The sequence below is a fragment of the Oncorhynchus clarkii genome, chromosome 1, assembly GCF_045791955.1.
Source record: "Oncorhynchus clarkii lewisi isolate Uvic-CL-2024 chromosome 1, UVic_Ocla_1.0, whole genome shotgun sequence".
Taxonomy (NCBI): Eukaryota; Metazoa; Chordata; class Actinopteri; order Salmoniformes; family Salmonidae; genus Oncorhynchus; species Oncorhynchus clarkii.
In genome coordinates this window covers 10,738,760-10,810,848 of record NC_092147.1, presented here as the reverse complement: position 1 = coordinate 10,810,848, position 72,089 = coordinate 10,738,760, and the positions used below count along the sequence as shown (strand labels likewise).

General features: G+C 44.8%; 1 protein-coding gene and 1 pseudogene across 1 annotated transcript; one reads left to right on the top strand and one right to left on the bottom strand.

Annotated features, from left to right (window-relative positions):
• Nucleotides 1–25,602: 25,602 nt before the first annotated feature.
• On the bottom strand, nt 25,603–27,660 carry LOC139415031 (transcription factor HES-1-like). The gene is made up of 4 exons (XM_071162785.1): nt 27,198–27,660; nt 26,955–27,050; nt 26,728–26,815; nt 25,603–26,433 (listed from the first exon to the last, which is right to left on the bottom strand). The coding sequence occupies exons 1-4, from the start codon at nt 27,303–27,305 to the stop codon at nt 25,922–25,924; spliced, it is 804 nt and encodes a 267-aa protein (XP_071018886.1). The 5' UTR covers nt 27,306–27,660; the 3' UTR covers nt 25,603–25,921.
• Nucleotides 27,661–34,887: 7,227 nt separating this feature from the next.
• On the top strand, nt 34,888–36,412 carry LOC139409291 (piggyBac transposable element-derived protein 4-like; annotated as a pseudogene).
• Nucleotides 36,413–72,089: the final 35,677 nt, after the last annotated feature.

The window sequence follows — 72,089 nt, the reverse complement described above, 5'->3', positions numbered from 1 at the left end:
TTGAGTGTTGGAGTGTGCCCCTGGCTATCTGTAAATTATATAAATATTTTTTAAAGGTTTGTTTTATACAAGGAATGTGAAATGATTTATCCTTTTACTTTTGATACCAAATAGTTTTAGACTTTTACTGAAGTAGTATTTAACTGGGTGACTTTCACTTTATTTGAGTCATTTTCTATATTAAGGTATCTTTACTTTTATTCAAGTATGACAACTGGGTGCTTTTTCCACCACTAGGGATTGAGGCATAATGTAAAACTATCAAAAGTTCTTACACTTGGGACTGAATTTGGGACAGTGTTCACTGAGATACAGTGCCTTGCGAAAGTATTCGGCCCCCTTGAACTTTGCGACCTTTTGCCACATTTCAGGCTTCAAACATAAAGATATAAAACTGTATTTTTTTGTGAAGAATCAACAACAAGTGGGACACAATCATGAAGTGGAACGACATTTATTGGATATTTCAAACTTTTTTAACAAATCTCAAAAACTGAAAAATTGGGCGTGCAAAATTATTCAGCCCCCTTAAGTTAATACTTTGTAGCGCCACCTTTTGCTGCGATTACAGCTGTAAGTCGCTTGGGGTATGTCTCTATCAGTTTTGCACATCGAGAGACTGACATTTTTTCCCATTCCTCCTTGCAAAACAGCTCGAGCTCAGTGAGGTTGGATGGAGAGCATTTGTGAACAGCAGTTTTCAGTTCTTTCCACAGATTCTCGATTGGATTCAGGTCTGGACTTTGACTTGGCCATTCTAACACCTGGATATGTTTATTTTTGAACCATTCCATTGTAGATTTTGCTTTATGTTCTGGATCATTGTCTTGTTGGAAGACAAATCTCCGTCCCAGTCTCAGGTCTTTTGCAGACTCCATCAGGTTTTCTTCCAGAATGGTCCTGTATTTGGCTCCATCCATCTTCCCATCAATTTGAACCATCTTCCCTGTCCCTGCTGAAGAAAAGCAGGCCCAAACCATGATGCTGCCACCACCATTGGGGATGGTGTGTTCAGGGTGATGAGCTGTGTTGCTTTTACGCCAAACATAACGTTTTGCATTGTTGCCAAAAAGTTAAATTTTGGTTTCATCTGACCAGAGCACCTTCTTCCACATGTTTGGTGTGTCTCCCAGGTGGCTTGTGGCAAACTTTAAACAACACTTTTTATGGATATCTTTAAGAAATGGCTTTCTTCTTGCCACTCTTCCATAAAGGCCAGATTTGTGCAATATACGACTGATTGTTGTCCTATGGACAGAGTCTCCCACCTCAGCTGTAGATCTCTGCATCTCTGATCAGTCTTCTCCTTGTATGAGCTGAAAGTTTAGAGGGACGGCCAGGTCTTGGTAGATTTGCAGTGGTCTGATACTCCTTCCAATTTCAATATTATCGCTTGCACAGTGCTCCTTGGGATGTTTAAAGCTTGGGAAATCTTTTTGTATCCAAATCCGGCTTTAAACTTCTTCACAACAGTATCTCGGACCTGCCTGGTGTGTTCCTTGTTCTTCATGATGCTCTCTGCGCTTTTAACGGACCTCTGAGACTATCACAGTGCAGGTGCATTTATACGGAGACTTGATTACACACAGGTGGATTGTATTTATCATCATTAGTCATTTAGGTCAACATTGGATCATTCAGAGATCCTCACTGAACTTCTGGAGAGAGTTTGCTGCACTGAAAGTAAAGGGGCTGAATAATTTTGCACGCCCAATTTTTCAGTTTTTGAATTGTTAAAAAAGTTTGAAATATCCAATAATTGTCATTCCACTTCATGATTGTGTCCCACTTGTTGTTGATTCTTCACAAAAAAATACAGTTTTATATCTTTATGTTTGAAGCCTGAAATGTGGCAAAAGGTCGCAAAGTTCAAGGGGGCCGAATACTTTCGCAAGGCACTGTATGTATGGAATTGTATTTGTTTGATATGTCCTACAGTGCCTAAAGGGATGTGGATTTTGTTTCTAGCCTCTGTTGATAATGGCCTTCCTCTGTCTTGCAGCCACCTGGCCCCCACTGCCATGCTTGTTCTGAATTCCTCTGAAACAATATGCATGGTGTTTTCCAATACTAAACATTCTGTAAACCATGTAATTACCACCTTGGAAGGGCGTTCTATAGCCCATGTCGATACATACTAATATCTGGGAGTTTGAGTGGATGAGAAATGTAGCTTCACCACCCATGTAGAGAACCTTGTCAGGAAACTCAAGCTGCCTATTGGGTTTTATTACCAGCACAAAGCTTGTTTTTACTTTGCTGCCAGAAAATAGTTGATTCATTGTACTTTTCTCTCCGTGTTGGACTGTGGTGATACTATTTATGTGCTTCGAGCTCTATACTGAAGACTGTTGACTCTGGGTATCATGGAGCCTTTTGTTTTGTCACCAGTCAGAGACGTCTAACTCACCATAGTGATCTCTACAGTGCTGTCGTGTATCACTAGCAACACGCAGGCTCAAACACTGGAACATTGTTATTTAGGAGGACATTTTTTGGGGAAAACTACATTTGAAATAGCCTCTCTTCTAGCTTGAAAGGAAAACACATACAAGCTCAGATTTCAATCTTGTATTTTTGCTAACAGTCATGAGCATGGAAAAGGGTCCTTTCATTACTGAGCCCCCTGGTCTTGGAATTCCCTCCAAGCCAACCTAACTTCAGGACCTGGTGTCCCTGGAGGAGTTCAAAAGGACAAATAGATGAACAGGTTATTGAGACATGTAGCGGTTTCTTTTTGTCACCCGATGTCACTAGTTTGCTTTACCTTTTACTGCACACACCACACACACACACACACACACACACGCGCGCACACACACACACACACACACACACACACACACACACACACACACACACACACACACACACACACACACACACACACACACACACACACACACACACACACACGCCTGCACGCACACACACATCCACTGTTTGTTTGCTGTTGTATTTGTGCTGTTGTTAGTGTCTTCTGTCTGTGTTGTCTGTTTTACATTGTTTATTTTTTATTTTCAATCCCCGCCCCCCTACAGGAGGCCTTTTGCCTCTTACCAGGCCGTCATTGTAAATGAGAATGTGTTCTTAATTAACTTGCCTGGTTAAATAAAGGTGAAATAAACATATTTTAAAATGCCAAGTTCAAAGCCACACACACACAAACACACATACTAAAAACAGCCACGCGAGGGCAGCTCGTAGTGTTGTTGTTGGCGTTGGTGTTGTGAGCAAGAGTTTCACAAGCCTCTTAACTGATCTCACTCTGACACGGGATGTCAGGAGCGGATATCCACACTCTCACACCTATTTGTGTCTGTCCCATATGGTTAAAATTGTATTATTTATGACAATACATTACTTTTTTGGGACAATACCATACTTCAACAGACTAGTTTAAGCCTAACAAAGTGGTCTGAAACTCCTGGTTTGCAGGCCACATAGGCAAGTTACAATCTGCTGGCTTGCAAAGTGTTATATAATTCCTATTGGAATCCAGCCAAAGTTAGGATAGCCAACAATTGGAACTTTTAATCCCCAGCAACTGCAGTTAGAATGTCTGCTAAGGTACCAAAACCATCTAAACTAGAACAACCATTTCAATAATGTTTGAAATAACTCCAACCACTTACACATTGGATTAGTTTAGAAAAATATACGTTATTTATTTTTGTGTAGTTTTAAGATCAATTAATCAATCAATTTGCATGCAGAAACAAAATATTCTTTAAAGCAACCTGCAACAAAGAATGCTGGGAAATATGATGAGCCCCCCCCCCCCCCCCCATGTCTTTTTCACTTAGAGAGTCAACAGAAATTACCTCAACACAGTTGAGTAACAACACTGTACAGTGTTGATTCTACTGTGATTCAAATAACACTTCATTTATTCACTGCAGGTGGTGTCAATTTCTTTCCTACTGGTGTTAAACCATGGTGTTAACCCACTGATGTTAACTCACTGGTGTTAAACCCTGGTGTTAACCTACTGGTGTTAAACCCTGGTGTTAAACCCTGGTGTTAACCCACTGGTATTAACCCACTGGTGTTAAACCCTGGTGTTAAACCCTGGTGTTAACCTACTGGTGTTAACCCACTGGTGTTAAACCCTGGTGTTAAACCCTGGTGTTAACCTACTGGTGTTAACCCACTGGTGTTAACCCCACTAGAATCAACAATCATACATTAAATTAAGAACACTTTTTATCTTGACATTGAGATTTTAACACCTCCAAATTTGCTGTGCGAGAGGTTTGTGTCCGCTGTGGTTGTCAACCAAAGCCTTAAAACCTGCGAACCAGACAAAACAGAGTTACAGTACTGAGAAACCTGGAGGGAATACTAGTGAATTATACCATAATAACATTTGACATAGGATCACTACCAGGCACACTGACAGATTGATCTGCACTGTACTGTTTGTCCAATAATCTAGGTCTGGGCCCATATTCACAAAGCATCTCAGAACAGAAGTTCTGATCTAGGATCAGTTTTGCCCTTTAGATCAAAATTAATAAGATGGTGAGATGGGGGATCTGAACTGAGGTCAACACTCCTTCTCTGGGACACTGTGAATACCGGCCCTGATACAAAAGAACACATGACTCAAGTGTTTTGGACTATTTTAAACATTTCATGTTTAATGTGTTACACACATTCCTATGTAAAAAAGATGGAACAACTTCATTGCCATGTCTGTTACAAAAGGTAATTAAGGTAATCATGTGTTCTCCTAGTTTGTGTGTGTGTGTGTGTGTGTGTGTGTGTGTGTGTGTGTGTGTGTGTGTGTGTGTGTGTGTAATGCCTGTGTAAATTAAAATGTTACACTTTTTTGTATGCATCATTACATAACACCAACACTTATCCTTTGGCACTTGATTAGATGTATATTAATGAGAAGTTTTTTTCTCTCTCAGTCTATTCATTTGTTGTTATGGCATTGGATGGATCCCTCTCCCTCGATCAGCATTAGAATCCCTGTAAGTGTTGTAGGATAAGTCTCACAATGAGCTCATGTAACCACAGGGACAAAGTCATAACAGTCACGCTTAAAGGTAACATGACTTGCCAACATTCTGACTGAGGTATGGAGTGGTTGTTGCCATGCCTCTTTTCTCATCCTCACCCACCCTCCATCTCCTCAATAACTTGTTTACCGACTGTGGACAAAAAAAAAACGAGGGAAAATGCCACTTCTGGGTTAGAAACAGATCAAAGAAAAAAGGGACAAGCAACGGCGAATGTCACAGGACCATCTTCTGGTTGTGACTGGAGGATTTGGTGAGAAAACTCTAGCTTGCTTGTCTCGCTAGTCGTCCATCGCTAGCTGATTAGCATAGGCGTCTCGGACTTCAAACGCGGTGGCCGTCGTTTGAATGGGCCAGCGGAGAAAGCCCTCTGGTGGGCTATTGTTGTGGCCACAGGGTGGCCTGGGCACTAGGGGAGAGGTGGGCACACTGACAGACAACACCGGTGTTGTGGCCACAGGGTGGCCTGGGCACTAAGGGAGAGGTGGGCACACTGACAGACAACACCGGTGTTGTGGCCACAGGGTGGCCTGGGCACTAGGGGAGAGGTGGGCACACTGACAGACAACACCGGTGTTGTGTCAAAACGAGTTCCTGTTTACTTGAACCGCATACAGTAGAGAGAGAGAGAGAGAGAGAGAGAGAGAGAGAGAGAGGTGATGCTGCCGCCATTGGGAGTTATTTGGATGTACACTAGTCAGTCAGCTGAAACCACATAATACGATTTTGATTATTTAAAAAGATTACAATGATCAATCTTAAAGAACAGTTTTAGCTTAATGAAAATGTGTAATCATTCATCCTTCAAGCTGCATTTCTATATAACATATTCAGTCAACAAAAAAAAAAAAAAATGCTGGGTTAAAAACAACCCAATATGGGTTCTTTGGTAACCCAGCACTGGGTAAATATTGAACAGAAACACGCTGGGTCATTGACCAAGCCAGTTGAGTTGAATCAATAACCCAACATGTTGGGTTGTTGGGATTACCCAAACATGGGTTAATATAACTTTACTTTCATTTTGGGTTGACTTAGCAGCTGGGTCTTTTTATATATATATATATATATATATATATATATATATATATATATATATATATATATATATATATATATATATATATATATATATATATATTTAATTAACCGGGTAGGCCAGTTGAGAACAAGTTCTCATTTACAACTGTGACCTGGCCAAGATAAAGCCAAGCAGTGCGACACAAACAACACAAAGTTACACATGGGATAAACAAACGTACAGTCAATAACACAAGAGAAAAGTCTATATACAGTGTGTGCAAATGTAGCAATTTTAGGGAGGTAGGCAATAAATAGGCAATAGTGGTGAAATAATTACAATTTAGCAATTAAACACTGGAGTGATAGATGTGCAGAAGATGAATGTGCAAGTAGAGATATTGGGGAGCAAAAGAGCAAAAAATAAATAACAATATGTGGATGAGGTAGTTGAGTAGGCTATTTACAGATGGCCTGTGTACAGGTGCAATGATCGGTAAGCTGCTCTGACAGCTGATGCTTAAAGTTAGTGAGGGGGATATAAGACTCCAGCTTCAGAGATTTTTGAAATTCATTCCAGTCATTGGCAGCAGAGAACTGGAAGTAAAGCCGGCCAAAGGAGGAGTTGGCTTTGGGGATGACAAGTGCAATATACCTGCTTGAGCGCGTGCTACAGGTGGGTGCTGCTATGGTAACTAGTGAGCTGAGAGAAGGTGGGGCTTTACCTAGCAAAGATTTATAGGTGACCTAGAGCCAGTGGGTTTGGCGTGAATATGAAAGCCAGTCAACGAGAGCATACAAGTCGCAGTGGTGGGTAGTATATGGGGCTTAGGTGACAAAACAGATGGCCCTGTGATAGACTGCATCCAATTTGCTGAGCGGAGTGTTGGAGGCTATTTTGTAGATGACATCGCCAAAGTCAAGGATCGGTAGGATAGTCAGTTTTACAAGGGTATATTTGGCAGCATGAGTGAAGGATGCTTTGTTGCAAAATAGGAAGCCGATTCTATATTTAATTTTGGCTTGGAAATGTTTAACGTGAGCCTGGAAGGAGAGTTGACAGTCTAACCAGACACCTAGGTATTTGTGGTTGTGCACATATTCTAAGTCAGAACCATCCAGAGTAGTGATGCTGGACGGGCGTGCAGGTGCGTGCAGCGATCGGTTGAAGAGCATGCAGTTTTACTTGCATTTAAGAGCAGTTGGAGGCCACGGAAGGAGTGCTGTATGGCATTGAAGCTCGTCTGGAGGTTTGTTAACACAGTGTCCAAAGAAGGGCCAGAAGTATACAGAATGGTGTCGTCTGCATAGAGGTGGATCAGAGAATCACCAGCAGCAAGAGCGACATCATTGATGTATACAGAGAAAAGAGTCGGCCAGAGAATTGAACCCCGTGGCACCCTCACAGAGACTGCCAAAGGTCCAGACAACAGGCCCTCCGATTTGACACACTGAACTCTGTCTGAGAAGTAGTTGGTGAACCAGGCGAGGCAGTCATTTGAGAAACCAAGGCTGTTGATTCTGCCGATAAGAATGCGGTGATTGACAGAGTCGAAAGCCTTGGCCAGGTCGATGAAGAAGGCTGCACAGTATTTTCTTTTATCAGTAGGGGTTATGATATCGTTTTGGATCTTGAGCGTGGCTGAGGTGCACTCAAGACCAGCTCAGAAATCAGATTGCATAGCAGGGAAGGTACGGTGGGATTCGAAATGGTTGGTGATCTGTTTGTTAACTTGGCTTTTGAAGACTTTAGAGAGGCAGGGTAGGATAGACATAGGTCTGTAACAGTTTGGGTCCCTTTGAAGAGGGGGATGACCGTGGCAGCTTTTCCAATCTTTAGGGATCTCAGAAAGAGAGGTTGAGCAGGCTAGTAATAGGGGTTGCAACAATTGCGGTGGATCATTTAAGAAAGAGAGGGTCCAAATTGTCTAGCTCAGGTAATTTGTAGGGTTCCAGATTTTGCAGCTCTTTCAGAACATCAGCTACAGTATCTGGATTTGGGTGAAAGAGAAATGGGGAGGCTTGGCAAGTTGCTGTGGGGGGTGCAGAGCTGTAGGCCGAGGTAAGGGTAGTCAGGTGGAAAGCATGGCCAGCCGTAGAAAAATGCTTATTGAAATTCTCTATTATTGTACATTTATCAGTGGTGACAGTGTTTCCTAGCCTCAGTGCAGTGGGCAGCTGGGAGGAGGTGCTCTTATTCTCAATGGAATTTACAGTGTCCCAGAACTTTTTGGAGTTTGTGCTACAGGTTGCAAATTTCTGTTTGAAAAAGCTAGCCTTGGCTTAACTAACTGCCTGTGTATATTGGTTCCTAACTTCCCTGAAAAGTTGCATGTCACAGTTGCATGTCGATGCTAATGCAGTACGCCACAGGATGTTTTTGTGCTGGTCAAGGGAAGTCAAGTCTGAAGTGAACCAAGGGCTATATCTGTTCTTAGTTCAAAAATGTTTTTGAATGGGGCGTGCTTATTTAAGATGGTGAGGAAAGCATTTTTAAAGAATAACCAGGCAACCTCTACTGACGGAATGAGGTCAATATCCTTCCAGGATACTCGGGCCAGGTCGATTGGAAAGGCCTGCTCGCTGAAGTGTTTTAGGGAGTGTTTGACAGTGATGCGGGATGGTCGTTTGACCGCGGACCCATTACAGACGCAGGTAATGAGGCAGTGGTCGCTGAGATCCTGGCTGAAGACAGCAGAGGTGTATTTAGAGGGTAGGTTGGTTAATATGATATCTATGAGGGTGCCTGTGTTTACGGATTTAGGATTGTACCTGGTAGGTTCCATGATAATTTGTTTGAGATTGAGGGCATCTAGCTTAGATTGCAGGACTGCCAGGTGTTAAGCATATCCCAGTTTAGGTCACCTAACAGTACAAACTCTGAAGATAAATGGGGGCAACTAATTCACATATGTTGTCCAGGGCACAGCTGGGGGCTTAAGGGTGTCTATTGCAAGCGGCAATAGTGAGAGACTTATTTCTGGAAAGGTGGATTTTTAAAAGTGGAAGCTCAAACCTTTTGGGCACAGACCTGGATAGCATGACAGAACTCTGCAGGCTATCTCTGCAGTAAATTGCAACTCCACCCCCTTTGGCAGTTCTGTCTTGGCGGAAAATGTTGTAGTTGAGGATGGAAATTTAAAACATTTTGGTGGCCTTCCTAAGCCAGGATTCAGTTACGGCTCGGACATAAGGGTTAGCGGAGTGTCCTAAAACAGTGAATAAAACAAACTTACAGAGGAGGCTTCTGATGTTGACATGCATGAAACCAAGGCTTTTACGGTTACAGAAGTCAACAAATGATAGCGTCTGGGGAATAGGAGTGGAACTGTGGGCTACAAGGCCTGGGTTAACCTCTACATCACCAGAGGAACAGAGGAGGAGTAGGATAAGGTTATGTCTAAAGGCTATAAGAACTGGTCGTCTAGTGCGTATGGGACAGAGAATAAAAGGAGCAGATTTCTGGGTGTGGTAGAATAGATTCAATGTACAGACAAGGGTATGGTAGGATGTGAGTACAGTGGAAGTAAACCTAGGAGTTGAGTGACGATGAGAGAGGTTTCATCTCTGGAGGCACCAATTAAGTCTGGTGAGGTCTCTGCGTGTGTGTGGAGTAGGACAAAAGAGCTATAAGGCATTTTGAGCGCGATTGAGGGCTCTAAAGTGAAATAAAACAATAAGAACTAGCCAAGACAGCAGTAGACAAGGCATATTAACATTAGAGAGAGGCATAACGCAATCACATGTGTTGATCAGGAGAGCTAAGACAACAATGGATAAATGGCGATGAATGGGCAGAGCGGGTCAGTTAGTTACATTCAGGACCTGAGTTCGAGACTGGGGCCGAAAGGTAAAAAAAAAAAAGATGTACTATGTTATTGAAACGGTCCAGGGGGCATCAGCTGTGTAGCCTAATGATCATAGGGTCGAAAGAGCAGCGATAGGTGAGTCAGGGTGCCGTTCAGTAGTCACTACTATGCTAGGCGAGCAGGGGACACAGCTTTCAGAAAAGCTAGTGGGCCGGGAATAGTAGATGGTTCTTCGGCGACATCGTAACAGAATAGCTTGTTGAGAACACATCGGGGCGATCACGTTGGCAGTCCAGGTGTGATGGATCAGCGGGGCTCTGTGTCGACAATAAAGTGTCCAGGCCAATTGGCAAAGGAGGTATTGTAGCCCTAGAATTAGCTGGTGGAAGGGCCAAGCTCAAGGATAGCTCAAGGCTCGCTGTTGCTTGCTCCCGGACAGAGGCGTTAGCTAACAGTAGCCACTTGTTTGCGCCTAGCTAGCTGCGATGATCCGGTGTAATGATCCAGAGCGGCAGGAATCCGGTGATATGGCAGAGAGAAGCAGTCCGATATGCTCTGGGTTGATATCGCGCTCTGCAGACTGATAGGTGTTGGTGAGCTAAGGCTGGCTGATGACCGAGAAAAAGGTGAAGACCGCTAACCGTGGCTAACAAATACTAGCAGCTAGTTAGCTGGCTAGCTCCTGATGGAAGTTCCAGGTATAAGGAATACAAATAGCAGATCAGTACCACATTGGGTGAGGCGGGTTGCAGGAAAGTATATTTAGTTCGTAGATAGAAAGTGAGATATACAAAAAAGACCGGCTATTTACACGGGATAAGGCACGGGAACAAGACGAAGACAAATACACATGTCCTACTGCAACGCCATCTTGGATTTTTGTTTTTTAATGCAATCCTTAGGTTATTAACAGGAGGCGTGGCTTGTCAGGGACATGGCTTTCAGATACAATCGTATTAGCCACCAGTGAGAATAAATGTAATTCCTGTTCATCATGTTAAGTGTACATTCTGTAGAAATAAGAAAAATACTATTCTTCTAGTCAGATGCACAAAATTATAGCTGATGTTTTGGTCAGTAGACCTTCATCAGAGCAGATATACTTGATATACAAGTTACACTGACTGAAAGCTCAGCTATAATTAAAAAATATAATAAATTGCATCTGATCAAAAGTGTGCAGAGACTTTGTCCTGTTTCTCCAGTTTTGCCTTTTGCCTCCAGGACCTTCACAAATCAGTTTTGGTTGTGGGTAGATTTAGCATATTATCTACAAGTTTACATTCTGCAAATGTCATCTTTCTTTATAAACATTTGCATTTTACACATTCTTCTAGAATATTACAATTATTTATTACATTATTAAAATTTTTCTGAAGAATAGGCTTTCAGGGAACTCATTCACTTCTATAAGCCTCGTTTTGAAGCTACAAAAAATGTAATGTTCAACCTTCATAGAACTATACAACAGCACATATGAACAAGAATGACATTTACGTTCATAGGTGGCTAAAAAATAACTATCTGAAAGCCACGCTAAACTATGCCTCTAGTCTTCGGATCTGACCAGCTGGGTAATATCTCAATAACCCAGCCTCGATAACCCTGCCACAATAACCCAGCCTCAATAACCCATCCTCAATAACACAGCCTCAATAACCCATCCTCAATAACACAGCCTCAATAACCCAGCCTTCATAACTCAGCCTCAATAACCCAGCCTCAATAGCCCATTCTCGATAACCCAGCCTCAATAACCCATCCTCAATAACCCAGCCTCAATAACCCAGCCTCAATAACCCAGCCTCAATAACCAATCCTCAATAACCCAGCCTCAATAACCCATCCTCGATAACCCAGCCTCCATAACACATCCTCAATAACCAATCCTCAATAACCCAGCCTCAATAACCCAGCCTCAATAACCCAGCTTCAATAACCCATCCTCAATAACCCAGCCTCAAAAACCCATCCTCAATAACCCAGCCTCAATAACCCAGCCTCAATAACCCATCCTCAATAACCCAAACTCGATAACCTAAACTCGATAACCCAGCCTCAATATCCCATCCTCAATAACCTAGCCTCAAAAACCCATCCTCAATAACCCATCCTCAATAACCCAGCCTCAATAAACCCACACTCAATAACCAATCCTCAATAACCCATCCTCAATAACCCAGCCTCAATAACCCATCCTCAATAACCCAGCCTCAATAACCCAGCCTCAATAACCCATCCCCAATAACCCAAACTCGATAACCCAAACTCGATAACCCAGCCTCAATATCCCATCCTCAATAACCCAGCCTCAAAAACCCATCCTCAATAACCCATCCTCAATAACCCATCCTCAATAACCCAGCCTCGATAACCCATCCACAACAACCCAGCCTCAATAACCCAGCCTCAATAACCCAGCCTCGATAACCCAGTCTCAATAACCTATCCTCAATAACCCATCCTCAATATCCCAGCCTCAATAACCCATCCTCAATAACACAGCCTCAATAACCCATCCTCAATAACACAGCCTCAATAACCCAGCCTTCATAACTCAGCCTCAATAACCCAGCCTCAATAGCCCATTCTCGATAACCCAGCCTCAATAACCCATCCTCAATAACCCAGCCTCAATAACCCAGCCTCAATAACCCAGCCTCAATAACCAATCCTCAATAACCCAGCCTCAATAACCCATCCTCGATAACCCAGCCTCCATAACACATCCTCAATAACCAATCCTCAATAACCCAGCCTCAATAACCCAGCCTCAATAACCCAGCTTCAATAACCCATCCTCAATAACCCAGCCTCAAAAACCCATCCTCAATAACCCAGCCTCAATAACCCAGCCTCAATAACCCATCCTCAATAACCCAAACTCGATAACCTATACTCGATAACCCAGCCTCAATATCCCATCCTCAATAACCTAGCCTCAAAAACCCATCCTCAATAACCCATCCTCAATAACCCAGCCTCAATAAACCCACACTCAATAACCAATCCTCAATAACCCATCCTCAATAACCCAGCCTCAATAACCCATCCTCAATAACCCAGCCTCAATAACCCAGCCTCAATAACCCATCCCCAATAACCCAAACTCGATAACCCAAACTCGATAACCCAGCCTCAATATCCCATCCTCAATAACCCAGCCTCAAAAACCCATCCTCAATAACCCATCCTCAATAACCCATCCTCAATAACCCAGCCTCGATAACCCATCCACAACAACCCAGCCTCAATAACCCAGCCTCAATAACCCAGCCTCGATAACCCAGTCTCAATAACCTATCCTCAATAACCCATCCTCAATATCCCAGCCTCAATAACCCATCCTCAATAACCCAGCCTCAATAACCCATCCTCAATAACCCATCCTCAATAACCCAGCCTCGATAACCCAAACACGATAACCCAACCTTGATAACCCAGCCTCAATAACCCAGCCTCAATAACCCAGCCCGATAACCCAATCTCGATAACTCAGCCTTGGTAACACAGCCTCAATAACCCATCCTCGATAACCCAATCTCGATAACTCAGCCTTGATAACACAGCCTCAATAACCCATCCTCAATAACCCATCCTCAATAACCCATCCTCAATAACCCATCCTCAATAACCCATCCTCAATAACCCAGCCTCAATAACCCATCCTCAATAACCCATTCTCAATAACCCAGCCTCAATAACCCATCCTCAATAACCCAGCCTCAATAACCCATCCTCAATAACCCATCCTCAATAACCCAGCCTCGATAACCCAGTCTCAATAACCCAGCCTCAATAACCCATCCTCAATAACCCATCCTCGATAACCCAATCTCGATAACTCAGCCTTGATAACCTAACCTCAATTACCCAGCATCAGCAACCCAACTTTGCTCTTTTTAACGGAAGCCTTGCCAACATAATAATACTAATCAGTGAAAATGTGCATGTGTGTCTCCCTCCCTTTTCCCGCGTTGCCCTACTACAGTGTCCAGGACAGGCCAGGCAGGGAGTGATTCAGCAGCAGCAGCGAGGGAGGGTTGACGCGTGTGTCAGAGAGGCGCTCTCCCACATTCCCCTGGCGTCTGGAAGCAGGCCGGCTGCGGAGGGGGTTTGCCTCGTTCTCACGACCTCTCAGGTTCCTGCTCTCATCTGGGAGATATTCATTTCCTGCCAGAAAACAGCCCGAGGGGGGGGTGAAGGGGGGTCTGGCTTCAAAATGAGTCCAGGGCTTGGTACAACAAGCCCTGGGCTTATATCATAAAGCTCTTGCTTGTCTGGGCTGCAATCAAAGACAGCCACAGTGCTGGGCCAAGAGAGAGAGAGAAGGAGAGAGAGAGAGGAGAGAGAGAGAAGGAGAGAGAGAAGGAGAGAGAGAAGGAGAGAGAGAGAGAGAGAGAGAGAGAGAGAGAGAGAGAGAGAGAGAGAGAGAGATCCCACCATATGGTAGCACTTACAGTAGGAGCCAAAGAGGAAGCATAGAGGTTGTTTTTTTCCTCTTTCCCTCCCTCCTTGCATGCGCGCGGAGTGTGGGAAACGTTAATGGGCACGCATGGCAGCTAACCCCGCCGGTCGTGTTGTGACATGTGTGGTCAGTCCGGCAGCGCAGGCACTGCCTTGGTAATCAGAGAGCCTAGTAAAGATGTTCTCTAGGGATGGTGGGGTTTGGGGGAGGTGGAGGAAAGGAAAGGAAAGGAAGAGGATGAGAGTCGTCTGCTGGGTGTCGTCCGGGTCGCACCACGTGCCATCCCAGAAGACCTGCATCCAGCTGCGGCCCTGGGCTAGGACAGGAAATAGGCTGTGTCCCCTAAAACATTGTGGGAACGTTGTGTGTAAGAGTGGGTGGTTGGGGGGGTTACCTCTGGCTCACAGTGGCTGACTCCTCTGCACTCCTTTCCTCCCTCCCTCTCTCCAAACTCCCCCGTACCGCTCACCCCCTTCGGCCCCTCTAGACGCAAAGGCCTGTCTTATCCTTTCCAGCGTCCAACAAACACATGGTTTCAATTGCGCAGCCTCGGCCCTGTAAAAGGTGTGATGGAAATTCTAAATAATAGCACTTATCCACACATTGTGCCTCTTAGCAGATTAGTAATTGCGAACACCTGCAGTGCTGCCTTCAAAGAATGTTGAGTAGCCAGAGGCAGCACTCACCTGGACAGAATGCTACCACATGGCCGTGGCTTGCAGGCAAACAGTGTTGAGTATGTCTTGTTTTTGTTGATTATATTATTTATTTTTATTTAGTCACATGCACAGGTAGTTGCAGTGTACACTGAAATACTTAAGCTCTGAGCCCCAACACTGCAGGTGTGAATGAAACAATAACACAAAAATGATAATAATATATACATATTTACAACTGTGACAATGATAAATATAAATGTCCATTGGGATGTGGGCAGGGTAATTGTCCGTTGGAGGGGGGGATACAATGTAGGGGTGGTAGGAGTAGTGGTAGCTATTCATCATGATATGCTATTCAGCTATTCTCTGCACTCTCTGACCACACCACTTGAAGTAAAAATGTAGACAAGGTCATCTTCTGTGGGGAGTGTAGGCCCGTTTAGGATCACATAAGAATTTACTGGTCAATTTAATGTACAGCCGACCGACAACATATCACAGAGGAATAAATTCCATCTACCGTGCAGTTTTCTTATATGCTGTGTTATGAAGTCATTCTTAACAATTATAGATGGTACAATCGTTTCAATTTAACACATGAGCAACATTGGGTGAGGCACTTACCATAGAGAGGGGACAGTATCTTCTCCATCAAGTCTCTGCAATGCATCGTGTGCTGGTCTACCATAGGTTCTCCCTTGTCCTATGATTACAAAAATATGGCATTTTTACAAGTCTATTGACATCTTCCGTTTCAACCAAGGTCGACATTTTACACAAGATGTAAGGAAAATATAATTATTAACTCAGCAAAAAAAGAAACATACTCTCTCTGTCAACTGTGTTTACATTCAGCAAACTTAACATGTGGAAATATTTGTATGAACATAACAAGATTCAACAACTGAGACATAAACTGAACAAGTTTCACAGACATGTGACTAACAGAAATGGAAAAAATGTGTCCCTGAACAAAGGGGGATCAAAATCAAAAGAAACAGTCAGTATCTGGTGTGGCCACCAGCTGAGTTAAGTAAAACAGTGCATCTCCTCCTCATGGACTGCACCAGATTTGCCAGTTCATGCTGTGAGATGTTACCCCACTTTTCCACCAAGGCACCTGCAAGTTCCCGGACATGTCTGGGGGGAATGGCCCTAGCCCTCACCCTCTGATTTAACAGGTCCCAGACGTGCTCAATGGGATTGAGATCCGGGTTCTTCGCTGGCCATGGCAGAACACTGACATTCCTGTCTTGCAGGAAATCATGCACAGAACGAGCAGTGTGGCTGGTGGCATTGTCATGCTGGAGGGTCATGTCAGGATGAGCCTGCAGGAAGGGTACCACATGAGGGAGGAGGATGTCTTCCCTGTAACGCACAGTGTTGAAATTTCCTGCAATGACAACAAGCTCAGTCCGATGATGCTGTGACACACATGTCTGTGGAACTTTTTTTTCTACTGTGTTATTGACTTGTTAATTGTTTACTCCATGTGTAACTCTGTGTTGTCTGTTCACACTGCTATGCTTTATCTTGGCCAGGTCGCAGTTGCAAATGAGAACTTGTTCTCAATGAGCCTACCTGGTTAAATAAAGGTGAAATAAATAAATAAATAAAAAAACACCGCCCCAGGCCATGACAGACCCACCACCTCCAAATCGATCCCACTCCGGAGTACAGGCCTCGGTGTAACGCTCATTCCTTTGACGATAAACGTTAATCCGACCATCACCTCTGGTGAGACAAACCGTGACTCGTCAGTGAAGAGCGCAATTTGCCAGTCCTGTCTGGTCTGGCGATGGGGGGTTTGTGCCCATAGGCGACGTTGTTGCCGGTGATGTCTGGTGAGGACCTGCCTTACATCAGGCTTACAAGTCCTCAGTCCAGCCTCTCTCAGCCTATTGCGGACAGTCTGAGCACTGATGGAGGGATTGTGCATTCCTGGTGTAACTCGGGCAGTTGTTGTTGCCATCCTGTACCTGTCCCGCAGGTGTGATGTTTGGATGTACCGATCTTGTGCTGGTGTTGTTACACGTGGTCTGCCACTGCGAGGAGGATCAGCTGTCCGTCCTGTCTCCCTGTAGTGCTGTCTTAGGCGTCTCACAGTACAGACATTGCAATTTATTGCCCTGGCCACATCTGCAGTCCTCATTCCCCTTGCAGCATGCATAAGGCACGTTCACGCAGATGTGCAGGGACCCTGGGCATCTTTATTTTGGTGTTTTTCAGAATCAGTAGAAAGGCCTCTTTAGTGTCCTAAGTTTTCATAACTGACCTTAACCTTTATTTAACCAGGTAGGCCAGTTGAGAACAAGTTCTCATTTACAACTGCGACCTGGCCAGGATAAAGCAAAGCAGTGCGACAAAAACAACAACACAGAGTTACACATAAACAAACGTACAGTCAATAACACAATAGAAAAGGAAAATAGAAAGATCTATATACAGTGTGTGCAAATGTAGAAGAGTTGGGAGGTAGGCAGTAAATAAGACATAGAGGCGAAATAATTACAATTTAGCATTAATACTGGGGTGATAGACGTGCAGATGATGACGTGCAAGTAGAGATACTGGGGTACAAAAGAGCAAGAGTGTAAGTAATAATATGGGGATGAGGTAGTTGGGTGGGCTATTTACAGATTGGCTGTGTACAGGTACTGTGATCGGTAAGCTGCTCTGACAGCTGATGCTTAAAGTTGGTGAGGGAGATATAAGACTCCAGCTTCAGAGATTTTTGCAATTTGTTTCAGTCATTGGCAGTAGAGAACTGGAAGGAAAGGCGGCCAAAGTAAGTGTTGGCTTTGGGGATGACCAGTGCAATAGACCTGCTGGAGCGCGTGCTATGGGTGGGTGTTGCTATGGTGACCAGTAAGCTGAGAGAAGGCGGGGCTTTACCCAGCAAAGACTTATAGATGACCTGGAGCCAGTGGGTTTGGCGACGGATATGTAGTGAGGGCCAGCCAACAAGAGCATACCAGTGGTGGGTAGTATATGGGGCTTTGGTGACAAAACGGAAGGCACTGTGATCGACTACATCCAGTTTGCTGAGTAGAGTGTTGGAGGATATTTTGTAAATGACATCGCCTTAGTCAAGGATCGGTAGGTTAGTCAGTTTTACGACGGTATGTTTGGCAGCATGAGTGAAGGAGGCTTTGCTGCGAAATAGGAAGCCAATTCGAGATTTAATTTTGGATTGGAGATGCTTAATTGCTTACCATCTGTAAACTGTTAGTGTCTTAATGACGTTCCACAGGTGCATGTGCAATAATTATTTATGGTTCATTGAACAAGCATGGGAAACAGTGTTTTAACCCTTTACAATGAAGATCTGTGAAGTTATTTAGATTTTTACGAATTATCTTTGAAAGACGGTGTCCTGAAAAAGGGATGCTTCCTTTTTTGCTGTATATATTATAACGTCCCGCTAGGCACTCTAAGTCATCTGGGTAATATTTGGTTGAGACGTTGATCAATGAGATTTCAACCTTTATTCACCCACTCAAAAAGACAGCCAGAAATTAGTTGAATTCACAATGTGTTTTCACTATGCGTTCAACCATCTAAAATCACAATGAAATTCCAATGGAAAAACAATGTCCTATTTTTTATTTAGTTGTCGTATAAATGTGTTTTCACAGCGCTTCCAACGATTCAAAAGCACAACAAAGTTCAAATGGGACAGAATGGGTCAGATATTGGGTCAGATATTTTGTAACTTAATGTGTTATCAATGTGTGTTTTATTTTATAGCACAACCAAATGACCTGGATTGTAGTTGAGATTACATTAAAAGTACATATATTATAGCAATTGTAGTATATTATAGCAATTGAGAAGATCTCCACAGACCTGTGGCCTCTGCGATCTTGAACATGCACACTGTGTTTGATTATCAAAGCAACGAAATATCAACATTTGAAGGAGATCTATATTTTGTGACACTGACCTATTCTGGCTTTAATTCCAGTTTGTCTACAAAGTAATAATTGATATGTGGGATGCACGTCTCCATCTCAAACAAAAATCAAAGTTAAATAAAAGGACTAAATCAAATCAAACTTTATATGCACTTTAAACAACGTTTTATTGGATTTAGTCCTATTCTTTAAATTAGATTTTTGGTTGATATGGATACTTGAATCCAACATTTTATTTGTTAACTTGAAGATTAAATTTGAAATCAACCAAAGCTTGAAACCCTAGGTGTCACGAGTCCGACCGAGGGTGTTTCCCTTTCCAGGGATGGTCAGGGAGACCACGGTCCCACTGGACATGGTGACACAGGGGAATCATAGGGAGCGTATCAGTTTCTTTATTATTGACTCGCCGGCGTTTCCAGTGGTGCTGGGGACTCCCTGGCTGGCCCGGCACAATCCTAAAATTTCGTGGAAACAGGGGGTTCTCCAGGGGTGGTCAGAGGAGTGTTCTGGAAGGTGTTTGGGAGTTTCCATCGGTGCCACGTCGGTGGAGAGTCCAGACCAGGGTTCCACGGTGTGCATTCCCCCCGAGTATGCCGATTTGGCAATCGCTTTCAGTAAAGTGAAAGCGACTAAATTACCACCTTATCGACCGGGAAGGGATTGTACGATAGATCTCCAGGTAGACGCTGCGCTTCCCAAGAGTCACGTGTACCCGCTGTCCCAGGAGGAGACGTTGGCAATGGAGACATATGTCACGGAGGCGCTGGGACAGGGGTACATTCGGTCCTCCATTTCACCCGTCTCCTCAAGTTTCTTTTTTGTGAAGAAAAAGGAGGGAGGCTTGCGTCCGTGTATCGATTATAGAGGTCTAACCGCGCATGTGTCTCTGGTGCGCAAGGTGCTTGGTAGACTGCTGGAGCATGACCTATACGTCAAGGCTGAGAAATGCGTGTTCTCTAAACGAGCCGTCTCTTTTCTGGGATATCGCATTTCCACCTCGGGGGTAGTGATGGAGGGTGACCGCATTAGGGCCGTGCGTAATTGGCCGACTCCGACCACGGTAAAGGAGGTGCAGCGTTTTCTTGGTTTTGCCAACTACTACCGGAGGTTTATCCAGGGTTTTGGCCAGGTAGCGGCTCCCATCACCTCACTGCTGAAGGGGGGCCCGGTGCGTTTGCAGTGGTCAGCAGAGGCGGACGGAGCATTCAACAAGTTGAAGGCGCTGTTTACTGATGCGCCCGTGTTGGCGCATCCGGACCCCTCTCTAGCATTCATAGTGGAGGTGGACGCGTCCGAGGCTGGGGTGGGTGCCGTGCTATCACAGCGCTCGGGTACGCCACCAAAACTCCGACCCTGCGCTTTCTTCTCAAGGAAGCTCAGCCCAGCGGAGCGTAACTATGATGTGGGGGACCGGGAGTTGCTAGCGGTGGTTAGAGCTCTGAAGGTGTGGAGACACTGGCTTGAGGGGGCTAAACACCCCTTTCTCATCTGGACCGACCACCAGAATCTGGAGTATGTTCGGGCAGCTAGGAGACTTAACCCACGTCAGGCAAGGTGGGCCATGTTCTTCACCCGGTTCCGATTTACTTTGTCTTATAGACCGGGCTCCCAGAACGTGAAGGCTGACGCACTGTCCCGCCTTTATGACACGGAGGATGGGTCCACCGAACCTACTCCCATCCTTCCCGCCTCGAAGCTGGTAGCCCCAGTGGTATGGGAGGTGGACTCGGACATCGAGCGGGCGTTACGGGCTGAACCCGCGCCTCCTCAGTGTCCAGCGGGGCGAAGGTACGTGCCGCTTGGTGTTCGGGACAAACTGATTCGGTGGGCTCACGTCCTACCCTCCTCGAGTCACCCTGGGGTGACGAGGACAGTGGGGAGCCTTCAGGGGAGGTATTGGTGGCCTACGTTGGCTAAGGACGTTAAGGGTTATGTCTCCTCCTGTTCAGTGTGCGCTCAGAGTAAGGCTCCTAGGCACCTTCCTAGAGGGAAGCTACAACCCCTCCCTGTTCCACAGCGGCCATGGTCACATCTGTCCATAGATTTCCTAACCGATCTCCCGCCGTATCAGGGGAACACCACGGTTCTGGTGATTGTGGATCGGTTCTCTAAGTCCTGCCGTCTCCTCCCGTTGCCCGGTATCCCTACAGCCCTACAGACTGCGGAGGCGTTATTCACCCATGTCTTCCGGCACTACGGGGTGCCGGAGGACATCGTTTCTGATCGGGGCCCCCAATTCACGTCCCGGGTATGGAGAGCGTTCATGGAACGTTTGGGGGTCTCTGTCAGCCTGACCTCCGGTTATCACCCCGAGAGTAATGGGCAGGTGGAGAGAGTGAACCAGGAGGTGGGTAGGTTTCTGCGGTCGTATTGCCAGGATCGGCCAGGGGAGTGGGCACGATACATTCCCTGGGCTGAAATGGCTCAGAACTCACTACGCCACTCCTCTACTAACGTGTCCCCTTTTCAGTGTGTGTTGGGGTACCAGCCGGTCCTGGCACCATGGCATCCGAGCCAGACCGAGGCTCCTGCGGTGGAGGAATGGGTACAGCGCTCCAAGGAGACCTGGAGGGCCGTCCAGGAATCTCTACGACAAGCGAGTGGACGGCAGAAGAGGAGTGCTGACCGCCACCGCAGTGAGGCCCCCGTGTTTGTACCGGGGGACAGGGTCTGGCTCTCGACCCGAAACCTACCTCTCCGCTTGCCCTGCCGGAAGCTGGGTCCGCAGTGTGTAGGGCCCTTTAAAGTCCTGAGGAGGATAAACGAGGTGTGTTATCGATTACAACTCCCTTCCTATTATCGTATTAACCCCTCGTTTCATGTGTCTCTCCTCAGGCCGGTGGTAGCTGGTCCCCTGCAGGACAGTGAGGTACCGGAGGTCCCTCCCCCCCCGCTGGACATCGAGGGGTCCCCGGCGTACACGATCCGGGCCATTCTGGACTCAAGACGCCGGGTGAGGGGCCTGCAGTACCTCGTGGACTGGGAGGGGTACGGTCCGGAGGAGAGGTGCTGGGTACCGGTGGGGGACATCTTGGATCCCTCCATGTTGAGGGATTTCCATCGCCTCCATCCGGATCGCCCTGCGCCTCGTCCTCCGGGGCGACCTCGAGGCCGGTGTCGGCGCGCTGCGGGAGCCACGCGTCAGGGGGGGGGGTACTGTCACGAGTCCAACCGAGGGTGTTTCCCTTTCCCGGGCAGGTGGCGCTCGGCGGTCGTCGTCACCGGCCTATTAGCTGCCACTGATTGTTTTTCCTTCCCCTCCTTGTATGTTGAGTGGTAGCACCTGTGAATGTTTAATTAGTTTGTCTTTATTAGACAGCCGGCCCGCCTGGTTGTTGTGCGGGATTATTTCTATGTAAACCTTCGGCTCTGTGGTATAGGCACGTTGCTTCCCATTGTACATTTTGATTCCCTGTGTTTTGGGAACGTAACGTTTTTGTGAGCACCCTGTGGTGCATTGGTGCGATTAAAAGACGCGCAGCATTGAACTCTCTGTCTCCTGCATTTGACTCCACACCCACGACACCCGGAGCATTACACTAGGCCTGTATATGCATTGTCTATTAGTTGAACACTGGGTTGAATTGAAACAATAGCTGTTGATGACTTCGCAAATGCTTTATAGGCCTAAATAGCATAATTTATTAAATATGACTTATAGGGTTACATTGGATTTCTCTGTAAAACCTACGCTTTGGTATGACTTTGACAGCAACAGTGAATCTATTCAGTTATTAAGAGATCTCCCAATAATCATTCTCATGATAGCATATTGGTAGTAGTAGTCAGTGACAAATAACACAGCTAAACCTGGCACAGCTTGGTTAAAATCCTGGATGGGAGACCAAAACTGGATAGTGGTGTAGATACTGTAGATTAACTCTCTGGTAGAAGGTGCTGCCCATGGCTATTGTTTTTTAAAGATCTGACATTGTTTCAAAGGTAGAAATTCAACATACGTTTGTCTATATCGAAAATTGGTTACCATGACATAATATTGTGGTTGAAATGTTACCCTCAAAACAGTTTACATTGATTACTATTTTCAAATCCAATGTATTTTCCACGTAGATTCCACGTCACAATATTGTGACAAATTTTGTTGTTACAAGTGGCTGATATCTGGTAGTAAGCATTGATCAATACTAACCCAATCAGATTGCACTTCCTTGCGGTGTTGCTAGATGGCGCACGTGACTTCTAAAATCCTTGAACACGCACAATCTCCACTGTGAAAAGTGAAATGAGCCATCCCTCTCAAACTTCATTTTTAATCTTCAGAAGAGGCTCATGTCAAATTTTCAAACATTTTGACATATTGGTGGGAGTAAAATAGTTTTCTTTGATGACCCACAAATGAAAATATTACATTTGCATTCGAGGTATGAAGGCCAGTTAAGACAGCAAACAGCGAGAGAGTTGTTGATATAATACTTATAACTCAAAGCTACTGATAATATTATTGAAGGGCATCTCATGGCCATATTATCTTGCATATGTGATCTGTGAGAAATGTAATTTTATCAAACTGGTATTCCCTTCAGACCTCAAGGTTATACACTACATGACCAAAAGGATGTGGACACTTGCTTATCGAACGTATCATTCCAAAATCATGGGGATTGATATGGAGTTGGTCCCCCCTTGGCTGTAATAACAGCCTCCACTCTTCTGGGAAGGCTTTCCACTAGATATTGGAACATTGCTGCAGGGACTTGCTTCCATTCAGCCACAAGAGCATTAGTGAGGTTGGGCACATTAAATGCACATTACATTAACTTTTTATTATAAACTGTGATTGCTTTTTGTAATGTGTGTTTTTCTTATAGCAGTTTATTTGTTTTAATCTTTTTTAATCTTCATCTTGTACATTTTATGTGTTTTAATTTTGTTTGGTTTTAAATTCTTATTAATTGCTGTGTTGTTTTATTGTTGGATCACAGGGCACTACTGTAAAATAGACTGTCTCAGCTTGTTTCCCCTGTTTAAATAAAGGCTAATCATAAAAAACTATGACCGTTTAGGCCTGGCTCACAGTCGGTGTTCCAATTCATCCCAAAAGTGTTTGATGGGGTTGAGGTCAGGGCTCAAGTTCTGTGCAGGCCAGTCAAGTTCTTCCACACCGATCTTGACAAAGCATTTCTGTATGTACCTTGCTTTGTGCATGAGGGCATTGTCATGCTGAAACAGGAAAGGGTCTTCCCCAAACTGTTTCCACATAGTTTGAAGCACAGAATTGTCTAGAATGTAATTGTTTGCTGTAGCTTTAACATTTCCCTTCACTGGAACTAAGGGGCCTAGCCCGAAGCATAAAAAAAGCATCCAAGACTATTTTTTCTCCTCCACCAAACTTTACAGTTGGCACTATGCATTGGGGTAGGTAGTGTTCTCCTGGCATCCGCCAAACCCAGATTCATCAGCTGGACTCCCAGATGGTGAAGCATGATTCATCACTGCAGAGAACATGTTTCCACTGCTCCAGAGTCCAATGGTGGCGAGCTTTACACCACTCCAGCTGGACCTTGGCATTGCGCTTGTGTGGGGCTGCTGGCCATGGAGAACACGCTCCTGACAAAAACTGTTATTGTGCTGACGTTGCTTCCAGTCAGTTTGGAACTCGGTACTGAGTGTTGCAACCGAGTACAGACAATTTCTGAGCTCTACGTACATCAGCACTCAGCGGCCCCATTCTGTGAGCTTGTGTGGCCTACCACTTCGCAGCTGAGCCGTTACTGATAGACTTCACAATAAAAGCACTTGCATTTGACCGGGGCAGCTCTAACAGGGCAAAAATGTGATGAACTGACATGTTGGAAAGGAGGCATCCAATGATGGAGCAATGTTGAAAGTCACTGAGTTTTTCAGTAAGGCCACTCTACTGCCAGTGTTTGTCTATGGAGATTGCATGGTTGTGTGCTCGATTTTATACACCTGTCAGCAACAGGTGTGGCTGAAAGAGCTGAATCCGCTCATTTGAAGGGGTGTCCACATACATGTGTATATATCGTGTATTTTCTCATCATTTCACATGTTCAGTGAAGTTTCCCACTTCTCTCCTGTCTAGGATCTCGCCACGCACAACTGGACTGATACACCTGGTCAACTCTTGTTCAAAACGTATGGAATTTAGCAGACATTCTTATCCCAATTAGGGATAAGTTCCTTGCTCAAGGGCACATCGACAAATTGCTCACCTAGTCGGCTTGTGGAATTGAACCAGCAATCTTTACTGGCCCAACGCTCTTAACGGCTAGGCTACCTGCCACCAGTTTCTTATGGATGTAGCCAGAAGCAACAGCTTTGTGTGATGGCATTAGGCAAAAGCGTGTTTATAAATCCAGCCCCACTTCACAGTCTATTACACTTGTAGGCAAGTTTTGTTGCGTAACATTCTAAAATTTTACGCAACATACGCCTAAATTCTGACCCATTCCTGGCGCAACAAGTGCATGTGTGTGTGATATTCCTGTGGTTTGAATGTGCATGAGTTTTGCGCGCGCAAGAATATATTACGCACAGTCAATATCAAATTTGACTTTTACACTAACATATTAGTAGAATAGGATAGCTATTTTCTCTTGGAAATTGTAGGTCGATAATATATTATTCTCAAGTGTATCTAAAGTTCAAAACAAATGCAGCCTAAAGTAATTATTTGGTGATTAGGCTTAAAACATAGATAAGCGCACAATAATGTTTTTCAATATCTTTACAAATTTATTTTTCTTCCAAAATGAAGAATAACGTAAAGTGCATTCAACATATCTTTGGTATCGCGCAATAAAAAAAAGACACCTCGAATATAAAATGCAGTGAACAGACTTCAACAATACAAAAATCTAATTTCAATATGAACTTCACTCCCATATAGGCTATACAAATATAGTGCATCATCTTTTCATCTTAACACCTTGAAAATACAAAAACAGAATCCAAACATCATTAATGTAACATCAAACATAGAAGAACTAAGTGTCATTATAAAAAGTATTTTCGATAGGTCCTTTTTTTTGTTCTACCAGGGTCGCCACACTGAGTCCGAGTTGCCTGTCGGTGCACCGGGGGACACCGCTGCTGGGACAGGCGTGTTGACCTGGTTCGCGTACACGGGGATAACGGGACCGTTGGGCGTAAAAGCTGCATTGGGGATAAGGAAGGCGAATTGTCCATCTGTGGCAGGTACGAGGTGGAAGCCGCCGTATACTTTTGTTGTTTCTGGTGACATGCTCTGGGGAGAGCCACCTTTACAAGGCAGGGGCATCACGTTGCCCTGTGGAGATGAGTTGGGGATATGTACCATGGACTGGCCGAAGGCGCGGTGGGGAGGCCCGGTAGGGATCTGGTGCTGCGTGGGGTAGTTCATAGCGTTGATCTGCGTCATGCAGCTGGCCAAGTGACCGATAAGCCGCGTCCTGACCTCGGTGTTAACCCCTTCGCAGGTGGACAGGAACCGGGTGACTTCATTTGTGCACTCGCTGAATCCAGCTGTGTATTTCCCTAGCACGGTGGGATCAGAGTTCAAAGCAGCTGTGTGAGAAAGAGAGAAAATGATAAGCCACTGAGAATAACAACAGCATAACGACAATTTAAATTCCAAACATGAACATCAAACTAAACATATACATTACGAAGCTCACCAATGGTTACGATAAATTAGCTATGTAGTTAGTCCATACAATTAGCTACATTTAGAGAGACTTCTTGGGAGAGAGGATGCGGGACAAGTATGTCCCTTCATTCTAACATGATCTAAACCGCAGACGGAAGTCTGGAAGAAATCATCCTGGGTATTCACCCACCAGAACAGTCCCAGTGACTTACCAGTCATCTGAGCTCTCTGGAGGTTCCGGAGATGTTTTACGGTCATCTCCAGGATGTCCGCCTTTTCAAGTTTCGAGTGTCTGGAACTCTGTAATATGAAGAAGGCACATTGTTAGGATTGAAGATAAAATACTTTCTTATTAAAGTTGATGTTTTTAATAAAGTAAATCTATAACTGTGATTGTAATAATTCATTTGATGTGAGATATTATTTTTTTAATACTTACATCTTTTTTGAGCGCATCCAGGATAAGTGTTTTCAACTGTCCCAAGCTTTCGTTGATTCTGGCTCTTCTCCTTTTCTCCATGATAGGTTTGGATGACTAAAGAAAATAAATATAATACATTGTTACATTGGGACTTGCTCAAGGTGAAGGAAATGTTCGTGTTGTGCTATACTAACTAGCCCGTGCGTAATTTTGGAGTGACAGAATATCCGCATTTCTAAGATGCTTTGACCGACTACTAACCTTCCTGTGCTCGGAAGCCGTCTTGGGTTTATCAGGTGTCGTGTTCATGCTGGCTGTAGTAGCAGCAACAGGAGAGACTGATGTCTTTTCCATTATATCGGCAGGCATCTTCGGTCTGTCTGAAATATCCCACAAGAGCAACGGCAACTCGGTATTACAGTCCACTGTTGGTGGTTATTGACAAGTATTCGGCACCTATTCACAGTACCCTCTTATGAAATTCCAAATTCCGAAAAAACAAAATCCTTTTTAGGTGGTAGCGCACCTCTGTGCGAGAGACAAGCGTCCCCAAGTCAGTCGCAAGCTGAACAATGTCACGGAATCGAGAAATCACTGTCTGCCAGCGGACGCTGCGTCTGTGGCGCTTCTTGCTGGTCTTATTTATATCTAGGACTGCACGCGAACGGCTCGTGTGAAACTTCCAAAACTTTCTTTCCCACAGTAACTTTCTACCAATCAGTGCGAGGGACACGCGGCCGGAGGGGAGGATGGCTCGTGGTCGGCGCCCTTCCATTGGTTGTTTGGAGTTTGAGCGGGCGGCCAATGGCGGGGGCCGGGTTTAAGGCACGACCGGGACTGCCTTCAATCATTCAGTTTACGTATTAACACTTGAGCCCCTGACTACCACCCAGCGCAGAGAATGCAGGGTTGACTTGATTCGGCATGTTGCTCCACCAACTTTAAGGCAGTACGCACAGGAGTCAGGAGGGATAAACTCCACCCAATATACTAGAGGCTATAGGGCCTCAGCGCAGGCCTACAATTACATGTTCCACTTAGCCTACATCTAATTGTATTATACTTCCACATACGTGTGGACTACAAACCAGTGTAAATGCGTAATTACACCGAACATATAGCCCATTCCAACTACGGAGTAAAATAAGAATTGCCTAGATAATTTATGCAATGGTTCACGACACTTATGTAGTGTTCTTAATTACAGTGTAGCCTAATTAGGCTTGATGGGCTATAGTGTAATAACCTATTAATGCTACATTTTATATCATGTAAATTAACTTGGGAAAAAATAACCTGGCTTCTCCTATTAGACTGCCTTGTGTTGCTGTAGCCTAAGTCTGAGAACTACACCCTCGATTAAGTTTGCGCTTTGGGAGTTCAAAAATCAACTCAACTCTAACCAGCCAAGATCGGAGCATTAATTATTTAATGAGCGCCCGCCGCTGTACAAATTTGGCATTTTGACATCTGTCGGCATGCGAACGCGGAGCACTTGCCAGGATGTTTTATGAGCATGGTGGTTAAGGTTTGGCGGCCGGGCTAGGGGTGGCGGTGGTGGTTTACATTAGAGAGAAGGTAAATAGCAGCTGCTGTTTTAAAAGCCTGGGAAAAACACGCCTACCGAGAGCTCGATCGGCCTTATCGGAATGCGAGCCAGAGCAGAGATATTTCTGAGTGGGAGCACAAGATTAGAGCGATGCCTTGCCTGCCTTTCTTTTGGTCGGGCAGCAGTTAGTAGGCAACGCATTGAAGGTCATAATTTAATTTCCTTATCCTTATCAGAAAGTCAGACCCGAACTCCAGTTGTAAATGGTTATAATTGCCCCCATACAGATAGTATTAACACATACATTTTAGTAATTCACAAAAAATGTATTAGCTTGTTTAAATAGCCTATAGACTCCAGTATACTTGAAGTGAATAGCCACTTCATTTCAGAACATGTGAGTGCGTAAAGCCGAATAGCATCCTGAAGTTTTGTAAATATAAGTTTATAAGTCCATGATGTCTAATTGTATTAGTTTCTAAACATAATCTTTTACACAATAATTATGTTCTGTGCACAATACATTAATATTAGCATACAAACGTTATTCGGTTAATGACAAAACGGAGGGGACTGGTGTGTGTGTGCTCTGGGTTCTCTGTCACCCCGGGAGGTCGCGCTCGCTCCTCAGCGGGCTGCCTGGTCGTCTGGTGTGCGGGCGTGATCTCCAGCTGCTGTAAAACCCCGCGACACGTGGCGCGCAAGCGACGGGAGAAGGCGCTGCTCTTTGGCTTGCTGCCTGCAGCTGCGGGACTTCGCTTGCGGCTTCGCGCAAGATCATGAATTTAATATGCTCACCAGAGAGCGCTGCCCAAAGGAGCACTCGAGCTGTAAACTTTCACTGGCACCTAAATCAAATAATGCATAAAATGTGATACTTTTGAAAATGGAATACATAGGGTATCCAATTCAGGCTATTATGTTTTTTTTGCGTAATTGAGCAAACATTCGTTTTTGGTAAGGGCCCAATAGGTCTAAATATTATTCTGTAAAATCAGTAAGCATAGAAATAATAACATGTATTATAATTGAACATATATTTGTATAATATCCATGAGTTCTTCATGTCCACTTAAGCTACTTCAGCACCAGCTCAGTAACAGCACTCCATTAGTCTTGGACGCACACCCGAGTCATTTCGCCATATGCAACTCACATAGTTCCTAAACAAATGTACTGACGTTAAAGAACACAAAATATAGGTTCTGAAACCCTCTTCGCCTGATTTACTTTCTCACGCTCTTGCTCCAAGAAGTCTCTAGCGCTGAATTGAGTCACGGAGCCATGGGTCTCGCGGTCCCTCCCTTTTCCCGGGAGTTCAGGGCTCTTATCCGCTGCACCTGGCCGCCTCCAGGAGTGTCACCTGCTGCTATGGGTCAACTCCACTTTCACTAAATAGCTCTGCGAAACCGTTTGAGTAACAACCCAAACGGATGCTATTGTAAAACGTTGTTCTCACACGATCATTGACGGGATGTCTTTAGCTATTAATTATTTGAAACGGCAAACATTGAGTAAAACGAAAAGGGCTATATTGATTTGAAATTTGTAATGTATATATTTTTTTAAACAACGTTATTACTACTTTCTTGACATGTTAGAGTGGGTCACCCAAACAGTCACACCCTGCTTCTCTCTCTCTCTCTTTACCTGCCCCCCCCCCTCTTCTGCCCTCTCCCCACAATCTCTCCCAGTCTCCCTCCACTCTCCCCTGTAATTCCCCTTTCTCCCCCCCTCTCTCTTCCCTTTCTCTCATCCACCACTCCCTCCATCCCATGCCTATTATCTTTATTGAGGCATCTCGACCATGGACCTCCACACTGCAATAATGCAATCAGAGGGGCCGATTGCGGGGCTAAAGTGCGTGTGAAAGTGATAGATATTGTGCTCACAAACAATCTGGCACTTTATCACAGACAACTCGTGCATTAATGCATAAGCCATTGGTGAGCAAAGGTAGCGACTGCCAACAAGCCCTGTTAAAAGTGGTGAGACAGGGGTGAGGTGCCCATGCCAGGGCTGGCTGGATGGGGGAGATGTAGACAGGGGGGGAGTGGTACTGGGGGTGCTACACATTGGTGGTGAATGGGGATAGTTACTCCCATATTTCTCCATTTTGGTTCAGTGGTTGCCAGTAGCGATGCGTGGGTAAAATCACCTGGGAACCCAAGCCCAAAAAATAGAAACCTATTACAACCAAAGTGTTGTGAAAACTGCGTTGTTTGCTCTATAACCTGTTAGTTCATGTGCCTTGCGATCATGTTATATAGGCCTAAGGCCGAGACAACAAGAAGACTATAAGAATACATTCAACCACACATTTGTTTCATAACAAAACCAGAGAGTGACCTCTGTCTGGTGAAGTCCACAAATCATATTGCATTTAACAAACAGTTAGATCAAGCAAGTTAATGTTTCCAACATTTTCACACAACTTAATAAACAACTATTGATTTAGAACCATGAAAAGTTACAGCAAGTCACAAAGAAAACAGGAGCTGCCTCCACTATTACAGCACCATTTAAACTTTGTTTTATTTTTTATTTAACCTTTATTTAAACAGGCAAGTCAGTTTAAGAACAAATTCTTATTTACAATGAGGCCTACCCCGGCCAAACCCGGATGACGCTGGCCCAATTATGCACCACCCTATGGGACTCCCAATAACGGCCAGTTGTGATACAGCCTGGATTCGAACCAGGGTGTCTGTAGTGGCGCCTCTAGTACTGAGACGCAGTGCCTTAGACTTAAACATCTTCAAATCACCTCATCTAATACAGTGACAACTAAAATATGCCCAAAATAATTTAGTCCAATCAACTTTAGCTAAATATGATGTGGCTGTCCATGGTTCTGATGTGTGTCTGTGCTAGCTAGCCTAACTTGCTTTCATGGGTAACATTAGCTAGTTAGCATTAGCCTTCTACATCTAGCTATATATTGAGCTTCCATCCTCTCAGGCCAGGGGCACAATGTGTGAATTTATGGTTGGATCAGAATCGCTGTTATAATCGTTGACCAGTAGGGAGAATTAAGTAAAACTACAAGTCCAAATCTCTATCTCCATCCATGGCTAATTTAGGAAAGGACCAATTTTAGCTAGCCAGCTTGCCACCGGAGGATAACAACATAACAAGATGCAACAATTCAAGTTGTTTCTGTCAATGACGAATGGCTCTCGAAGTGATGTGATTGGAGTGAAGCCAAATCCAAACTGGCTTCCATTGACACTTTTTTTTGGTGTACCAGGACCATTCACAGTTGAGCTCAATCCATTTAGCTCAATGCTGATTGGCTATTATTATTATTTTTAAATATCAAGGGAGGCTAAATGCTCGCTGGCTTCCCTTGGATTCAGTGCTACAGGCGGCAACAATGTCATACTATTTTTTTGCCCGCTTTGCCTATTTACTATATTTTTGCCCGCTTTGAGGACAATACAGTGCCACTGACACGGCCTGCAACGAAAACATGCGGTCTCTCCTTCACTGCAGCCGAGGTGAGTAAGACATTTAAACGTGTTAACCCTCGCAAGGCTGCAGGCCCAGATGGCATCCCCAGCCGCGCCCTCAGAGCATGCGCAGACCAGCTGGCCGGTGTGTTTACGGACATATTCAATCAATCCCTATACCAGTCTGCTGTTCCCACATGCTTCAAGAGGGCCACCATTGTTCCTGTTCCCAAGAAAGCTAAGGTAACTGAGCTAAATGACTACCGCCCCGTAGCACTCACATCCGTCATCATGAAGTGCTTTGAGAGACTAGTCAAGGACCATATCACCTCCACCCTACCTGACACCCTAGACCCACTCCAATTTGCTTACCGCCCAAATAGGTCCACAGACGATGCAATCTCAACCACACTGCACACTGCCCTAACCCATCTGGACAAGAGGAATACCTATGTGAGAATGCTGTTCATCGACTACAGCTCGGCATTCAACACCATAGTACCCTCCAAGCTCGTCATCAAGCTCGAGACCCTGGGTCTCGACCCCGCCCTGTGCAACTGGGTACTGGACTTCCTGACGGGCCGCCCCCAGGTGGTGAGGGTAGGCAACAACATCTCCTCCCCGCTGATCCTCAACACTGGGGCCCCACAAGGTTGCGTTCTGAGCCCTCTCCTGTACTCCCTGTTCACCCACGACTGCGTGGCCACGCACGCCTCCAACTCAATCATCAAGTTTGCGGACGACACAACAGTGGTAGGCTTGATTACCAACAACGATGAGACGGCCTACAGGGAGGAGGTGAGGGCCCTCGGAGTGTGGTGTCAGGAAAACAACCTCACACTCAACGTCAACAAAACTAAGGAGATGATTGTGGACTTCAGGAAACAGCAGAGGGAACACCCCCCTATCCACATCGATGGAACAGTAGTGGAGAGGGTAGCAAGTTTTAAGTTCCTCGGCATACACATCACAGACAAACTGAATTGGTCCACTCACACAGACAGCATCGTGAAGAAGGCGCAGCAGCGCCTCTTCAACCTCAGGAGGCTGAAGAAATTCGGCTTGTCACCAAAAGCACTCACAAACTTCTACAGATGCACAATCGAGAGCATCCTGGCGGGCTGTATCACCGCCTGGTATGGCAACTGCACCGCCCTCAACCGTAAGGCTCTCCAGAGGGTAGTGAGGTCTGCACAACGCATCACCGGGGGCAAACTACCTGCCCTCCAGGACACCTACACCACCCGATGTCACAGGAAGGCCATAAAGATCATCAAGGACATCAACCACCCGAGCCACTGCCTGTTCACCCCGCTATCATCCAGAAGGCGAGGTCAGTACAGGTGCATCAAAGCTGGGACCGAGAGACTGAAAAACAGCTTCTATCTCAAGGCCATCAGACTGTTAAACAGCCACCACTAACACTGAGTGGCTGCTGCCAACACACTGACACTGACTCAACTCCAGCCACTTTAATAATGGGAATTGATGGGAAATGATGTAAATGTATCACTGGCCACTTTAAACAATGCTACCTTATATAAATGTTGCTTACCCTACATTATTCATCTCATACGCATACGTATATACTGTACTCTATATCATCGACGGTATCCTTATGTAATACATGTATCACTAGCCACTTTATACTATACTATGCCACTTTGTTTACATACTCATCTCATTTGTACATACTGTACCCGATACCATCTACTGTATCTTGCCTATGCTGCTCTGTACCATCACTCATTCATATATCCTTATGTACATATTCTTTATCCCCTTACACTGTGTACAAGACAGTAGTTTTGGAATTGTTAGTTAGATTACTTGTTATTACTGCATTGTCGGAACTAGAAGCACAAGCATTTCGCTACACTCGCATTAACATCTGCTAACCATGTGTATGTGACAAATAAAATTTGATTTGATTTGATTTGATTTGATTTGAAATAAAGACAAAACAAAGGAAATAAAGGTCAGAACATGACAAGGACAGTAAGTTGGTTAAATTCACACAATTATCACGAGAACACCTGGTCATCCCTACTGCCTCTGATCTGGCGGACTCACTAAACACACATGCATCTTTTGTAAATAATGTCTGAGTGTTTGAGTGTGCCCCTGGCTATCTGTATATTTTAAAAACAAGAAAATAGTGCTGTCTGCTTTGCTTAATATAAAGAATTTAAAATGATTTATACTTTTACTTTTGATAGTTAACCCTTGTGTTGTCTTAAGGGTAAAACATGACCCACCACTATGTTTAACAGCAGAGAAAACCCCCTAAATTATATTTATTCAACTTGAAATTTGATGACTTTTCCTAGAGTGACCACAACATTAGAAAAAGTGAAACATCGCCTTTGTTCATATTTCAATGAAAGCTGTACACCAGCAGGGTACAAAGATTGTCTTAGGGTCATTTTTGACCCGGCAGTTATAAAATAATTTTTACACACACACACACACACACACACACACACAAACACACACACACACACACACACACACACACACACACACACACACACACACACACACACACACACACACACACACACACACACACACACACACACACACACACACACACACACAAAATGAGAAAATGTGTGCTACTGATGGAACTCAGACAAAACTGCAGCATCTCCCCTCCACGACCCCACACATGACTCAAGTTCACAGACAAAATAAAAACTATTTCAGTCAAAATAAACATTTCTTGAAAGCATTGCTTACTAATGAGGAATGCAGTCAGAGGCTATAAATGTGGTGCAGATGACAGTCCCCGCAGTTCTCTCTGCTGAAGCCATGAGTGCACATTTCAGTGCCCAACAGGTCGTATATATGATTTTTTCAGATGTTCAGGAGGAACAAAGGAACAATGATTTAGAAGAGGAGGAGGTATCTGAAGAAGAAGATGGGGAAGAATACAACCCAGAGCACGATGCATCATCTTCAGATGAAGAAGACATCCCCCAAGCTGAAAGAGAGACATTTGTCAAAGAACAGCAAAATAACTTGGTCCTTGTCACCATATGACAACCAGGGCAAGATGGCAGCACAAAATGTCATAAGGATGACCCCAGGGCCCACAAGACATGCAGTTGCCCATGCCCAGGACATCTCCTCAACATTCTACATGTTCATCACAAGTCATCAAAAAAAATTGTCCTAGAGATGACAAATTTGGAGGGTTTCCGTAAATATGGAGACAACTGGAAAATAATGGATGAGATTGACCTGCGTGCCTACATATGGCTGATACTCTTAGCGGGTGTGTATAGGTCTCAAGGCGAGGCTACATGTAGTCTCTGGAATGCAGTGAGTGGAAGGGCAATTTTCCGTGCCATGATGCCACTGAAAGCCTTTCACACTTTCTCAAGAAGGCTATGATTTGATAACCTTGAGTCAAGACCTGCAAGATGTGTGAGAGACAAACTGGCGGCCATAACAGAGGTCTGGGAGAAGTGGGTGGAGCATCTGCCATACCTCTACCACCCTGGGCCTGAAGTAACAGTGGATGAGCAACTGGTTCCATTCAGAGGTAAGTTTTTATTTTCATATCTGTAATGTAAGTGATTTTCACTGTTAATTGTATTATGTATTGCTGTAATATCATTGATTTATGTGATGTTTTCTGTGACACTGACACTAATTACTGATAGTAATCTCTTTTACCAAAAGGTTGCTGTCCTTTCCGGCAGTATTCGCCCAGCAAGCCAGCAAAGTATGGCATCAAGATATGGGTGGCCTGTGACGCACAATCCAGCTATGCTTGGAAGATGCAAGTCTACACAGGGAAGCCGACCAGTGGAGGCCCAGAGAAGAACCAGAGGATGCGGGTTGTGCTTGATGTGACAGATGGACTGAGTGGGCACAATGTCACGTGTGACAATTTCTTTACCTCTTATGAACTCAGCCAGCAGCTCCTGAAGAGGAAGATCACCAGGGTTGGCACAGTTTGAAAGAAAAAGCCTGAGCTTCCCTCTACACTCCTAGCAACAAAGGGGAGAGAGACCTTCTCATCAAAGTTTGCCTTCACCCCCACCACCACTCTAGTTTCTTACCTCCCAATGAGGAACAAGAATGTGGTCCTCCTGAGCACACTGCACAAAATGGCTGAGATCAGTGATCGTGAGGACAGGAAGCCAGTCATCATCCTGGACTACAACCACAACAAAGGAGGCATGGACAACCTGGATAAGGTGATTGGAACTTACAACTGCAGGAGGATGACTGCCCACTGGCCCCTGGTCATATTCCATAACATCATTGATGTGTCCTCATACAATGCCTTCATGATATGGAACAAGATCAACCCTACCTGGATGTCTGATAAGCTGAACAAGAGGAGGGTGTTCCTGGAGCAGCTGGGAAAGGCACTTGTAACACCACACATTCAAAGACGGGAGCATCTCCCCTGCACAGCAGCCTCTGCAGCGCTTGTGAAAGCTGTTCAGGGGGGCTGAATCTTGTCCTGATCCACCTGAGACTGCAGCTGGAGCAGGCAAGAGGAGGAGATGCCAATTCTGCCCCCAAAGAAGGACTGTAAGACAAATACTATGTGCCGCACATGTGAGAAATACATACAAGTCCATGTACACACACTTGCATACTGTCCTACATGTGCTAGTTAGAGTTGATTGATTTCTGTTCTTCACATTTTTATTTTGTATCTATTATCTTATTCTTATTTATTGTTGCTGTTTATACACCGTTTGGGTGGGGGCAATGGTTAAGAAAATGGGAGAAGACTAGTATTTTGGGGTTGAATTCCTCATCGTACAGTATATAAGAATATATCACTATGTTGCCAAGAAAGTGCAAGACTGATGTTGTTTCACTTCAATAAAATGCATTCAAAACTACTTTCTGCACATTTTTGCTACTCTTTTAGGATACACAAGTTCTATCATTAGCAAAAAACGTTCATGGGTACACCTATGAAGTACCTATAGCAATAATAATCATAATAATAAACCTATACTTTAGTAAAGAAAACAATTATGACGGGTGTGTTGTACTAAAAACGAGCGGTGTCCACTGATTAAATGCAGTCTTTCTGCGTTGTGTAGAGGGAAAACCCAGATGTTCACAACGTTTGTGATGAATGACAGGTTGTTTCTTCATGCTAAATAGATTTGGGGTTTAAAATTCAAATAAGCTGCTTTATTTTAGGGGTTTAGTGAAGGCGGGTCATTTTTGTCCCTTAGGACAAGGGGAGTATACAGAATGTTAAGACTACAAAAGACTTAAGTATATTTTAGCAATTACATTTACATTTCATACTTAAGTATATTTAAAACCAAATAGTTTTAGACTCTTACTCAAGTATTTTACTGGGTGACTTTCACTTTTACTTGAGTAACTTTCTATTAAGGTATCTATACTTCTACTCAAGTATGACAATTGGGTACTTTTTCCACCACTACTGAAAGCATAGCCACAGGAAGTAGGGGTGGTGAGGGTATTTAGGCACCCCCTGATAAATCAAAATTAAAAAGTAATAATATTTTTCAATTTTTTATAGATTATTTTTTTTAAATAAATGAGTAAATTAGGCATGACTATTACTCTATTATTAGTATATTATTGTATTATTACTGTATTAGTGACTAAAAATAATATATATATTTTTTCATGTTTGTTTTTTACAGCAACTTTGAGATTATGTTTGAATGAAAAGTGCCATATTAAATATATCCATTATTATTATACAGTATCATAATATAAAGCTCTGAGAAGTTGAGAAAAGTGTGGTGTGTGTTATCATTGGGAGTGCAGTAGGACCTGTACTTCCTTGGCTGCTGGGAGCAAGGGAGCCAAGGCTCGGAGAAAGAGAGAGAGGGGGGGATCAAAGCAGGGTCTGAAAGAATGGAGGGAGAGAAGAACAGAGATCCTGCAAGCATAGAAAACAGCCAGGGAGGAGAGGAGAGAGAAGAGAAGAGAAGGCGAGGAAAGCGCTGAGGAACACACACATAACGAACAGCGAAGAGCTGAGGGCCTGAAGGGGCCAGGGAGCAGGGAAAACGTTAAGCAGGGATTCACACTCAGCGTGTCGTATGGCTGGCTAAGAGAAAGAAGAGGTTTAGTTGAAAGCCCTGTGCGCATGCAGGACTGTGTGGACTAGACCCTCTCCTACAGGACTGTGGAGACTAGACCCTCCCCTGCAGGACTGTGTAGATTAGAGCCTCTCCTGCAGGACTGTGTAGACTAGACCTTCTCCTGCAGGACTGTGTAGACTGGACCCTCTCCTACAGGACTGTCTAGACTAGACCCTCTCCTACAGAACTGTGTAGACTGGACCCTCTTCTGCAGGACTGTCTAGACTAGACCCTGTCCTGCAGGACTGTGTAGACTGGACCCTCTCCTGCAGGACTGTGTAGACTGGACCCTCTCCTGCAGAACTGTCTAGACTGGACCCTCTCCTGCAGGACTGTGTAGACTGGACCCTCTCCTGCAGGACTGTCTAGACTGGACCCTCTCCTGCAGAACTGTGTAGACTAGACCCTCTCCGGCAGAACTGTGTAGACTGGACCCTCTCCTGCAGGACTGTGTAGACTGGACCCTCTCCTGCAGGACTGTGTAGACTGGACCCTCTCCTGCAGGACTGTCTAGACTGGATCCTCTCCTATAGGACTGTGTAGACTGGACCCTGTCCTGCAGGACTGTGTAGACTGGACCCTCTCCTGCAGGACTGTCTAGACTGGACCCTCTCCTGCAGGACTGTGTAGACTGGACCCTTTCCTGCAGGGCTGTCTAGACTAGTCTGCTGCTCTCTCTCTCTGATGCTGGGGAGCTCACTCTCCGATGACGGAAGCCAGGATAGGGTCCAGGAGAGGGGTATGGTTAAATGAGGAGGACACAGTTGTACAACTGACTAGGTATCCCCTTTCTTCCTTCAGGGGTCTCTAAACCCCCTCCCCCCTTTTCCACCCCCTCTCCCTCCCTCCCTCTCTCCCTCCTTCCCTACTTCCCCCATTCACTAATGCCTCTCTGAGCAGGGGCCTGTATTTGCATGTGGGGGAGGCTGCAGAGAATAGAGGTCAAAGTGAGTAAAACAGTGTGTGTGTGTGTGTGTGTGTGTGTGTGTGTGTGTGTGTGTGTGTGTGTGTGTGTGTGTGTGTGTGTGTGTGTGTGTGTGTGTGTGTGTTTGTGTGTGTGTGTGTGTTGATGTTTGGGAGAGGCTCTGGTGAGTTGGGCCAGTTGTGGGTTTGCTCCGCTCTGCTCGCCTGCCGGTCTGCCTATAGGGCCTGGGGCGTGGGAATACTAAGCAACACTGGTATGGAACCAAATGCACATGTGGAGTAATCAGGATGACTGTTATCTGTCCTGATACAAGTCATATATTACAGTATATCATCAGCAGCGTCAGATTTTGAAATGGACGTCGGGTTAGATACGCAGTATAAAAAGAAAGACAAAAAGATGCACACTCCACATATGCTCCCAACAATTTGCTGGGTCAACCACTGTTTCAGCACACAGTGCTTTCCTTAGATATACAGTACCATAAATCCATTGAGCTGGACTCAGGGATTGAAACACGATGTCCGGTAGATAATTGTACATGTGCACAGAGCTGGGACTGATACCCATCCAACCAGTGCTGCAATATTTCTGTACCAGTATTATTCAATTGGTATCTGTTTCACTTTAGGGGATCAAGTTGGTCCTTTACTACCAATGGTCTCCTTAAAGATGGATCAAAATTAACAAATTCAGCATAGGAATATCAAGACTGGTTCTTCCCCATGTGTCCCAAATGGCACACTATTCCCTATGGGACTTTGGTCAAAAGTAGTGCACTAGATAGGGAATAGGGTACCATTTTGGAATTGGGACATGGCCAAGCTTCTCTTTCATTATTCTAGTGATCTACGACAGTATATCCATTACATCATCTACAGCTCGTTACCTTGACAAACTTCACGTGAGATACTATTTACCGGAGTGTCACAGCAGACGTGTGGCTTGTTTATGGTGAGAGGAGCAATCTAGCTGGTGCATTTGAATCACAGGTGCATAAACCCTGTAAGTTTCCTCCTAGAGAGGCCCCCTTTGTTGACGGTAGATAAGACGAGAGCCTTTGAAGAGCATGGGCGGCTCATTCAGCTGACAGGCATAATGCCGTGGCAATCATTATCCCTAATAGAGGTTGGGTGTAGTGTAAACACACACACACTATAGAGTATTGATGAGGATCTGCCCAATCTATCTCATTCAGCTGACAGGCATAATGCCGTGGCAATCATTATCACTAATAGAGGTTGGGTGTAGTGTAAACACACACACACTATAGAGTATTGATGAGGATCTGCCCAATCTATCTCATTCAGCTGACAGGCATAATGCCGTGGCAACCATTATCCCTAATAGATGTTGGGTGTAGTGTAAACACACACACACTATAGAGTATTGATGAGGATCTGCCCAATCTATCTCATTCAGCCCCATTCAGCCCCTGTGGTCGGTCCCCTCATATCAGCAACATCAGCACCATTATAGCCCAGATAAAACTTGTTGAGGATTTACATAAAGGCTAAATAATATGTGGAGGGTGTTTTGTGTGTGTGTGTGTGTGGGGAGGGGGGGGGCATCTGTCATGGGAGAGAGTGGTGGAGGGGTAGAGACTCATGAGGAGCAGGTGAAATGTTTTGACTGTTGAGTTTTAGTAATTTTTCTTGGTAAAGTCACACGTTGTATTTCATTTCTGGATACTGACAATGATCTCTCTTGGGACGGGGGTAAATGTGTAGGGGTAAGTTTGTGGAGGAGGGCAAGAACGGCCTGTTTTTCCTCACGCAAGATATTCTCTGATCGCTACTTTTGAATGTGTTCTCCTATTATAAGCAGCTATAAAGTAGTTGTACTAGTGCATCCTCATTAAAATCAAAGTCAGTTCAGAGGTTCAGCGATGCCCTATCAGCCTATCAGCCTATCAGCCTGTCAGCCTATCAGCCTGTCAGCCTATCAGCCTATCAGCCTATCAGCCTGTCAGCCTATCAGCCTATCAGCCTATCAGCCTATCAGCCTGTCAGCCTATCAGCCTATCAGCCTATCTGCCTATCAGCCTGTCAGCCTATCAGCCTATCAGCACACAGTTTTTCTATAGGGCACTTTCTCACCTAACCACATGGCTTCCTAAACCATAGTAGGACCGACCAGATCAGACCATGCAGAATGAGCTCTCTCCTTCCCTGGAGGAAGCCTGGTAGGAGGACCCGTCTCTCTCCGTTACCCTCCTCTCCTACTTGGGCCAAGGCCAACCTTATCAGACAGGGCCTCAGGATTACACTCCAGAATATTAGCCCCCCATCCCTCCATCCATCCCTCCATCCAGCCCTCCATCCAGCAGCCCTCCTAGCTCAACCCCCCACCTCTCCGTTACACCTTTCCCGTGGGAGTTTGCAAAGCCAGGATAACCTTGAGACCTCAGCTGGTCCGCTGCCAGAAACATTGAAGAAACCACCTCCCCCACCCCTCAGTCCTCCAGTCCTCCTCCTGATCACCACCACCTCAGTACAAGAATGTTTTTATTCAGTTTGTTTGTGCCCGCCTTTAAAGGCTCCCCGGCTCCTCCACGTTGATGGATTTTCAACACGCCAAATGGAGATGCCAAATGGATAGCACTTATTTTCCCTGCATCCTAGATGGCACCCTATATAGTGCAGTCATTTTTACCTAATGGGCTCTGGTCATAATTAGTTCACTATACAGGTAATAAGGTGCCTTTGTGTTGCTTCCGTTAGAAAAATTTATTATTTTTTATTTCTATTTGTTATGGGGTCCAGCAACAATTAAGCAGTAATATACAATATAATAAAAGTTTTAAACATTAAAATACATGTATCTACAGATTTCACAATACATTAAGTGTGTTTCCTCCATCCACTACAACACACAATCCAGGTGTATATACAGTTGAAGTCAGAAGTTTACATACACCATAGCCAAATACATTTAACTTCACTAGGGTAGGGGGCAGCATTCAGAATTTTGGATTAAAAGCATGCCCAAATTAAACTGCCTGCTACTCAGGCCCAAAAGCTAGGATATGCATATGATTGGTATATTTGGATAGAAATATCTCTAAAGCTTTGTGCCTTAGGATTACTGAACTAAATGCACCAACAAAACTGAGGTTTTTGGACATAAAGAGGGACATTATCGAACAAAACAAACCTTTATTGTCTAACATGGAGACCTGGGAGTGCCAACAGATGAAGATCATCAAAGGTAAGTGAATCATTTTAACGCTATTTCTGACTTTTGTGAAACCTCTCCTTGGTTGGAAAATGGCTGTATGGTTTTCTGTGGCTAGGCACTGACCTAACATAATCACATGGTGTGCTTTCGCCATAAAGTATTTTTGAAATCTGACAGAGCGGCTGGATTAAAACGACGTTTATCTTTAATCCTATGTTTAAAACTTGTATTTTTCATTAATGTTTATGATGGGAATTTCTGTAATTTGATGTGGCTCTCTGAAATTTCACCGGATGTTTGTTTGAGACAATGATTATTGTACATAACGCAGCAATTTCAGCTGAGGTTTTTGGACATAAAGATGAACTTTATCGAACAAAACACACATTTATTGTGTAACATGAAGTCCTGTGAGTGCCATCTGATGAAGATCATCAAATGTTAGTGATTAATTTAATCTCTATTTCTGACTTTTGTGAGCCTTCTCCTTGTCTGGAAAATGGCTGTATGGTTTTCTGTGACGAGGCGCTGACCTAACATAATCGCATGGTGTGCTTTCGCCATAAAGCCTTTTTGAAATCGGACACTGTGGTTGGATTTACAAGAAGTTTATCTTTAAAATGGTATATAATACTTTTATGTTTGAGGAATTTTAATTATGGGATTTCTGTTGTATAGAATTTGCAATTTCATTTTTATTTCTTTCATCACATTCCCAGTGGGTCAGAAGTTTACATACACTTAATTAGTATTTGGTATAATTGCCTTTAAATTGTTTAACTTAGGTCAAACGTTTCGGGTAGCATTCCACAAGCTTCCCACAATAGGTTGGGGGAAATTTGGCCCATTCCTCCTGACAGAGCTGGTGTAACTGAGTCAGGTTTGTAGGCCTCCTTGCTCGCACACGCTTTTTCTAGTTCTGCCCACACATTTTCTATAGGATTGAGGTCAGGGCTTTGTGATGTCCAGTCTAATACCTTGACTTTGTTGTCCTTAAGCCATTTTGACACAACTTTGAAATTATGCTTGGGGTCATTGTCCATTTGGAAGACCCATTTGCGACCAAGCTTTAACTTCCTGACTGATGTCTTGAGATGTTGCTTCAATATATCCACATAATTTTCCTACCTCATGATGCCATCTATTTTGTGAAGTGCACCAGTCCCTTTTGCAGCAAAGCACCCCGACAACATGATGCTGCCACCCCCGTGCTTCACGGTTGGGATGTTGTTCTTTGGCTTGCAAGCCTCCCCCTTTTCCCTCCAAACATAACGATGGTCATTATGGCCAAACAGGTCTATTTTTGTTTCATCAAACCAGAGGACATTTCTCCAAAATGTACGTTCTTTGTCCCCATGTGCAGTTGCAAACCGTAGTCTAACTTTTTATGGTGGTTTTGGAGCAGTAGCTTCTTCCTTGCGGAGCAGCCTTTCAGGTTATGTCAATATATGACTGATTTTACTGTGGATATAGATGCTTTTGTACCTGTATCCTCCAGCATCTCCACAAGGTCCTTTGCTGTTGTTTTGGGATTGATTTGCACTTTTCGTACCAAAGTACGTTCATCTCTAGGAGACAGAACGGGTCTCCTTCCTGAGCGGTAAGATGGCTGTGTGATCCCATGGTGTTTATACTTGTGTACTATTGTTTGTACAGATGAAAGTGGTACCTTCAGGCATTTGGAAATTGCTCCAAAGGATGAAGAGATCTACAATTTTCTTTATCTGAGATCTTGGCTGATTTCTTTTGATTTTCCCATGATGTCAAGCAAAGAGGCACTGAGTTTGAAGGTGGGCCTTGAAATACATCCATAGGTACACCTACAATTGACTCAAATGATGTCAATTACCCTATCAAAAGCTTCTAAATCCATGACATCATTATCTGGAATTTTCCAAGCTGTTTAAAGGCACAGTCAACTTAGTGTATGTAAACTTCTGACCCACTGGAATTGTGATACAGTGAATTTTAAGTGAAATAATCTGTCTGTAAACAGTTGTTGGAAAAATCTATTGTGTCATGAACAAAGTAGATGTCCTAACCGACTTGCCAAAACTATAGTTTGTTAACAAGACATTTGTGGAGTGGTTAAAAAGTGAGTTTTAATGACTCCAACCTAAGTGTATGTAAACTTCCGACTTCAACTGTACATAGTGTGTATGTTATGTGTGTTTGTATGTGTGTGTTTGTACCTGTGTGCTGTTCCATAAGGTGTATTTTCATCTGTTTTTGAAATCTTATTTTACTGCTTGCGTGAGGTACTTGATGTGGAATAGAGTTCCATGTGGTCATGGCTCTATGTAGTGCTGTGCGCCTCCTATAGCCTGTTTTGGACTTGGGGACTGTGAAGAGACCTCTGGTGGCATGTCCTATGGGGTATGTATGGGTGTCCAAGCTGTGTGCTAGCTGTTTAAACAGACAGCTTAGTGCATTCAACATGTCAATACTTCTTACAAAAACAAGTAGTGATGAAATCATTCTCTCCTCTACTTTGAGCCATGAGAGTATGACATGCATATTATAAATCTCAGCTCTACGTGTACATTTTAGGCCCACCCGTGCTGCCCTGTACTGGGCCAGTTGGAATTTTCACAAGTTCCTCATTGTGGCACCTGACCACATGACTTGGCTGTAGTCCAGGTGCGACAAAACTAAGGCCTGTAGGACATGTCTTGTTGATATCGTTGTTAAGAAGGCAGATTATGGACAGACCTCTTCCGATCTTAGCTACTGTTGTATCAATAAGTTTTGACCGTGACGTTTATAATCCAGGTTTACTCCAAGCAGTTTAGTCTCCTCAACTTGCTCAATTTCCACATTATTCATTACAAGATTTAGTTTAGGTTAAGGGTTTAGTGAATGATTAGTCCCACATACAATGCTTTTAGCTTTCTTGCCACCCATTCTGAAACTGACTTCAGATCTTTGTTAAGTGTTGCAGTCATTTCACTTGCTGTAGTAGCTGACTTGTATAATGTTGAGTCATCTGCATACAGAGACACAGGCTTTACTCAGAGCCAGTGTCAGGTCATTAGTAAAGATTGAAAAAAGTAAGGGGCCTAGACAGCTACCCTGGGGAATGCCTGATTACCTGGATTATGTTGGAGAGGCTTCCATTAAAGAACATCCTCTGTGTTCTGTCAGACAGGTAACTATCAATCCACAGTGTAGCAGGGGGTGTAAAGCCATAACACATACATTTTTCCAGCAGCATACTATAATCAATAATATCAATTTCTCTCAACCAATCGTCAGTAATTTGTGTAAGTGCCGTGCATGTTGAATGCCCTTCCCTTTAAGCGTGCTGAAAGTCTGTTGTTCATTTTTTTACTGTAAAATAGCATTGGCCTCCCGAGTGCCGCAGTGGTCTAAGGCACTGGATCTCAGTGCTAGAGGTGTCACTACAGACCCTGGTTTGATTCCAGGCTGTATCACAACCGGCCGTGATTGGGAGTCCCATAGGGCGGTGCACAACTGGCCCAGCGTCATCCGGGTCAGGGTTTGGCCTGGGTAGGCTGTCATTGTAAATACAAATTTGGTATTAACAGACTTGCCTTGTTAAATAAAAAATAGAAACTATTTTTTCAAAAAGTTTAGTAACGGTTGGTGACACACTGATTGATCGGCTATTTGAGCCAATAAAGGGTGCTTTTTACTATTCTTGAGTAGCGGAATTACTTTTTCTTCCCTCCAGGCCTGAAGGAACACACTTTCCTGTAGGCTTAGATTGAAAAGATGGCAAATAGGAGTAGCAATATAGTTCACTATCATCCTCAGTCATTTTCCATTCAAGTTGTCAAACCCAGATGGCTTGTCATTGTTGATAGACAACAATCATTTTTTTCACCTCTTCCACACTCACTTTACAGGAATTCCAAATGACAATATTTGTCTTTCATAATTTGGTCAGTTATATTTGGATGTGTAGGTTCAGCATTTGTTGCCTGCATGTCATGCCTAAATTTGCTAATCTTGCCAATTAAACAATAATTAAAGTAGTTGGCAATATCAGTGGATTTTGAGATGAATGAACCATCTGTTTCAATGAATGATGGAGCTGAGTTTCCCTTTTTCCCAAAATTTCATATAAGGTGCTCCAAAGCTTTTTACTATCATTCTTTATATAATTGATCTTTGTTTCATAGTAGTGGGGTATAATCAGGTGGAGTTCAAGGAATATGTTAAATAAGTGTGTAGATAAGTTTAACACAAAATGATAAAGTCATAAGAAAATATATAAGTGAGGCTATTCAAAAGGATGGAGAGAGACAATTTTGATTTTAATATATTAATATTTGTCTCAACTTTAACCTGACTCAAATATGGTTTGGTTCCATATTCAAGAGCGTAGCCATCTAATATGTTTTAGAGGAAAAGCTGCTTGCATTGTTGAATAGTTTGCAAGCTTCCTGGCTAGTCAGAGGCTACTGTGATACTGGTATTTCTGATGAATTTGGAGCTGCAGGGCAAGAATGTCACGTTGACAGCCACAACGAAAGGAAAGGCAAGGATGTAATGTAAATTGAAATGTTTATGTATATATTTTCTTATCTATTTGTATCTCTCTGGCAGACACACCCCCTTAAAATGCCTTGGAGCACAGGTGTCAAACTCATTCCACGGAGGGCGGAGTGTCTGCGGGCTTTTCGCTCCTCTGCATACACAAGTCTGCAGCTTGTTAGCTAATTCTAATAGTGTTAGCAAGTCTTGATTGTGTACTGACAGGGCTCCCTTAGAAACGTAGAAATGGTCTCAATGGTATTCGCCTGCATAAATATAAACAATAAGACATGAATTGGAGCAGAAAGGGGAAACTATTCAATATCATATAATTTAAACAATGCAAATGAATCCTACACCAGGCCAGTAGACAGCCTAGGGTCCTTTTTGTTATGGATCAATTGAAAGTCATGCTTTCCTGTCACCCTCAAATTACAGGTAAGATAGTGAGCTGGTTAACCTACCACGGTTCCTCCTGTTGTAATGTTTATGTTTTGGTCAGTTTGTCTCTCCTTTCCCAGAAACCCCAGGGGAGTTCCCATGGCATCACCATTTGGTCTTGAGAGGCTGTACTGCTGGATCCCCTTTCAGGTTTGACCCGTTCACCTCACACATAAAAAATATTATCCCTCTCTCTCTCACACACTCACGTGCATACACACACAGAGACGACCTCATCTCTACCACATTCTGCACCTGCCCCCGACAGAAGTCTCTCCCTCATGGCCATGGTACGGTAACTGCTTGGCCTCCGACCTCAAGGCACTACAGAGGGCAGTGCGTATGGTACAGTACATCACTGGGGCTAAGCTTCCTGCCATCCAGGACCTCTATACCAGGCGGTGTAAGACTCCTGCCACCATAGTCATAGACTGTTCTCTCTGCTACCGCATGGCAAGCGGTACCGGAGCACCAAGTCTAGGTCCAAGAAGCTTCTCAACAGCTTCTACCCACAAGCCATAAGACTCCATCTAATCAAATGGCGACCAAGACTATTTGCAATGTCCACCCCCCCCCCCTCTTTTACGCTGCTTCTACACTCTGTTATTATCTATGCATAGTCACTTTAATAACTCTACCTACATGCACATATTACTTCAATTACCTCGACTAACCGGTGCCCCCGCACATTGACTCTATACCGGTACCCCCCTATATAGCCTCGCTATTGTTAGGCTATGTTTGTGACATTGAACTGATTATATAGCCTACTAAAAAGATGTGTTACAAATTGTGTTACATTTGTAGCGTAGGCATATGAATTAGGCTGCTATTATGTTCTGTTCCTCCAACTTTTAGCTGAGGAAAAAATTGGCCCAAGGCCAAAACTGTTACCAACCCCAGCTGTACGTAGTTTAGCGGGGGGGGGGGGGGGGGGGGGGGGGGCGGACATTTTTTGTCTCGCCTAGGGCGGCAGAACTTCCAGGGCCAGCCCTGGGTCTAACACATTTCTCATTTTTGTCTGCCTCTTCAGATCAGAGTGCATTGTATGGTGCCATTGCAAATGTCAGACTCCATTCTGTGAGGCAGGTTGATCTGCAGGGTGAGCATGGTGAGATTGTAGACTCCTAAATTGATAGTGCAGTTTGTTTAGGAGATTTTACAGCTAACTAGCTACTTCACATGCTGATATTGACTTGGGAATTATTGTGTGTAGCTACGTTTGCTAGCTACCTAGCTAGCTAGCCAGACAGACAGCCCATAGAGAGAGCATTGCATTGTGGGTTTTGTAGTTGAATTTGTAGTTACCAACCTTAATATAACGACAAAATGACATTTGCTCACAAAAAAATACTGTTCTCACATATTAGTGTTAGTTAGCACTGTAAATTAAAGGAATGAGTGGTTTTGTATGGATGTTTTCTTTAAGGAACGGAACTTTATGCATAGCTCGGCCTAGAGTATGTGAGACGAATGCCAAATCGATTTCTAATCAACCACTAGACCCTTCCCTGTGAGTTCTAGGGTAAATCAGAAAGATTTAGAGAGGCATAAGAAATATGGCAGAAATTCCAGCTATAATCTAGCAAAGTGAAGCTATTATTATGCTTCAATCTAGTACTATCAGGCTAACTTACCTTACTACTACTAGTACTATCAAACTACCTAACACTACCCATCTGATCCCTTTGTATCTACATGAAGTGCTAGGTGCTTGTTGCATGGAGTTGGTTTGGAATGGAGCAACAATGTTATGGGTTAGCGGCCAGGTCAGCGGTCAGCCAGCTATAGCGTGAGGTCAATGGTTCAGAGAGGGGGTTGAGGGTGGAACTAACAACAGGCCTGGTGCTTGGTGCAACTTATTGCTCTGTGGTGAAGTTTCCAAGGTACCGATCTAGGATCAGCTTCCTCTCCCCAATCCTAACCTTAACCATTAGTGGGAAAAATGCAAATCTGATCGAAGATGAGCGTTTAGGGGAAACTTCAACCTACACCCTCAGAACTGCGTATAAGAAGAGGACTGTTGTTATGTTATCTCCAAATCCTCATCAACCTGCCCTTGTCACGAACAGATCAGGGAGCTTTGATGGGGTGGAGATGGACTGGTGGTGACCTATGGAGCGTTGATGGGGTGGAGATGGACTGGCAGTATGTGTCTTGTTGGACTTGGGTCATCATGGGGTAGTCCCGGTAGTGAGAGAGAGGGCAGCACAGTCTTAAATCAACCCAGAGATCCCTACCTGCCAAGACACTTATTGATGGCACTTTATAGACCTGAGACTATGCGATAATACTGTTTCCTAAGTCCACTTAGCCATCTGGTAAGCTTGGTAGAATTGTTGCCATATTGCTAAGACACATTCAGTTCTTTCAGACCTATGAGGAGGCATCATGAATGGGTATCCAGGGATAGTTCAGATTCGACCACCCCTAACCATAACCCCTAACCATAACCCCTATGAGGAGGTATCATGAATGGGTGTCCAGGGATAGATTGTATTCGACCCCTAACCATGACCCCTATTCCCCTTTTCCTTCTCCCCCCTCTGTACCTCTGCCCTATGTCCCTAACTCACCCCCCCCCCCCCACACACACACACACACACACACACACACATACACACTTCCCCTGGGCAAAGAGCGGGTTGGGGCGGGGCGGCCATCCCTACTCCCCGTTGCCACCAGTCACGCTTGGCAGGAAGTGAAGAGCCAGTCAGACAGGATTTAGTATGTGTCCCAAATGGCACCCTATTCCCTATATAGTGCACTATTTTTGACTACAGCCCAATAGGTCCTTATCAAAAGTAGTGCACTATGTAGGGAATAGGGTTCTATTTGGCATACAAGCTTAGTGATTCAGTGGACTATTAAAGAGCGGCAGCCACTGGGAGAGATTTGCAGGAGCTTATTGGGAGGAGAAGTACAACAGGGTTGATTTTCCCACACATCGGCCAATTACTCCCCAGAGAGATGTCTGCCCACCCAGCCCCATCTCTCTATATTCTGGCCCCTCACCTTCATCAACCCCTACCCACCCGCATACAAAAATACTACAGTTATACTACACACTGTAGTATCCCTCGATCATGTGTAGTACTTAGAATAACCAGGTCCTACCTACCTACAGGTTATGGAAAATGTGCTTTTTTTTTACTATTTCTCCAGTAGATTTCCTGAAGGAGAAAGCCCCCCACTTCTATGTCAAAGATAAATAAAACAAAAACACTATATCAGTAAATACTACAGTATACTACAGTCTTCAAAAACACTACAGCACACACTATAGTATATACTACTATTTTTATTACTACAGTAATTATACTAGAGTAAACTGTAAATACTACAGTATATAATATTCACAGTAGTGTTTTTAAGGACTGTAGTATTTACTGTAGTGTTATTGAGGACTACAGTGAAGCCTGAAAAAACACTACAGTGAATACTATAGTATTCATACCATTGTAAACACTACAGTACTCGTTCTATGTCTCCCTTCCCCACCTTTATTATTCAACTATGTAACTAATTGTCCTGGGAAAGTCATGGTTGGCCCGCGGGGCACAAAGCACCAGTTTATAATGAACGTAACAGAGGTGGGGATTACTGGAAGTTCTGGGCAGCCTGACGTGAGAGACTGTGACTGTGACAGAGTGTGTGTGTGATCTTCCTGCCTGATCCGGGGTGTGTGTGTGTGTGTGTGTGTGTGTGTGTGTGTGTGTGTGTGTGTGTGTGTGTGTGTGTGTGTGTGTGTGTGTGTGTGTCTGTGTGTGTGTGTGTGTGTGTGTGTGTGTGTACGTGTGTGCTTGTGTGTGTGTGTGTGTGGAGGCTCCTCAGTTTAGAATGGTTAGGACTGTCCTCAGTGAATTTAATAAAAAATAAAAAATAAAAAGTTACCCTTTTAAATAAAACTACACAAAATATATTCACATGTCACCAAATAAATGATTAAACACACTGTTTTGTAATGAACATCTACAGTAGCCTCAACATGGTATAGCTTCTGTCCTCCTCTGGGTACAATGACTTCATTTCACGCCCTGGCCAAAGAGAGGCTTTTATTCTCTATTTTGGTTAGGCCAGGGTGTGACTAGGGTGGGCATTCTATGTTCCTTTTTCTATGTTTTTGTATTTCTTTGTTTTTGGCCAGGTATGGTTCTCAATCAGGGACAGCAGTCTATCGTTGTCTCTGATTGAGAACCATACATACCATACTTGTTTATTGACTGCACAGAAAGGGTTTTGCACAAGGCTAAAAATCAGGACTCAAGAACTGAATCTTACAGTCACTACTATGCCAGTAATACTGTAAAATATCTAGTTGCAACTGCTCTATCAGGAATGATTATGCTCATTTCAGAGGCTTTTCGTGGGAAATAACGCAGACCTCAGGGTTTCTCGACCATTCGCGTGCTGGAGATGAGGTGATGGGGGACCGTGCCTTTACAATTGCTAGAGGAACGGAATGTACACTTCGTGTACCAGCATTTACACGCAAGCAATTCCAGTTGACAAATGAGCAGGTCACTCGCACACGACGCCTTGCTAATGTCCGTATTCATGTGCAACGAGCAACAAGGCGTCTTAAGGTGTACAAGATTCTCTCACAAACTGTGCCTATTAGTTTGGTCCCTAAAATTGACAACATACTTAAAATTTATGCAGCTCTTGTAAATCTGAAAGGAGAGCTTGTTTCTATCAAATAGACACAATGTCTAACATCATCAACATGTCTAACAACATGCACTGATCGTTTATGTATTCCAAAAATGTACATCACTTTATTCCTATTAATGAACTGCTAAACATTGTCAGCATTTGTAACATTATTTTATTCCTACTGTTAGCTGTATTTGTTTAAAATCATTGTTTTGTCAGCTCACACAACTGCCTGTACCAACATGCCTATTTTAACTGCTTCTGTCCTATGAAAAATGTACTTTGTCCAATGAAAAATAAACTGGTGAGAGATCATTACACTGTGTTTGTGTAGGGATATCTCTTAATAAATTGATTATCTAATATAATAGTGTCTTATGTATTATTTAATATATATATTTATTTAAACAGTACTTCATGAAGTAAGTGCACACACAAACTAATTGAATTGTGTATGTCCACCATATTCAATCTACTGCTCACCCCCATTTACTTACAGAGCTCCAGATACTTTGGGTGTATCTTTTTTTCAGCCATATCCTCAGCCAACCGAGGTAGCATGTGTAAAAACAGTAGAACTTCTGTAGCTGTTGCACATGTGCATCTGTGTAGTCTTTATCAAATGGAATGTCCTCTTCTATGTGCTCGCTTGGTGTCCAGACGACCAGCTTGCAGCTCTGCAGGCCCAGGTACATCATGGTCACTTTTGTCTGAAAGAAGGAATAAGAAAGTACATTGCCTCAAAATTCTGATTGTATGAGTTTACAATACAATGTTCAATACTTGTAATAATAATATTATAATAATACATTTTCTTGAAAACATTTTTACCCACCTGAAGGTAGTATCCATCTTTTCCATTGGGACGAATTAGGTACTGTCCATCATCCAATATTTTGATTTCACCATTTGGCTGACTCAGAAATTCTGTCAGAGACGTGGAACACTTGAATGGGCACTTGATCTCAAGGAGCTGTGTTGCATCTAGGATCCCATCTGGACTGGCTCCAAACCAAGGATCCAATCTGGGCTGGCTCCCAACCAAGGATCCCATTTGGGCTGGCTCCCAACCAAGGATCCCATCTGGGCTTGCTCCCAACCAAGGATCTAATCTGGGCTGGCTCCCAACCAAGGATCTAATCTGGGCTGGCTCCCAACCAAGGATCCAATCTGGGCTGGCTCCCAACCAAGGATGTTGAGGGTGCACCACCAAGCCCCTGTTCTCCACAACATGCCCTCTGCTCTCCAGGAGTGTGATAACATTGACCTCATTTTCTTTGCCATGCTTTGTTGCTGTATTGCCAGTGAAGGTTGGGTACAAATGCTCATTTACAAATGTTTTGGGATCTGTAGTGTTTCGTTTGGGGACTTGTTTCACTGTGCTGGCTGTTAGACGCAGCTTCCTGGCATTATGCCATAGCTGTGAAGCACTTCAGATCTGTTGAATCTTACAATTAATCTTAATGGTTGTACAGTCGTCTCAAATAAAACTGCGAAGGACCTCGGCGTTACTCTGGACCCTGATCTCTCTTTTGACGAACATATCAAGACTGTTTCAAGGACAGCTTTTTTCCATCTACGTAACATTGCAAAAATCAGAAACTTTCTGTCCAAAAATGATGCAGAAAAATGAATCCATGCTTTTGTTACTTCTAGGTTAGACTACTGCAATGCTCTACTTTCCAGCTACCCGGATAAAGCACTAAATAAACTTCAGTTAGTGCTAAATACGGCTGCTAGAATCCTGACTAGAACCAAAAAATGTGATCATATTACTCCAGTGCTAGCCTCCCTACACTGGCTTCCTGTCAAGGCAAGGGCTGATTTCAAGGTTTTACTGCTAACCTACAAAGCATTACATGGGCTTGCTCCTACCTATCTCTCTTATTTGGTCCTGCCCTACATACCTACACGTACACTACGGTCACAAGATGCAGGCCTCCCAATTGTCCCTAGAATTTCTAAGCAAACAGCTGGAGGCAGGGCTTTCTCCTATAGAGCTCCATTTTTATGGAATGGTCTGCCTACCCATGTGAGAGACGCAAACTCGGTCTCAACCTTTAAGTCTCTACTGAAGACTCATCTCTTCAGTGGGTCATATGATTGAGTGTATTCTGCGTCACTTGAGTGGGTTGAGTCACTGATGTGATCTTCCTGTCTGGGTTGGCGCCCCCCCCCCCCCCCCTTGGGTTGTGCCGTGGTGGAGATCTTTGTGGGCTATACTCGGCCTTGTCTCAGGATGGTAAGTTGGTGGTTGAAGATATCCCTCTAGTGGTGTGGGGGCTGTGCTTTGGCAAAGTGGGTGGGGTTATATCCTTCCTGTTTGGCCCTGTCCGGGGGTATCATCGGATAGAGGCCACTCCTAGCCCCTCCTGTCTCAGCCTCCAGTATTTATGCTGCGGTAGTTTATGTGTCAGGGGGCTAGGGTCAGTTTGTTATATCTGGAGTACTTCTCCTGTCTTATCCGGTGTCCTGTGTGAATTTAAGTATGCTCTCTAATTCTCTCTTTCTCTCTTTCTTTCTCTCTCTCGGAGGACCTGAGCCCTTGAACCATGTCTCAGTACTTGCTGTCCCCAGTCCACCTGGCCGTGCTGCTGCTCCAGTTTCAACTGTTCTGCCTGCAGCTATGAAACCCTGACCTGTTCACCGGACGTACTACCTGTCCCAGATCTATTATTTGACCATGCTGGTCATCTATGAACATTTGACCATCTTGGCCATGTTCTGTTATAATCTCCACCCGGCACAGCCAGAAGAGGACTGGCCACCCCTCATAGCCTGGTTCCTCTCTAGGTTTCTTCCTAGGTTTTGGTCTTTCTTGGGAGTTTTTCCTAGCCAACGTGCTTCAACACCTGCATTGCTTGCTGTTTGTGGTTTTAGGCTGGGTTTCTGTACAGCACTTTGAGATATCAGCTGATGTACAAAGGGCTATATAAATGGATATGATTTGATCTTGGTTTCTTCCATCAATCTAGCTGCTTGTACGGGGGACCGTAGGCTAATATTACCCTTTTTGATCTGGTTTCTTCCATCAATCTAGCTGCTTGTACGGGGACCGTAGGCTAATATTACCCTTTTTGATCTGGTTTCTTCCATCAATCTAGCTGCTTGTACGGGGGACCGTAGGCTAATATTACCCTTTTTGATCTGGTTTCTTCCATCAATCTAGCTGCTTGTACGGGGGACCGTAGGCTAATATTACCCTTTTTGATCTGGTTTCTTCCATCAATCTAGCTGCTTGTACGGGGGACCGTAGGCTAATATTACCCTTTTTGATCTGGTTTCTTCCATCAATCTAGCTGCTTGTACGGGGACCGTAGGCTAATATTACCCTTTTTGATCTGGTTTCTTCCATCAATCTAGCTGCTTGTACAGGGACCGTAGGCTAATATTACCCTTTTTGATCTGGTTTCTTCCATCAATCTAGCTGCTTGTACGGGGGACCGTAGGCTAATATTACCCTTTTTGATCTGGTTTCTTCCATCAATCTAGCTGCTTGTACGGGGGACCGTAGGCTAATATTACCCTTTTTGATCTGGTTTCTTCCATCAATCTAGCTGCTTGTACGGGGGACCGTAGGCTAATATTACCCTTTTTGATCTGGTTTCTTCCATCAATCTAGCTGCTTGTACGGGGGACCGTAGGCTAATATTACCCTTTTTGATCTGGTTTCTTCCATCAATCTAGCTGCTTGTACGGGGACCGTAGGCTAATATTACCCTTTTTGATCTGGTTTCTTCCATCAATCTAGCTGCTTGTACGGGGACCGTAGGCTAATATTACCCTTTTTGATCTGGTTTCTTCCATCAATCTAGCTGCTTGTACGGGGACCGTAGGCTAATATTACCCTTTTTGATCTGGTTTCTTCCATCAATCTAGCTGCTTGTACGGGGGACCGTAGGCTAATATTACCCTTTTTGATCTGGTTTCTTCCATCAATCTAGCTGCTTGTACGGGGGACCGTAGGCTAATATTACCCTTTTTGATCTGGTTTATTCCATCAATCTAGCTGCTTGTACGGGGGACCGTAGGCTAATATTACCCTTTTTGATCTGGTTTCTTCCATCAATCTAGCTGCTTGTACGGGGACCGTAGGCTAATATTACCCTTTTTGATCTGGTTTCTTCCATCAATCTAGTTGCTTGTACGGGGGACCGTAGGCTAATATTACCCTTTTTGATCTGGTTTCTTCCATCAATCTAGCTGCTTGTACGGGGACCGTAGGCTAATATTACCCTTTTTGATCTGGTTTCTTCCATCAATCTATCTGCTTGTACGGGGGACCGTAGGCTAATATTACCCTTTTTGATCTGGTTTCTTCCATCAATCTAGCTGCTTGTACGGGGGACCGTAGGCTAATATTACCCTTTTTGATCTGGTTTCTTCCATCAATCTAGCTGCTTGTACGGGGGACCGTAGGCTAATATTACCCTTTTTGATCTGGTTTCTTCCATCAATCTAGCTGCTTGTACGGGGGACCGTAGGCTAATATTACCCTTTTTGATCTGGTTTCTTCCATCAATCTAGCTGCTTGTACGGGGGACCGTAGGCTAATATTACCCTTTTTGATCTGGTTTCTTCCATCAATCTAGCTGCTTGTACGGGGACCGTAGGCTAATATTACCCTTTTTGATCTGGTTTCTTCCATCAATCTAGCTGCTTGTACAGGGACCGTAGGCTAATATTACCCTTTTTGATCTGGTTTCTTCCATCAATCTAGCTGCTTGTACGGGGGACCGTAGGCTAATATTACCCTTTTTGATCTGGTTTCTTCCATCAATCTAGCTGCTTGTACGGGGGACCGTAGGCTAATATTACCCTTTTTGATCTGGTTTCTTCCATCAATCTAGCTGCTTGTACGGGGGACCGTAGGCTAATATTACCCTTTTTGATCTGGTTTCTTCCATCAATCTAGCTGCTTGTACGGGGGACCGTAGGCTAATATTACCCTTTTTGATCTGGTTTCTTCCATCAATCTAGCTGCTTGTACGGGGACCGTAGGCTAATATTACCCTTTTTGATCTGGTTTCTTCCATCAATCTAGCTGCTTGTACGGGGACCGTAGGCTAATATTACCCTTTTTGATCTGGTTTCTTCCATCAATCTAGCTGCTTGTACGGGGGACCGTAGGCTAATATTACCCTTTTTGATCTTCGTCAGTCCCTGATTACTATTGGCTCTTCATGAATTAATGAAGAAACCGTTTGTTTACTTCGAACCTGAAATTTACATTTTTAATTTTTTTTATTTAACCTTTATTTAGTACAAATTCTTTTTTTCAATGACGGCCTAGGAACAGTGGGCAGAACGGGGCAGAACAACAGATTTGTACCTTGTCAGCTCGGGGGTTTGAACTTGCAACCTTCTGGTTACTAGTCCAACGCTCTAACCACTAGGCCACCCTGCCGCCCTTAATGACACCCATAATTCGCACCAGGCATCATGGGACACGGGAAACTCATGGATATATATTTTTTTTCACTTTCACTTACTTAGCTAGCAAATTCAGCAAATTCAACAGAGGAATGTGATGTTAGCTAGCTGGCTATGACTATCCAACACTGGAACTCTTCCAAGTCAAGGTAAGCTTTTGGTATTACTAATTTATTGCCACAGTGGCCTGCAGGTATAACTGCTAAACCGCTTACAGACTTTATACTGTACTGCTTGATTGTAGCGGGTTTAATAACAAGTTAGTTCTATTAGCTATGTTGACTATGACGTTACTTTAGCTAACATGGTGACAACGATGTAGGCTCAGTGTAGTGGTTAGGATATGAAGATTTGGTTTGGAAAGGTTTTTTAGCCTGGTCACAGACAGCCAATGTGTTGTGCAATGATGTCCACAAGCGAAGGGAAATGGTGAGAGGAGGAGAGTGCGCAGATGTGAGAAGGAATACAACGAGCTGTTTGGCCATCACCTATCAATATTACATTGATCTGGGTGAATGGAATACGAATGACAGTCATCCAATATGCTGTAATAGAAATAAAGCCATGTTAATTAAAAAAATTATTGTCCTCCCTCATCTTGAACAGCAACGACCGCCACTGGTGTGTGTGTTTGTGTGTGTGTTTATCCTATCTTATTTTCTTGATCTATAGTGGAATTTACTGCTCAGGCTAATTTTCTACCATTATCACAATGGGCATCTGCAACCTCTACAGGATCGGTGTCCCCACCGCGGAACGGTTGAGCTAACGTAGGCTAATGTGATTAGCATGAGGTTGAAAGTAAAAAGAGAAATTCACAGGACATAAATACTTGTTAACCTGTTATGGCTGCAATCCCGATACCGGGATCGATATGAAAACTACCAGTGAAAATAGAGGGAGCCAAAATTCAAACCATAGAAATCTCATAATTACAATTCCTAAAACATACATGTGTCTTGAGGGGTGGCCAGTCCTCTTCTGGCTGTGCCGGGTGGGGAGGAACCAGGCCCTGAGAGTTGGCCAGTCCTCTTCTGGCTGCGCCGGGTGAAGATTATAAGAGCACATGGCCGTTAAGGCCAGATTGTTCTTCAAGATGTTCAAACATTCATAGATGACCAGCAGGGTCAAATAATAATCAGAGTGGTTGAAGAGGGTGCAACAGGTCAGCACCTCGGTAGTAAATGTCAGTTGGTTCTACATAGCCAAGCATTCAGAGGTTGAGAGAGAGAGAGAGAGAGAGAGGGAGAGAGGGAGAGAGAGAAAGAGGGAGAGAAAGAGAGAGAGACAACCCCCCCACAACCACTGAGGACAAACGCAAAACACAGATTGTTCTCCTTATGGACTCAAATGGGAAATATATAGAAGAAAAAAACCTTTTTCCCAAACACAGTGTGTCTAAACTCTGGTGTCCAAACACCCAGCGCGCCCTAGACCTTCTGTCTGAGGACCAACTAGGCTCACCTAGCCACATAATAATACACACAGGCACAAACGACCTGAGAGCACAGCAGGAAAGGGTGGCCACAGCACTGAAGGGAGTGATTGAAAAGGCTTCTTCTACTTTCCCCAAAGCACAAGTGGTTATCTCCACCCTGCTGCCACGAAAAGACTTCCACCCTGCCACAATACAGCGGGTAAACGCAAGTATTTCCCGTGACTGTGTCTCAAAACCAAATGTTTTCCTGGCCCACCACTCCACCCTGGACTTGAACAGCCTCTATGACCAGGTCCACCTCTACAAGGCAGCAATGCCCACCTTTGCCCGGACTCTAAAGGACATCGCTCTCAAACGTATCCCCAACACTTCACACAGGAGCAACAGATCAATAGGCACCCCACCCAGACCAGCGAGTCACCCTCCAAGATCTGTCTGTCCGCGGTGGCGGCTCTGGCGCGGGACGCGGACCCCACTTCACTATTGTCTTAGTCCGCCTCATTGTCCGCCTCCGTGGCTCTCTAACCCTGGCAACCCCTCTCCATGACCATACTGGACAGAGGGGCAGCTGCTCGGGACAGAGGGGCAGCTGCTCTGGACAGAGGGGCTCTGGCGCCTCTGGGCTGAGGGGCTCTGGCGCCTCTGGGCTGAGGGGCTCTGGCGCCTCTGGGCTGAGGTGCTCCTGGCTGACACGCGGCACTGGCGGCCCCTGGCTGACTGGCGGCACTGGCGGCCCCTGGCTGACTGGCGGCACTGGCGGCCCCTGGCTGACTGGCGGCACTGGCGGCCCCTGGCTGACTGGCGGCACTGGCGGCCCCTGGCTGACTGGCGGCACTGGCGGCCCCTGGCTGACTGGCGGCACTGGCGGCCCCTGGCTGACTGGCGGCCCCTGGCTGACTGGCGGCACTGGCGGCCCCTGGCTGACTGGCGGCACTGGCGGCTCCTTGCAGACGGGCGGCACTGGCGGCGCTGGGCAGACGGGTGCTGGGCAGACGGGTGGCTCAGGCGGCGCTGGGCAGACGGGAATCTCAGGCGGCGCTGGGCAGACGGGTGGCTCAGGCGGCGCTGGGCAGACGGGTGGCTCAGGCGGCGCTGGGCAGACTGGTGGCTCAGGCGGCGCTGGGCAGACAGGTGGCTCAGGCGACGCTGGAGAGGAAGGAGCACCTGTAAGGATGAGACGAAGAGACAGCCTGGTGCGGGGGGCTGCCACCGGAGGGCTGGTGCGTGGAGGTGGAACCGGATAGACCGGACCGTGCAGGCGCACTGGAGCTCTGGAGCACCGAGCCTGCCCAACCTTACCTGGTTGAATGGTCCCGGTCGCCCTGCCAGTGCGGCGAGGTGGAATAGCCCGCACTGGGCTATGCAGGCGAACAGGGGACACCGTGCGCAAGGCTGGTGCCATGTAAGCCGGCCCAAGGAGACGCACTGGAGACCAGATGCGTAGAGCCGGCTTCATGGCACTTGGCTCAATGCCCACTCTAGCCCGGCCGATACGCGGAGCTGGAATGTACCGCACCGGGCTGTGCACCCGCACTGGGGACACCGTGCGCTCCACCGCATAACACGGTGCCTGCCCGGTCTCTCTCGCCCCCCGGTAAGCACAGGAAGTTGGCGCAGGTCTCCTACCTGGCTTCGCCACACTTCCTGTGTGCCCCCCCCAATACATTTTTGGGGCTGACTCTCGGGCCTCCATCTGCTCTGCCGTGCTAGCTCCTCATAATGCCGCCTCTCTGCTTTTGCTGCCTCCAGCTCGGCTTTGGGGCGGCAATATTCCCCTGGCTCTGCCCAGGGTCCTTTCCCGTCTAGAATCTCCTCCCAAGTCCATTTCTCCAAGTAGTGCAGCCTCTCCCACTGCTGCTGCTGCTACTCCTGTTGCTGCTGCCTCTGTTCCTTCTCCTGCTGCTGCTTTTGCCGTTGCCCGTTACCACGCCGCTTGGTCCTGTTGTGGTGGGTGATTCTGTAACGGTTCTCTTGTTGTGAAGTAGAGGCGGACCAAAACGCAGCGTGGTGGTTATTCATTGTATTTTAATGAAGACACTATACATGAATAAACTAACGAAAACAAGAAACGTGAGAACTCAAAACAGCCCTATCTGGTGCAAACACAAAGACAGGAACAATCACCCACAAACCCAGTGAAAACCAGGCTACCTAAGTATGATTCTCAATCAGAGACAACTAATGACACCTGCCTCTGATTGAGAACCATACTAGGCCGAAACATAGAAATACCCAAATCATAGAAAAACAAACATAGACTGCCCACCCAACTCACGCCCTGACCATACTAAATAAATACAAAACAAAGGAAATAAAGGTCAGAACGTGACAAATACATAAATACACTACAGAAAAAGAAGGAACAGCACGTCAGAAATCAGCACAACGTAATTGAAGAATCCATAGACTCTAACCACTTCTGGGAAAATTGGAAAACACTAAACAAACAACAACACGAAGAATTATCTATCCAAAATGGAGATGTATGGGTAAACCACTTCTCCAATCTTTTTGGATCTATAACAAAGAATAAAGAGAAAAAACATATACATGATCAAATACAAATCTTAGAATCAATTATTAAAGACTACCAGAACCCACTGGATTCTCCAATTACCTTGAATGAGTCACAGGACAAAATAAAAACCCTCCAACCCAAAAAGGCCTGTGGTGTTGATGGTATCCTAAATGAAACTATCAAATATACAGACAACAAATTCCAATTGGCTATACTAAAACTCTTTAACATCATCCTTAGCTCTGGCATCTTCCCCAATATTTGGAACCAAGGACTGATCACCCCAATCCACAAAAGTGGAGACAAATTTGACCCCAATAACTACCATGGACTATGCGTCAACAGTAACCTTGGGAAAATCCTCTGCATTATCATTAACAGCAGACTCGTACATTTCCTCAATGAAAACAATGTAGTGAGCAAATGTCAAATTGGCTTTTTACCAAATTACCGTACAAAGACCATGTATTCAGCCTGCACACCCTAATTGACAACCAAACAAACCAAAACAAAGGCAAAGTCTTCTCATGCTTTGTTGATTTCAAAAAAGCCTTAGACTCAATTTGGCATGAGGGTCTGCCATACAAATTGATGGAAAGTGGTGTTGGGGGTAAAACATACAACATTATAAAATCCATGTACACAAACAACAAGTGTGCGGTTAAAATTGACAAAAAACACACACATTTATTCACACAGGGTCGTGGGGTTAGACAGGGATGCAGCTTAAGCCCCACCCTCTTTAACATATATATCAACGAATTGGCGCGGGCACTAGAACAGTCTACAGCACATGGCCTCACCCTACTAGAATCTGAAGTCAAATGTCTACTGTTTGCTGATGATCTGGTGCTTCTGTCACCAACCAAGGAGGGCCTCCAGCAGCACCTAGATCTTCTGCACAGATTCTGTCAGACCTGGGCCCTGACAGTAAATCTGAGTAAGACCAAAATAAGGGTGTTCCAAAAAAGGTCCAGTCGCCAGGACCACAAATACAAATTCCATCTAGACACTGTTGCCCTTGTACACACAAAAAATTATACATACCTCGGCCCAAAAATCAGCGCCACAGGTAACTTCCACAAATCTGTGAACGATCTGAGAGACAAGGCAAGAAGGGCATTCTATGCCATCAAAAGGAACATAAATTTCAACATACCAATTACGATCTGGCTAAAAATACTCAAATCAGTCATAGAACCCATTGCCCTTTATGGTTGTGAGGTCTGGGGTCCGCTCACCAACCAAGACTTCACAAAATGGGACAAACACCAAATTGAGACTCTGCATGCAGAATATCCTCCGTGTACAACGTAGAACACCAAATAATGCATGCAGAGCAGAATTAGGCCGATACCCACTAATTATCAAAATCAAGAAAATAGACGTTAAATTCTACAACCATCTAAAAGGAAGCAATTCCCAAACCTTCCATAACAAAGCCATCACCTACAGAGAGATGAACCTGGAGAAGAGTCCCCTAAGCAAGCTGGTCCTGGGGCTCTGTTTACAAACACAAACAACAGAGTCCCAGGACAGCAGCACAATTAGACCCAACCAAATCATGAGAAAACAAAAAGATAACTACTTGACACATTGGAAAGAATTAACAAAAAAACAGAGCAAACTAGAATGCTATTTGGCCCTAAACAGAGAGTACACAGTGGCAGAATACCTGACCACTGTGACTGACCCAAACTTAAGGAAAGCTTTGACTATGTACAGACTCAGTGAGCATAGCCTTGCTATTGAGAAAGGCCGCCATAGGCAGACATGGCTCTCAAGAGAAGACAGGCTATGTGCTCACTGCCCACAAAATGAGGTGGAAACTGAGCTGCACTTCCTAACCTCCTACCGAATGTATGACCATATTAGAGAGACATATTTCCCTCAGATTACACAGATCAACAAAGAATTTGAAAACAAATCCAATTTTGATAAACTCCCATATCTACTGGGTGAAATTCCACAGTGTGCCATCACAGCAGCAAGATTTGTGACCTGTTGCCACAAGAAAAGGGGAACCAGTGAAGAACAAACACCATTGTAAATACAATCCATATTTATGTTTATTTATTTTCCCTTGTGTACTTTAAACATTTGTACATTGTTACAACACTGTTACAACACTTTAAACATTTGTATATTGTTACAACACTGTATATATATATACATATTCGCATTGCGAAAGTATTCGGCCCCCTTGAACTTTGCGACCTTTTGCCACATTTCAGGCTTCAAACATAAAGATATAAAACTGTATTTTTTTGTGAAGAATCAACAACAAGTGGGACACAATCATGAAGTGGAACGACATTTATTGGATATTTCCAACTTTTTTAACAAATCAAAAACTGAAAAATTGGGCGTGCAAGATTATTCAGCCCCTTTACTTTCAGTGCAGCAAACTCTCTCCAGAAGTTCAGTGAGGATCTCTGAATGATCCAATGTTGACCTAAATGACTAATGATGATAAATACAATCCACCTGTGTGTAATCAAGTCTCCGTATAAATGCACCTGCACTGTGATAGTCTCAGAGGTCCGTTAAAAGCGCAGAGAGCATCATGAAGAACAAGGAACACACCAGGCAGGTCCGAGATACTGTTGTGAAGAAGTTTAAAGCCGGATTTGGATACAAAAAGATTTCCCAAGCTTTAAACATCCCAAGGAGCACTGTGCAAGCGATAATATTGAAATGGAGGGAGTATCAGACCACTGCAAATCTACCAAGACCTGGCCGTCCCTCTAAACTTTCAGCTCATACAAGGAGAAGACTGATCAGAGATGCAGCCAAGAGGCCCATGATCACTCTGGATGAACTGCAGAGATCTACAGCTGAGGTGGGAGACTCTGTCCATAGGACAACAATCAGTCGTATATTTCACAAATCTGGCCTTTATGGAAGAGTGGCAAAAAGAAATCCATTTCTTAAAGATATCCATAAAAAGTGTCGTTTAAAGTTTGCCACAAGCCACCTGGGAGACACATCAAACATGTGGAAGAAGGTGCTCTGGTCAGATGAAACCAAAATTGAACTTTTTGGCAACAATGCAAGACGTTATGTTTGGCGTAAAAGCAACACAGCGCATCACCCTGAACACACCATCCCCACTGTCAAACATGGTGGTGGCAGCATCATGGTTTGGGCCTGCTTTTCTTCAGCAGGGAAAGGGAAGATGGTTAAAATTGATGGGAAGATGGATGGAGCCAAATACAGGACCATTCTGGAAGAAAACCTGATGGAGTCTGCAAAAGACCTGAGACTGGGACGGAGATTTGTCTTCCAACAAGACAATGATCCAAAACATAAAGCAAAATCTACAATGGAATGGTTCAAAAATAAACATATCCAGGTGTTAGAATGGCCAAGTCAAAGTCCAGACCTGAATCCAATCGAGAATCTGTGGAAAGAACTGGAAACTGCTGTTCACAAATGCTCTCCATCCAACCTCACTGAGCTCGAGCTGTTTTGCAAGGAGGAATGGGAAAAAATGTCAGTCTCTCGTTGTGCAAAACTGATAGAGACATACCCCAAGCGACTTACAGCTGTAATCGCAGCAAAAGGTGGCGCTACAAATTATTACCTTAAGGGGGCTGAATAATTTTGCACGCCCAATTTTTCAGTTTTTGATTTGTTAAAAAAGTTTGAAATATCCAATAAATGTCGTTATGTTTGTAGCCTGAAATGTGGCAAAAGGTCGCAAAGTTCAAGGGGGCCGAATACTTTTGCAATGCACTGTATATATATAATATGACATTTGTAATGTCTTTATTGTTTTGAAACTTCTGTATGTGTAATGTTGATTGTACATTTTTATTGTTTATTTCACTTTTGTATATTATCTACCTCACCTGCTTTGGCAATGTTAACACGTTTCCCATGCCAATGAAGCCCCTTGAATTGAATTGACTTGGATTTGGAGAGAGAGAGAGAGAGAGAGAGACAGAGAGAGAGAGAGAGAGACAGAGAGAGAGAGAGAGAGAGAGAGAGAGAGAGAGATAGAGAGAGAGAGAGAGAGAGAGAGACAGAGAGAGAGAGAGAGAGAGAGAGAGAGAGAGAGACAGAGAGAGAGAGAGAGAGAGAGAGAGAGAGAGAGAGAGAGAGAGAGAGAGAGAGAGAGAGAGAGAGAGAGAGAGAGAGAGAGAGAGAGAGAGACGGTTCCATAGCTGCAGGCAGAACAGTTGAAAGTGGAGCAGGAAAAGCACAACAAGGTAGCACGTCCGGTGAACAGGTCAGGGTTCCATAGCCTCAGGCTGAACAGTTGAAACTTGATCAGCAGCACGACCAGATGGACTGGGGACAGCAAAGAGTCATCAGGCCAGGTAGTTCTGAGGCATGGTTCTAGGGCTCAGGTCCTCAGAGAGAGAGAGAGAGAGAGAGGCAGAGAGAGAGACAGAGAGAGACAGAGAGAGAGAGAGAGAGAGAGAGAGAGAGAGACAGAGAGAGAGAGAGAGAGAGAGAGAGAGAGACAGAGAGAGAGAGAGAGAGAGAGAGAGAGACAGAGAGAGAGAGAGAGAGAGAGAGAGAGAGAGAGAGAGAGAGATGTGAGAAGGAGCATACTTAAAACCATACAGGACACTAGTTAAGACAGGATAATTACAACAGATAGGGCAGACTGTACATAGACTATTGAAGCATAGATACTGGAGGCTGAGGCAGGGGGGCTCCCTCTATGGGGGCAGTTAGTAACCAGGCATGGTGTGGGACTGGAGATCCAGCCAGGCCAGGTGTGAGGCTATGGGCAATGCACGTAGAAACATGTGGCACACTGTGCTCCACCACACACACACACACACACACACACACACACACACACACACACACACACACACACACACACACACACATTACTGTTGAGGAATTTCAGAAATCACAACACTGATTGGGATGCCCTGCCCTGTTGTAAAAGCTACTGCTGTTCATACAGCATTTAGCATGCGTCAACTACAATCCTATTCTTTGTTACTGTGAAATGTATATACAAGAATATATTGTTGGTGGAGTGCTACTGTGCTATCCTGCTTGACATTTCAATGGACCTCTGTTGGAGGAAAAGGGGGATACCTAGTAAGTTGTACAACTTAATGCATTCAACTGAAATGTGTCTTCTGCATTTGGAGGGTGACGATGACGATGATGACGATGAAGAGGATGACGACGGCTGGTCCGAAAGCAGTTGACTGCTTCAGTCAGATACATAACTCCTTGTTTCTCCTCTGCCGCCTCCAACTGCAGACTGACTAGCCTAACAAAAAGATTGGTATGATGATGATGAGGAGGAGGAGGAGGAAGAAGAAGAAGAGGGGAAAAGGCTGACCATGGCTCACATCAACACCATTATCCCAGAAACCCTAGACCCACTCCAATTTGCATACGGCCCAAACACATCCACAGATGATGCAATCTCTCTTGCACTCCACACTGCCCTTACCCACCTGGGAACACCTATGTGAGAATGCCATTCATTGACTACAGCTCAGCGTTCAACACCATAGTGCCCACGAAGGTCATCAATAAGCTACGAACCCTGGGACTAAACACCTCCCTCTGCAACTGGATCCTGGACTTACCGCCCCCAGGTGGTAAGGGTAGGTAACAACACATCTGCCACGCTCATCCTCAACACTGGGGCCCCTCCGTGAAGAGGGCACGACAAAACCTATTCCCCCTCAGGAGACTGAAAAGATTTGGCATGGGTCCTCAGATCCTCAAAAGGTTCTACAACTGCACCATCAAGAGCACTGGTTGCATCACTGCCTGATATGGCAACTGCTCGGCCTCCGACAGCAAGGCACTACAGAGGGTAGTGCGTATGGCCCAGTACATCACTGGGGCCAAGCTTCCTACTATCCAGTTCCTCTGTACCCGTTGATGTTAGAGGAAAGACTTAAAAATTGTCAAAGACCCCCGCGCCCCCTAGTCATAGACTGTTTTCTCTGCTATCTCTGCAAGCAGTACTGGAGCACCAAGTCTAAATCCAAAAGGCTTCTTAACAGCTTCTACTCCCAAGCCATAAGACTCCTGAGCAGCTAATCAAAGGGCTACCCAGACCCCTCTTTTACGCTGTTGGTACTCTCTGTTTGTTATCTATGCATAGTCACTTTAATTCTACCTACATGTACATATTACCTCAATTACATCTAACCGGTGCCCCCGCACATTGACTCTGTACTGGTACCCCCTGTATATAGCCTCCACATTGACTCTGTACTGGTACCCCCTGTATATAGCCTCCACATTGACTCTGTACTGGTACCCCCTGTATATAGCCTCCACATTGACTCTGTACTGGTACCCCCTGTATATAGCCTCCACATTGACTCTGTACTGGTACCCCCTGTATATAGCCTCCACATTGACTCTGTACTGGTACCCCCTGTATATAGCCTCCACATTGACTCTGTACTGGTACCCCCTGTATATAGCCTCCACATTGACTCTGTACTGGTACCCCCTGTATATAGCCTCCACATTGACTCTGTACTGGTACCCCCTGTATATAGCCTCCACATTGACTCTATACTGGTACCCCCTGTATATAGCCTCCACATTGACTCTGTACTGGTACCCCCTGTATATAGCCTCCACATTGACTCTGTACTGGTACCCCCTGTATATAGCCTCCACATTGACTCTGTACTGGTACCCCCTGTATATAGCCTCCACATTGACTCTATACTGGTACCCCCTGTATATAGCCTCCACATTGACTCTGTACTGGTACCCCCTGTATATAGCCTCCACATTGACTCTGTACTGGTACCCCCTGTATAAAGCCTCGCTATTGTTATTTTACTGCTGCTGTTTAATTATTTGTTACTTTTATTTTTTATTTGAAATGTTTTACTTGTCTATATTTTACTTAACACTTATTTTTCTTAAAACTTCTTAAAGCATTGTTGGTTAAGGGATTGTAAGTAAGCATTTCATTGTAAGGTTGTATTCAGCGTATGTGAGATATACAATTAGATTTGATTTGATTTGATGGGGGGAGGAGCTTGAAAGACAAGGTAGTTCATAATGAAGATGATGATGAAGAGGAGGAATCAGAGCCAGGGGTTCATGTCAAGTCTTAACCCTCTGGCTCTGGGACACCCTCTGGCTCTTGTCTTTCATCATCAATCTGCCAGAGCAAGGCTGCGAGCGTGAAAGAGAGGGGGCACACAGGGGCCCAGAGTGCCTGCAGGGCCTCCCACGCAGGCGGGCAGGGGCAACGCCTGGCAGTGTGTGTGTGTATGTGCCTATGTGTGTGTGTGTGTGTGAGTGTGTGTGTGTGTGTTTATTTGTGAGTGTGAGTGAGTGAGTGAGTGAGACTAGGCATATTAACTATCCCCCTCTTCCTCCCTGCCTCCCTGCCTCCCTCCCCAGCTCCTCTCATCCTCAGACATAGCGCTGCGGGCCTGCTGGTATGGAGACTGGCTGCATTGATCCACTTCAGCTGTGTGGGTGGACGCACCTTAGCTCCCTCGGCCCTCCCTGACCCTGGGGGTACGAGGATGCACGAGTGGGAGGTGCGAGGGGGAGGTGTGAGGAGCTCGGGTTAGACTGCCGAGCTCTCCACTGCTATGGTACGCCCACACACACTGTACCGCACGGAGGAACCAAAACACGCACGCACATACACACACATACTTTACTGTGCAGACAGATTTCTTGTTTTTTTGTATGCGGTATGTTAGAGTGAGTGGTGGCCATTCACATAGAACATTTAGTATACGGACTCGTTGTATGTTATGGAGAAAAAGATTATATGGACTGAAAACAACCCTAAGACAATAGGAACCCCAGATAGTTCTCATGTGTTTCTCTCCCCATGCACCAGATTACCATGTAGCCTCAGTCATCAGCCTCATCACTGTGAACCTGTGAAGAACTCTCGTTGGGTGGAGGGGGGGGGGTTAAGACGGGGGGCGGGTGTCCTGTGAGAGACCCTCCATTGAAACATACTGGGAAACACCATTTGAGCTCTGAAGTCTGAAATGTTGCCTCATACTTCCCATGGGGGCGGGACGAGGGGGCATAAGCCCGTAAGATGTCCCAAACAAAGGGAAAATCACAAGGGAGGTGAAGAGGGGGTCTTTGGCTTGGGAAAAGGAGGTAGGAAGGGATGGATAGATGGAGGAAAGTGAATGGATGGAGGAGGGTCATGGATGAAAAGCCAAGTATGTAGCATTATAAAAATAAATAAAAAAAGAGGCCCTTGTTACAGAGAGAGAGAAACTGTATCGAGGGGACATTATGTCATGGCTGTCAAGTTAGTGTTCTTGTTGACAGGGGCGAGGGGCAAGGAGCCCCCACCCAGCCCCCTCTATCCTGGGCCTTGCAGTGGTGCATGCAGAGTGTGGGAAAGGGCGGCACAGGCACGTGTCAGATAAGATCAGAACCATAAACGACTGGGCCCTCCAGGGATGATCGGCAGAGTACTTTCAGTTGCAAACAGGACCACGTTGACACATACATCCCCCCTCCCCAAACACAGAACAGCCACACCCCTGTGTGTGTGTGTGTCATTTTCTGCTTCCTCTCTCAGTCTGAGTATCTCTCCCTCCTGTCTGACTCACTCACTCCACACACTACTCTCTCTATTCAACTCTGTACCTCATTCAGACTTCCCTTCCCCTGTTTCTCTCTCCTCGTTGCGCTGTTACAGATTAATGTCCATTTTCAGTTTGTCATTCACAATCTCTCTCTCTTCTGTCATTCAGCCAGCCAGCCAGTCTTCAACTGTTGTTGTCATACTCTCAGAGTAGGAGAATTGGGACCAGAGTATTCTTTTGACTTCACCTTTATAAAACATATTCACACGGCGTCTGATTCACACGACTACATCCTCCATAGCTGGCACTCATACATAAAGGGGATTCATCCCATTACCATGTCACTTCCAGGTCATTGACTCTCCAGGTCTAGTGACTGACTAACAGTTTTTTTTTACCAGGTTAAATGCTGTAAACACACTGTAACGAGGAAGCAAGAGCAGTTGGTGAGTTCAATAACATGGAACATGAAGATATACAAAACAAGCGCAGCGTACTGGACATGAAAACAAAACCAAGACGGTCTGAAGACTGAGGCTCCTGAGGGCTAAATAAATGGAGAGTAATAAAGGTGATGATCCAGGTGTGTTTAACGATGGGGAGCAGGTGTGCATAATGATGGTTGCCAGGTGTGCATAATGATGGTTGCCAGGTGTGCATAATGATGGTTGCCAGGTGTGCATAATGATGATTGCCAGGTGTGCATAATGTGGGTTGCCAGGTGTGCGTAATTATGGTTGCCAGGTGTGCATAATGTGGGTTGCCAGGTGTACATAATTATGGTTGCCAGGTGTACATAATTATGGTTGCCAGGTGTGCATAATGTGGGTTGCCAGGTGTGTGTAATTATGGTTGCCAGGTGTGCATAATGATGGTTGCCAGGTGTGCGTAATTATGGTTACCAGGTGTGCATAATGTGGGTTGCCAGGTGTACGTAATTATGGTTGCCAGGTGTGCATAATGTGGGTTGCCAGGTATGGGTAATTATGGTTGCCAGGTGTGCATCATGATGGTAGCCAGGTGTGCATAATTATGGTTGCCAGGTGTGCATAATGTGGGTTGCCAGGACCAGTGGTTCGTAGCCTAGTGGTTAGAGCGTTGGACTAGTAACCGAAAGGTTGCAAGATCGAATCCCTGAGATGACAATGTAAAAATCTGTCGTTCTGCCCCATAACAAGGCTGTTAACCCATTGTTCCTAGGCTGTAATTAACTGGATTGCCTACTTAAATTAAAATAGTAGACTGGTGAAGCCGGAGCGGGATTATGCGTGACACACTACATTCCTCTAGAGTCACTCAGAGCTGACTGTATGGATATTCTCTGTCGCCGTGACCACACACACACACACAATGAGAACACTTAGAGAGGAGCATGTAGTGTGAAAGAAGCCTCTCAGAGATCAACATAATATCCCATCTGTCTATGTGAGAGTTGCTTCTCATCTTACTACATTACAGTATTACTGTACGGTCACCAATATGACTAACAGTTCAAAGCAGCTGGACCAGTCTATCATCTCTCGCCACATAACATCTGTAATTTGATGTTCATTTCCAAATGATTCTACATGTTTAAAAAAATCGGATAAAAATCAGATTCCATCTGTCCTAGTAACGTAATCAGTTCTGGATCATTCCTGATCAATCTCACGTCAGATGATTTACCTGTAGGCCCATACTGTATATACATTGAACAAAAATACATTTAAATTGTCGGTCTCCATGTTTCATGAGTTGAAATAATCCCAGCTCCCACAAATAAAAGCGTATCTCTCTCAAATGTTGTGCACAGATTAGTTTACATCCCTGTTAGCGAGCATTTCTACTTTGCCAATATAATCCATCCACCTGACAGGTGTGGCATATGAAGAAGCTGATTAAAGAGCATGATCATTACACAGGTGAACCTTGTAATGGGGACAATAAAAGGCCACTCTAAAATGTGCAGTTTTGTCACACAACACAATGCCACAGATGTTTCAAGTTTTGAGGGAGCATGCAATTGGCATGCTGACTGCAGGAATGTCCGCTAGAGCTGTAGCGTTTCTCTATCATAAGTTGCCTCCAATGTTGTTTTAGAGAGTTTTCCAGTACGTCCAACTGGCCTCACAACAGCAGACCACGTGTAACCACGCCAGCCCAGGACCTCCACATCCGGCTGAGGGATTGTCTGAGACCAGCCACCGGACAGCTGATGAAACTGAGGAGTATTTCTGTCTGATGTAGCTGTGGATTTGCACAACTGAAGAATTTCTGCACAAACTTTCAGAAACCATGTCAGGGAAGCTCATCGGCCTCACTATGGTCTTAACCTGACTGCAGTGTTGCGTCGTAACCAACTTTAGTGCGGAAATGCTCACCTTCGATTGCCACTGACACGCTAGAGAGCACACTCTTTATGAATGAATCCC

Coding starts and splice junctions, on each gene's coding strand:
- LOC139415031 (XM_071162785.1), bottom strand. CDS start 27,305: ATGCCTGCCGATATAATGGAAAAGACATCAGTCTCTCCTGTTGCTGCT. Junction 27,051..27,197: donor CGGCTTCCGAGCACAGGAAG/GTTAGTAGTCGG, acceptor TATTTTCTTTAG/TCATCCAAACCTATCATGGA. Junction 26,434..26,727: donor CCAGAGAGCTCAGATGACTG/GTAAGTCACTGG, acceptor TTTCTCACACAG/CTGCTTTGAACTCTGATCCC.